At 44.6% G+C, this 72089-nt stretch overlaps 1 long non-coding RNA gene across 2 annotated transcripts; it reads left to right on the top strand.

The window, feature by feature from the left end:
• Positions 1-34909: 34909 nt before the first annotated feature.
• Positions 34910-54560, top strand: LOC133239774 (uncharacterized). 2 transcript variants are annotated; one of them, XR_009733957.1, is made up of 4 exons: positions 34910-35143; positions 35738-35955; positions 37215-37443; positions 53825-54560. It is a non-coding gene; the product is annotated as an uncharacterized LOC133239774 (long non-coding RNA). The 2 variants fall into 2 exon arrangements; XR_009733956.1 differs by having other exon boundaries at positions 34913-35143; positions 54238-54560.
• Positions 54561-72089: the final 17529 nt, after the last annotated feature.

Raw genomic sequence — 72089 nt, 5'->3', positions numbered from 1 at the left:
CATCTCCAGATGAGATGGGACACACGGGGCTCTTCTCGAGTTTTGGTGGGAAACTCGGTTTTCATCGCGAGTTGTGACGGGAATCTCTGGGCCCCCTTGAGTTGCATGAAGGGAGTCAAACCTCCTCTAGAGTTTTGAGAGGGAACTCGGAATCGCTCTCGAGGTGATGCAGGAGAAAAGGGCCTCATCTCGCACTGGTTGGAAAATCTCATGGTGTGTCTCAAGTTGCAGCAGGAGGCTTGGGATTCCTCTCCATGTACAATGGGGAACTCAGGCAGCCTCTCGTGTTGCCTCAGGGAAGTCAAGTCTGCATTCGAGTTGCGAGGGCGAGCGCAGGAGTGCTCTGGAGTCATGGAAGGGGAATCAGGCCTCAATTCACATGGAAGAGTGAATCCCAAGGTGTTTCTCGAGTTGCAGCAGAAAGTGTGGGTTCCCGCGAGTTGCCATGGGGACCTGAGGGAGCCTCTCATGTCGTCTCTGGGAAGTCAGGAATCCTTTCGAGTTCTGAGTTGCCTCTCGTGATTCCTCTTGAGTTGGTGCAGGCGACTAGGGCCTCATCTCGATTTGAGGTGGGAAACTCAGGGTTCCTCTCCAGCTCTGACAGGGATCTCAAGGTCCCTATGGAGATTCCACTGGGGAGTCAGACATCTTTTCTTGTTGGGACATGGAATTCCGCTTCCCACTCAAGGTGGAAAAGAGGTGTCAGGCCACGTGTAGAGTTGAGGTAGGGATCAGGGTCTATTTTTAGAGTTGCCACGGGGCTCACAGTCCTCCCTTCCTGTCGTGAGTTGATACTTGGGGTGACATTCGAGTCATTGCAGGGGAATGAGGCCTTATCTTGAGTGGATGGGGACATGGGGGTCTTTTTGAATGGCGGCATGATCCCTGGAGTTCCTCTGGAGTTTCAAGGTGAGACTGGCCTCCTCCTGAGTTGTGACGGAAACATCAGGATTCCTTTGCAGACGAAGCAGGGGAATGGACCCTCATCTTGTGATGAGGATGGGAAACCGGGGCTCTTCTTGAGTTGTGGCGGGCAGCTCAGTGTTCCTCTTGAGTGGACACGTGTTTGTCGGGGGAACTTCTTGCGTTGCCTAAAGTGTGTCAAGTGCCCTTTGGGGGCTCAAGAGGGAAGGTGGGATTTCTCTTGAGATGCTGCAGTGGAAAGGGGCCTCATCTCGCGTTGAGGGGAGAATCTCCTGGGGTTTCTCGAGTCGTGGCAGAAATCTTGCGATTCCTCTCAAGTTGCGAAGGTGACCTCAAACCCACTCGTGTTGCCTTAAGAAAGTCAAGTCTCCATTCGAGTTACAAGGGGCCTCTTGGGATTCCTCTCCAGTTGGTGCAGGAGCATAGTGCCTCATCTCGAGTTGAGGCCAGAACCTCAGGGTTCCTCTCCAATTATGACATTGAACTAGGGTTTTGGTGGAGTTTGAACTGGGGAGGCAGGCCTCGTCTTGTGTTGAGGCATGGAATTCGGCTTGCCTCTCGAGTTGGGAATGGGGTCTCAAGCCTTTTGTCGAGTTGGATTTGTAACCTGCAGCTTTTTATGGAGGATGCAACCGGGGTGTCAGTGCCCCTTGGTGTTGCGACTCAGTACTCGGGGTTCCATTTGAATCAGGCCTTATCTCGAGTGGATGGGGAAATCGGTGTCTTTGGGATTGTGGCACAACCCACGAGCTTTTCTGTCAAGTTTCAATGTGAGACCGGCCTCTTCTTGAGGTGCGACGGGAACGTTGGGATTCCTATCCAGACAAAGCAGGGCAATTGACCCTCATCTCGAGATGAGGAGGGGCAAAGGGGCTCAGATTGAGGAGTGTCGGGAAACTTGTTGTTCCTCTCAAGTGGGGACGGGTATGTTGGGGAACTTCTTGAGTTTCTAAAAGGGTGTGGAATACCATTTTGAGTTTCAAGAGGGAACGTGGGATTTCTCTCGAGACGCTGCATTGGAAAGGGCCTCATCTTGCGTTGAGGGGAGAATCCCATGGTTTTCCTCGAGGTTTGGCAGGAAGTTTGGGGTTCCTCTCGAGTTGAGATGTGGACCTCAGGGTCCCGCTTGTATTGCCTCAGGGAAGTCAGGTCTCATTTCGAGTTGTAACGGGCACCTCGGGATTCCTCGCGAGTCACTGCAGGGTAAATATTCCTCAGATAGACTTGTGTCCAGAAACTCCGTGTACCTCTCCAGTGGGGACAGGGATCTCCGGGTTGCATTCAAGGTTCCCCTGGGGAGTCAAGCCTCGTCTCGATTTGAAGCAAAGAACTCTACTCTACTCTGGAGTTACAACAGGTATTTCCTGGAGCCCTTTAAGTGACCTTAAAGGAGTCAAGACTCTTATGGAGTTTTCAGAGGGAACTCGGGATTGCTCTCTAGGTGCTCCAAGAAAGAACGGCTTCATCTCACGATGATGGGGCAATCTCATGGTTTTTCTCGAATTCTGGTGGGAAGCTTGGGGTTTCTCTCGAGATACGACCAGGAGCTAAGGGAGCCTCCCGTGTTGCCCCAGGGAAGTCCAGTCTCCATTAGATTTGAGATGGGGAGCGTGGGATTTCTTTCAAGTCACGGCAGGGGAATTGGGCCTCAATTCACGTTGAAGGGGGAATCTCGAGGTCTTTCTCGAGTTGTGGCAGGAAACTTTGGGGTCACTAGAGTTGCCACGGTGACCTCAGGGAACTTCTCATGGTGCCCATGGGAAGTCAGGAATCTTTTCGAGTTGTGAGGGGCCTCTCGGGATTCCTCTGGTGTCTGTACAAAGGAAGAGGGCCTCATCTCCTGTTCAGGTGGGAACCTCAGGGTTCCTCTCCTGTTCTGACGTGGATCTCAGGGTGTGTCTGCAGTTTCAAATGGGAAGTCAGGTCTCGAATTGTGTTCAGGCATGGAACTCTGCTTTTCTCTCCAGCTGTAAAAGAGGTTTCAGGCCTCCAGTCGTGTTGAATTGGGACCTGGGGCTTTTCTCGAATTTGGAACCGGGGTATCAGTCCTCCCTTCGTGTTGTGAGTTGATTCTCAGGAATCCATTCGCATCAGTGCAAGGGAATCAGGCCTTATCTTGACGGATGGGAAACTCCATGTCTCTCGAATTGTGGCAAGACCCGTGGGTTCCTCTCCAATTTCAGTTTGAGACTGGCCTCCTATTGAGGTGCTACAGGGACATCTGCATTCCCTTCCAGGCGAAGCAGGGGAATCGACCCTCACTTTGAGTTGAGGAGGGTAACAAGTGGCTCTTCTTGGGTTGTGGTGGGAAACTCAGCGTTCATCTGGAGTGGGCATGGGCATCTCGGAAAGCTTCTGGGATTTCATAAAGGGTGTCAAGTTCCCTTTCTACTTCCAAGGCGAACTTGGGATTTCTTGGGAAACACTGCAGCATAAAAGGGCCTCATCTCAAGTGGAGGGGAGAATTCTGTGGTTTTTGTGGAGTTGTAGAGGGAAGCTCAGGGTTGCTCTCAGGTTGCTTGGGGACCTGGGGGACCCACTCGTGTTTCCTCAGGGAAGTCAGATCTCCTTTCGAGTTGCGAGGGGCACCTCGGGATTCCTCTTGCATCACTGCATGGATGAGTAGGGCCTTATCTCGAGTTGAGGCACGAACCTCAGGGTTCCTCTCCATTTCTGACATTGATCTCAGGGTTTCTGTGGAGTTTGAACAGGGAAGGCAGGCCTCGTCTTGTGTTGAGGCATGGGGTTCGGCTTCTCTCTCGAGTTGTGAATGGGGTGTAAGGCCTCTTGCTGAGTTGTATTTGGAACCTGTGGCTTTTTCTGGAGGATGCAACTGGGGTGTCAGTGCCCCTTGGTGTTGCAACTCAGTACTCGGTGTTCCATTCAAATCAGGCCTTATCTCGAGTGGATGGGTAAATCGGTGTCTTTGGGATTGTGGCACGACCCACGAGGTTTCCTGTCGAGTTTCAATGTGAGACTGGCCTCTTGATTTGTTATGGGATTGTTGGGATTCCTTTCCAGACAAAGCAGGAGAATCGACCCTTGTCTCGAGATGAGGAGGGGCCAAAGAGCTCAGAATGAAGTGTGCCCTGGAACTCGGTATTCCTCTCAAGTGGGGACACATATGTCAGGAAACTACTTGAATTGCATAAAGGTGTCGAGTACCGATTCGAATTTCAAGAGGGTACGTGGGATTGCTCTTGAGACACGAGTGGAAAAGGGCCTCATCGCACTTTGAGGGGGAAATCCTGTGGTTTTCCTCGAGGTTTGGCAGGAAGTTTGGGGTTCCTCTCATGTTGTGACGTGGACTTCAGGGTCCTGCTCTTGTTGCCTCTGGGAAGTCAGGTCTCATTTCGTGTTGTGACGGGCACTTCTGGATTTCTCACAAGTCACTGCAGGTGAAATAGGCCTCAGATAGACTTGTGTCCAGAAACTCTGTGTTCCTCTCTAGTGGCGACAGGGATCACTGGGTTGCGTTCAAGGTTCACCTGGGGAGTCAGGCCTCGTCTCGAGTTGAAAGAAGGAACTCTGCTCTCCTCTCGAGTTGCAATAGGCATCTCCTGGAGCCCTTTGAGTGGCCTATAGGGAGTCAAGCCTCCTATGGAGTTTTGAGAGGGAACTTGTGATTGCTCTCTAGGTCCTGCAGGAAAAGAATGGCCTCATCTCACAATTATAGAGGAATCTCGTGGTTTTTCTCGAGTTATGGCGGGAAGTTTGGGGTTTCTCTCAAGTTACGACGGGGAACTCAGGGAGCCTCCCGTGTTGCCCAGAGAAGTCAAGTCTCCATTCGAGTTGTGATGGGGAGCGTGGGATTGCTCTCAAGTCATGGTAGGAGAATCAGGCCTCAATACGCATAGAAGGGGGAATCTCAAGTTCTTTCTCGAGTTGCAGCAGGAAAATTTGAGGTCCCTCGAGTTGCCACGGTGACCTCAGGGAACATCTAATGGTGCCTATAGGAAGTCAGGTATCCTTTTGAGTTGTAAGGGGCCTCTTAGGATTCCTCTGGGGTCAGTGCAATGGAAGAGGGCCTCATCTCCAGATGAGGCGAGAACCTCAGGGTTCCTCTCCTGTTCTGACGTGGATCTCAGGGTGTGTCTTCCATTTCAAACAGGGAGTCAGGTCTCGAATTGTGTTAAGGCATGGAACTCTGCTCTCCTCTCGAGCTGTAAAAGAGTTTTCAGGCCTCCAGTCGAGTTGAACTGGGGACCTGGGGCTTTTCTCGAATTTGCAAACGGGGTATCAGGCCTCCCTTCGTGTTGTGAGTTGATTCTCGGGGTTCCATTCGAATCAGTGCAAGGGCATCAGGCCTTATCTCGAGTGGATAGGGAACTCCATGTCTCTCGATTTGTGGCAAGACCCCCGGGTTCCTTTCCAGTTTCAAGCTGAGACCGACCTCCTCTTGAGGTGTGACGGCGATGTTGGCATTCCTTTCCAGATGAAGCTGGGGAATCGACCCTCATCTCAAGTTGAGGAGGGGAAAACGGGGCTCTTGTTGGGTTGTGGCGAAAACTCAGTGTTCCTCTTGAGTGGGAACAGGTATCTCGGGAAGCTTCTGGGGTTTCATAAAGGGTGTCAAGTTTCCTTTTGAGTTCCAAGAGGGAACGGGGGTTTCCTGGGATACGCTGCAGCATAAAAGGGCCTCATCTCACGTTGAGGGGAGAATTTTGTGGTTTTTGTGGAGTTGTGGCGGGAAGCTTAGGGTTCCTCTAGAGTTGCGTGGGGACCTGGGGGACCCGCTCGTGTTTCCTCAGGGAAGTCATATCTGCTTTTGAGTTGCGAGCGGCACTTCAGAATACTTCTCCCGTTGCTGTAGGGATGAATAGGGCCTCATCTCGAGTTGAGGTGGGAACCTCAGGGTTCCTCTCCAGCTCTTACAGGGATCTCGTGGTTTCTGTGGAATTTGAACAGGGGAGGCAGGTCTTGTCCTGTGTTGAGGCGTGGATTTCAGCTTGCCTCTCGAGTTGGGAATGGGGTCTCAAGCCTCTTGTCAAGTTGGATTTTTACCTGCAGCTTTTTTTCGAGCATGCAACTGGGGTATTTGTGCTCCTTGGTGTTTCGACTCAGTACTCCGGGTTCCATTCAAATAAGACCTTATCTCGAGTGGATGGGGAAATCGGTGTCTTTGGGATTGTGGCACGACCCACAAGCTTTCCTGTCGAGTTTCAATGTGAGACTGGCCTCTTCTTGAGGTGCGACGGGAACGTCGGGATTCATTTCCAGACAAAGCAGGGGAGTTGCCTGTCATCTCGAAATGAGGAGGGGCAAAGGGGCTCAGATTGAGGAGGGTCGGGAAACTCGGTGTTCACCTTAATTGGGGATGGGTATGTTGGGGAACTTCTTGAGTTTCATAAAGGGTGTTGAGTACTGTTTCGAGTTTCAAGAGGGAATGGGGGATTACTCTTGAGATGCTTCAGTGGGAAAGGGCCTCATCTCACGTTGAAGGGAGAATCCCATGGTTTTCCTCGAGGCTTGGCAGGAAGTTTGGGGTTCCTCTTGGGTTGCGACGTGGACCTCAGGATCCAGCTAGTATTGCCTCAGGGAAGTCAGGTCTCATTTCGAGTTGTGATGCACACCTCAGATTCCTCACAAGTCACTGCAGGGTAAATATTCCTCAGATAGACTTGTGTCCAGAAACTCCATGTTCCTCTCCAGTGGGGACAGGGATCTCTGGATTGCATTCAAGGTTCCCCTAGGGAGTCAAGCCTCGTCTCGAGTTGAAGCAAAGAACTCTACTCTACTCTTGAGTTGCAACAGGTATCTCCTGGAGCCTTTTAAGTGGCCTTAAGGGAGTCAAGACACCTGTGGAGTTTTCAGAGGGAACTTGGGATTGCTGTCTAGGCGCTCCACGAAAGAAGGGCTTCATCTCACGATGATGGAGGAATCTCGTGGTTTTTCTCGAGTTGCGGCAGAAAGTTTGGGGTTTCTCTCAAGTTATGACTGGGAACTCAGGGAGCATCCCATGTTGCCCCAGGGAAGTCCAGTCTCCATTAGATTTGAGATGGGGAGCGTGGGATTGCCCTCGAGTCACGGCAGGGGAATCGGGCCTCAATTCACGTTGAAGGGGGAATCTCGAGGTCTCTCTTGATTTGCGGAAGGAAACTTTGGGGCCCCTCGAGTTGTGATGGTGAACTCAGGGAACTTCTCATGGTGCCTATAGGAAGTCAGGAATCTTTTCGAGTTGTGAGGGGCCTCTTAGGATTCCTCTGGGGTCAGTGCAATGGAAGAGGGCCTCATCTCCTGTTGAGGCAGGAACCTCAGGGTTCCTCTCCTTTTCTGACATGGATCTCAGGGTGTGTCTGCAGTTTCAAACAGGGAGTCAGGTCTCGACTTATGTTGGGGCATGGAACTCTGCTTTCCTCTCCAGTTGTAAAAGAGGTTTTAGGCCTCCAGTCGAGTTGAATTGGGGACATGGGGCTTTTCTCGAATTAGGAAATGGAGTATAAGTCCTCCCTTCATGTTGTGAGTTGATTCTTGGGGTTCCGTTTGAATCGGTGCAAGGGAATCAGGCCTTATCTCGAGTGGATGGGAAATCCATGTCTCTCGAACTGTGGCCAGACCCCCAGGTCCTCTCCAGTTTCACGTTGAGACCTACCTCCACTTGAGGTGCAAAGGGGACATTGGCATTCCTTTCCAGACAAAGCAGGGGAATTGACCCTTATCTGGAGTTGAGAAGGGAAAAATGGGGCTTTTCCTGGGTTGTAGCGGGAAACTCAGCATTCCTCTGGAGTGGGGACGGGTATCTCAGGAAGCTTCTTGGGTTTCATAAAGGGTGTCAAGTTCCCTTTCTACTTCCAAGAGGGAACATGTGACTTCTTGGGAAATGCTGCAACGTCAAAGGGCCTCTTATCGCATTGAGGGGAGAATTTCGTGGTTTTTGTGGAGTTGTGGCAGGGAGCTTAGGGTTCCTCTCGAGTTGCATGGGGACCTGGTGGACCTGCTCGGGTTTCCTCAGGGAAGTCAGATCTGCTTTCGAGTTGTGTGGGGTACTCTGGGATTCCTCTCCCTTCACTGCAGGGGTGAATATGGCTTCATCTCGAGTTGAGACGGGAACCTCAGGTTTCCACTCTGGTTCTGATAGGGATCTCGGGGTCCCTATGGAGATTCCACTGGAGAGTCAGACGTCGTCTTCTGTTGGGACATGGAACTCTGCTTCCCTCTCAAGGTGGAAAAGGGGTGTCGGGCCTCCTGTCGAGTTGAGGTAGGGATCACGGGCTATTTCTAGAGGTGCCACGGGGCTCTCAGTCCTCCCATCGTGTCGTGAGTTGATACTTGGGATGACATTCGAGTTGTTGCATGGGAACGAGGCCTTATCTCGAGTGGATGGGGACATCAGGGTCTTTTCAAATGCTAGCATGATCCCTGGAGTTCCTCTCGAGTTTCAAGGTGAGACGGGCCTCCTCCTGAGGTATGGGTACGTCGGGATTCCTTTGCAGACGAAGCAGGAGAATGGGCCCTCAAGTCGAGATGAGGAGGGGAAACCGGGGCTCTTCTTGAGTTGTGGTGGGAAACTCGGTGTTCCTCTTGAGTGGAGATGGATATGTCGGGGAACTTATTGAGTTGCCTAAAGGGTGTCAAGTACCCTTTCAAGGCTCAAGAGGGAAGGTGGGATTTCTATCCAGATGCAGCAGCAGAAAGGGGCCTCATCTCGCCTTGAGGGGAGAATCTCCTGGGGTTTCTCGAGTTGCGGAGGAAACTTGGGGTTCCTCTCGAGTTGTGACAGGGACTTCAAACCAGCTCATGTTGCCTCAGGAAAGTCAAGTTTCCATTTGAGTTGCGAGGACGAGTGTGGGAGTGCTGTGGTGTCATAGCAGGGGAATCAGGCCTCAAATCGCATGGAAAGGGGAATCTCAAGGTGTTTTTCGAGTTGCGGCAGGAAGTGTGCATTCCTTCGAGTTGCCATGGGGACCTCAGGGTACTTCTCATTGTGCCTATTGGAAGCCAGGAATCCTGTCAAGTTGTGAGGGGCCTCTTGGGATTCCCCTGGGGTCGGTGCAATGGAGGAGGGCCTCATCTCCAGTTGAGGCGGGAACCTCAGGGTTCCTCTCCTGTTCTGATGTGGATCTCGGGGTGTGTCTTCCATTTCAAACAGGGAGTCAGGTCTCGAATTGTGTTAAGGCATGGAACTCTGCTCTCCTCTCAAGCTGTAAAAGAGGTTTCAGGCCTCCAGTCCAGTTGAATTGGGGACCTGGGTCTTTTCTTGAATTTGCAACCAGGGTATCAGTCCTCCCTTCGTGTTGTGAGTTGATTCTCGGGGTTCCATTCAAATCAGTGCAAGGGAATCAGGCCTTATCTCGAGTGGATAGGGAACTCTGAGTCTCTCGATTTGTGGCAAGACCCCCGGGTTCCTTTCCAGTTTCAGTTTGAGACCGGCCTCCTCTTGAGGTGCGACTGGGACGTTGGCATTCCCTTCCAGATGAAGCAGGGGAATCGACCATCATTTCGAGTTGAGGAGGAGAAAAAGTGGCACTTCATGGGTTTTGGCGGGAAACTCAGCTTTCCTCAGGAGTGGGGACGGGTATCTCGGGAAGCTTCTTGGGTTTCATAAAGGGTGTCAAGTTCCCTTTCTACTTCCAAGAGGGAAATTGGGATTTCTTGGTAAACAATGCAGCGTAAAAGGGCCTCATCTTACATGGAGGGGAGAATTCCGTGTTTTTTGTAGAGTTGTAGTGGGAAACTAAGGGTTCCTCTCAAGTTGCGTAGGGACCTGGGGGACCTGCTCGTGTTTCCTCAGGGAAGTCAGATCTTCTATCAAGTTGCGAGGGGCACCTCGGAATTCCTCTTGTGTTGCTGCAGGGATGAATAGGGCCTCATCTCAAGTTGAGGCGGGAACCTCAGGGTTCCTCTCCATTTCTGACATCGATCTCAGGGTTTCTGTGGAGTTTGAATAGGGGAGGCAGGCCTCATCTTGTGTTGAGGAATGGAACTCAGCTTCCCTCTCGAGTTGTGAATGGGGTGTCAGGCCTCTTGTCATGTTGCATTTGGAACCTATGGCTTTTTCTGGAGGACGCAACCGGGGTGTCAGTGCCCATTGGTGTTGTGACTCAGTACTTGGGGTTCCATTCAAATAAGGCCTTATCTCGAGTGGATGGGGAAATCGGTGTCTTTGGCACGACCCACGAGGTTTCCTGTCGAGTGTCAATGTGAGACCGGCCTCCTCTTGATTTGCAATGGGAATGTAGGGATTCCTTTCCAGACAAAGCAGGAGAATCGACCCTCATCTCGAGATGAGGAGGGGCAAAAGACTCAGAATGAAGTGTGCCTGGGAACTCGGTATTCTTCTCAAGTGGGGATGCATATGTTGGGGAACTTCTTGAATTGCATAAAGGTGTCGAGTACCGATTCGAATTTCAAGAGGGTACATGGTATTGCTCTTGAGATGCTGCAGTGGCAAAGGGCCTCATCTCACATTGAGGGGAGAATACTGTGGTTTTCCTCGAGGTTTGGCAGGAAATTTAGCGTTCTTCTCGAGTTGTGATGTGGACCTCAGGTCACGCTCGTATTGCCTCTGGGAAGTCAGGTCTCAATTCGAGTTGTGACAGGCACCTCTGGATTCCTCTCAACTCACTGCAGGGGAAATAGGCCTAATAGACTTGTGTGCAGAAATTCCGTGTTCCTCTCCAGTGGCCACAGGGATCTCTGGGTTGCATTCAAGGTTTACCTGGGGAGTCAGCCCTCGTCTCGAGTTGAAGGAAGGAACTCTGCTCTCCTCTCGAGTTGTAACGGGCATCTCCTGGAGCCCTTGAGTGGCCTAAAGGGAGTCAAGCCTCCTATGGAGTTTTGAGAGAGAACTTGGGATTGCTCTCTAGGCCCTGCAGGAAAAGAAGGGCCTCATCTCACGATGACGGGGGAATCTCGTGGTTTTTCTCGAGTTATGGCGGGAAGTTTGGGGTTTCTCTCGAGTTACGACGGGGAACTCAAGGAGCCTCCCTTGTAGCCCCAGAGAAGTCCAATCTCCATTCGAGTTGCGATGAGGAGCTCGGGATTTCTCTCGAGTCACGGCAGGGGTATCGGGCCTCAATTCGCGTAGAAGGGGGAATCTCAAGGTATTTCTCGAGTTGCCCAGGAAACTTTTGGGTCTCTCGAGTTGCGACGGTGAACTCAGGGAACTTCTCATGGTGCCTATGGGAAGTCAGGAATCCTTTTGAGTTGTGAGGGGCCTCTTACGATTCCTCTGGGGTCAGTGCAATGGAAGAGGGCCTCATCTCCAGTTCAGGTGGGGACCTCAGGTTTCTTCTCCTTTTCTGACATGGATCTCGGGGTGTGTCTGCAGTTTCAAACAGGGAGTCAGGTCTCAACTTATGTTGAGGCATGGCACTCTGCTTTCCTCTCGAGCTGTAAAAGAGTTTTCAGGCCTCCAGTCGAGTTGAATTGGGGACCTGAGGCTTTTCTCGAATTCGGAAATGGGGTATAAGTCCTCCCTTCGGGTTGTGAGTTGATTTTCGGGGTTCCGTTCATATTGGTGCAAGGGAATCAGGCCTTAACTCGAGAGGTTGGGGAAATCCGTGTCTCTCGAATTGTGGCAAACCCCCAAGACCTCTCCAGTTTTATGTTGAGACCGACTTCGTCCTGAGGTGCAACGGGGACATCGGCATTCCTTCCAGACAAAGCTGGGGAATCGACCCTCATCTCGACTTGAGGAGGGGAAAACGGGGCTCTTGTTGAGTTGTGGTGGGAAACTCAGCATCCTCTGGAGTGGGGTGGGTATCTCGGGAAGCTTCTGGGGTTTCATAAAGGGTGTCAAGTTCCCTTTTGAGTTCCAAGAGGGAACGTGAGATTTCTTGGGAAACGTTGCAACATAAAATGGCCTCTTATCGCGCTGAGGGGAGAATTTCGTGTTTTTTGTGGAGTTGTGGTGGGAAGCATAGGGTTCCTCTCGTGTTGCATGGTAATCTGGGGGACCAGCTCGTGTTTCCTCAGGAAGTCAGATCTACTTTCGAATGCGAGGGGCACCTCGGGATTCCTCTCCCGTTGCTGCAGGGCTGAATATGGCTTCATCTCGAGTTAAGGTGGGAACCTCAGGGTTTCTTTCCTTTTCTGACATTGGTCTCAGGGTTTCTGTCGTGTTTGAACAGAGGAGGCAGGCCTCATCTTGTGTTGAGACATGAAACTCGGCTTGCCTCTCGAGTTGGGAATGGGGTGTCAAGCCTCTTGTCGAGTTGGATTTGTAACATGCGGCTTTTTATGGAATATGCAACCGGGGTGTCAGTGCCCATTGGTGGTGTGACACAGTACTCGAGGTTCCATTCGAATCAGGCCTTATCTTGAGTGGATGGGGAAATCAGTGTCTTTGGGATTGTGGCACGACCTGTAGGTTTCCTGTAGGTTTTCAATGTGAGACTGGCCTCCTCTTGAGGTGCGATGGGAACGTCGGGATTCCTTTCCAGACAAAGCAGGGGAATCGGCCCTCATCTCGAGATTGGGAGAGGCAAAGGGGCTCAGATTGAGGTGTGTCGGAAACCTCAGTATTCCTCTCAAGTGGAGACAGGAATGTCGGTGAACTTCTTGAGTTTCATAAAGGGTGTCGAGTACCGTTTCGAGTTTCAAGAGGGAATGTGGGATTTCTCTCAAGACGCTGCATTGGGAAAGGGCCTCATCTCACATTGAGGGGAGAATCCCGTGGTTTTCCTCGAGGCTTGGCAGGAAGTTTGGGGTTCCTCTCGATTTGCAACGTGGAACTCAGGATCCCGCTCATATTACCTCATGGAAGTCAGGTCTCATTTTGAGTTGTGACGCGCACCTCGGGATTCCTCACAAGTCACTTCAGGGTAAATATTCCTCAGATAGACTTGTGTCCAGAAACTCCATGTTCCTCTCCAGTGGGGACAGGGATCTCCAGGTTGTGTTCAAGGTTCCCCTGGGGAGTCAGGCCTTGTCTTGAGTTGAAGCAAAGAACTCTACTCTCCTCTTGAGTTGCAACAGGTATCTCCTGGACCCCTTTAAGTGTCCTTAAGGGAGTCAAGACTCCTATGGAGTTTTCAGAGGGAACTCAGGATTGCTCTCTAGGCCCTCCAAGAAAGAAGGGCTTCATCTCACGATGATGGGGCAATCTCGTGGTTTTTCTAGAGTTGCGGCAGGAAATTTGGGGTTTCTCTCGAGTTACGACAGAGAACTCAGGAAGCGCTCCGTGTTGCCCCAGGGAAATCCAGTATCCATTAGATTTGAGATGGGGAGCACGGCATTGCTCTCGATTCACGGCTGGGGAATCAGGCTTCAATTCGCATTGAAGGGGGAATCTCGAGGTCTTTATCAAGTTGTGGCAGGAAACTTTGGGTTCCCTCGAGTTGCCATGGTGACCTAGGGAACTTCTCATGGTGCCTATGGGAAGTCAGGAATCTTTTCGAGTTGTGAGGGGCCTCTCGGGATTCCTCTGGTGTCTGTACAATGGAAGAGGGCCTCATCTCCTGTTCAGGCGGGAACCTCAGGGTTGCTCTCCTGTTCTGACGTGGATCTCGGGGTGTGTGTGGTTTCAAATGGGAAGTTAGGTCTCAACTTTGTTCAGGCATGGAACTCTGCTTTTCTCTCCAGCTGAAAAGAGGTTTTAGTTCTCCAGTCGAGTTGAACTGGGGACCTGGGGCTTTTCTCGAATTTGGAACTGGGGTATCAGTCCTCTCTTCGTGTTGTGAGTTGATTTTCAGGGTTCCATTCTAATTGGTGCAGGAGAATCAGGACTTATCTCGAGTGGATGGGGAAATCCGTGTCTCTCGAATTGTGGCAAGACCCCTGGGTTCCTCTCCAGTTTCAATTTGAGACTGGCCTCCTCTTGAGGTGCGACAGGGACGTCGGCATTCCCTTCTAGGTGAAGCAGGGGATTTGACCCTCATTTCGAGTTAAGGAGGGGAAAAAGTGGCTCTTCTTGGGTTGTGGTGGTGGGAGACTCAGCGTTCCTCTGGAGTGGGGATGGGTATCTCAGGAAGCTTCTGGGGTTTCATAAAGAGTGTCAAGATCTCTATCTACTTCCAAGAGGGAACATGGGATTTCTTAGGAAACACTGCAGCGTAAAAGGGCTTTACCTCTTGTGAAGGGGAGAATTCCGTGGTTTTTGTGGAGTTTTAGTAGGAAGCTTAGGGTTGCTCTCAAGATGCGTGGGGACCTGGGGGACCCACTCGTGTTTCCTCAGGGAAGTCAGATCTGCTTTCGAGTTGCGAGGGGCACCTCGGGATTCCTCTTGTGTCGCTGGAAGGATGAATAGGGCCTCATCTCGAGTTGAGGCGTGAACCTCAGGGTTCCTCTCCATTTCTGTCATCGATCTTAGGGTTTCTGTGGAGTTTGAACAGGGGAGGCAGGCCTCGTCTTGTGTTGAGCTTTGGAACTCCGCTTCCCTCTCCAGGTGTGAATGGAGTGTCAGGCCTCTTGTCGAGTTGCATTTGGAACCTGTGGCTTTTTCTGGAGGATGCAACTGGGGTGTCAGTGCCCCTTGGTGTTGCGACTCAGTACTCGGGGTTCCATTCAAATCAGGCCTTATCTCGAGTTGATAGGGAAATCGGTGTCTTTGGGATTGTGACACAACCCACGAGGTTTCCTGTAGAGTGTCAAGGTGAGACCGGCTTCCTCTTGAGTTGCGATGGGAATGTTGGGATTCCTTTCCAGACAAAGCAGGAGAATCGACCCTCATCTCGAGATGAGAAGGGGCAAAAGAGCTCAGAATGAAGTATGCCTGGAACTCGGTATTCCTCTCAGGTGGGGACGTGTATGTTGGGAAACTTCTTGAATTGCATAAAGGTGTCGAGTACCGATTCGAATTTCAAGAGGGTACATGGTATTGCTCTTGAGATGCTGCAGTGAAAAGGGCCTCATCTTGCGTTGAAGAGAGAATCCTGTGGTTTTCCTCGAGGTTTGGCAGGAAGTTTGGGGTTGCTCTCGAGTTGTGACGTGGACATGAGGGTCCTGCTGGTATTGCCTCTGGGAAGTCAGGTCTCATTTCAAGTTGTGGCAGGCACCTCTGGATTCCTCTCAACTCACTGTAGGGGAAATAGGCCTCAGATAGACTTGTGTCCAGAAATTCCGTGTTCCTCTCCAGCGGTGACATGGATCTCTGGGTTGCGTTCAAGGTTCACCTGGGGAGTCAGGCCTCGTCTCAAGTTGAAGGAAGGAACTCTGCTCTCCTCTCGAGTTGTAACGGGCATCTCCTGGAGCCCTTGAGGGCCTAAAGGGAGTCAAGCCTCCTATGGAGTTTTGAGAGGGAACTCGGGATTGCTCTCTAGGGCCCCCCCATCTCACAATGACAGGGGAATCTCATGGTTTTTCTTGAGTTGCGGCGGGAAGCTTGGGCTTTCTCTCGAGTTACGACAGGGAACTCAGGGAGCCTCGCGTGTTGCCCCAGAGAAGTCCAGTCTCCATTCGACTTGCAATGGGGAGCCGCGGGTTGCTCTCGAGTCACGGCAGGATAATCGGGACTCAATTCGCATAGAAGGGGGAATTTCAAGGTCTTTATCGAGTTGCGGCTGGAAACTTTGGGGTCCCTCGAGTTGTGACGGTGACCTAGGGAACTTCTCATGGTGCCTATGGGAAGTCAGGTATCCTTTCGTGTTGTGAGAGGCCTCTTAGGATTTCTCTGGGGTCAGTGCAATGGAAGAGGGCCTCATCTCCAGTTGAGGTGGGAACCTCAGGGTTCCTCTCCTTTTCTGACGTGGATCTTGGGGTGTGTCTGCAGTTTCAAACAGGGAGTCAGGTCTCGACTTATGTTGAGGCATGGAGCTCTGCTTTCCTCTCGAGTTGTAAAAGAGGTTTCAGGCCTCCAGGCCAGTTGAATTGGGGACATGGGGCTTTTCTCGAATTCGGAAATGGGGTATAAGTCCTCTCTTTGGGTTGTGAGTTGATTCTCGGGGTTCCATTCGAATCGGTGCAAGGGCATCAGGCCTTATCACGAGTGGATGTGGAACTCTGTGTCTCTCGAACTGTGGCAAGACCCCCGGTTCCTCTCCAGTTTCCTTTTAAGACGTGCCTCCTCTTGAGCTGCAACTGGTACATCAGCATTCCCTTCCAGACCAAGCAAGGAATCAACCCTCATTTCGAGTTGAGGAGGGGGAAACTGAGCACTTCTTGGGTTGTGGCAGGAAACTCAGCGTTCCTCTCGTGTGGGGACAGTTGTCTTGGGAAGCTTCTGGGGTTTCATAAAGGGTGTCAAGTTCCCTTTCTATTTCCAAGAGGGAACGTGGGATTTCTTGGGAAACACTGGAGCGTAAAAGGGCCCCATCTTGCATGGAGGGGAAAATTCCTTAGTTTTTGTGGAGTTGTAGTGGGGGGCTTAGGGTTTCTCTCAAGTTTGCGTGGGGACCTGGGGGACCCGCTCGTGTTTCCTCAGGGAAGTCAGGTCTGTTTTCGAGTTGCGAGGGGCATCTCGGGTCTCCTCTTGTGTCAATGCAGGAGTGAATAGGGCCTCATCTCGAATTGAGGCGTGAACCTCAGGGTTCCTCTCCATTTCTGTCATCGGTCTCAGGGTTTCTGTAGAGTTTAAACAGGGGAGGCAGGCCTCGTATTGTGTTGAGTTATGGAAATCCGCTTCCATCTCAAGTTGTGAATGGTGTGTCAGACCTCTTGCGGAGTTGCATTTGGAACCTGTGGCTTTTCCTGGAGGATGCAACTGGGGTGTCAGTGCCCCTTGGTGTTGCGACTCAGTACTCGGGGTTCCATTCAAATAAGGCCTTATCTCGAGTGGATGGGGAAATCGGTGTCTTTGGGATGACACAACCCACGAGGTTTCCTGTCGAGTGTCAAGGTGAGACCGGCTTCCTCTTGAGTTGCGATGGGAATGTTGGGATTCCTTTCCAGACAAAGCAGGAGAATCGACCCTCATCTCGAGATGAGGAGGGGCAAAAGACTCAGAATGAAATGTGCCCGGGAACTCGGTATTCCTCTCAAGTGGGGACGCGTATGTTAGGAAACTTCTTGAATTTCATAAAGACGTATAGTACCGATTTGAATTTCCAGTGGGTATGTGGGATTTCTCTCGAGACGCTCCAGTGGAATAGAGCCTCATCTCACGTTGAGCGGAGAATCCCGTGGTTTTCCTCGAGGTTTGGCAGGAAGTTTGGTGTTCCTCTCGAGTTGTGACATCAATCTTAGGGTCCCGCTTGTATTGCCTCTGGGAAGTCAGGTCTCATTTCAAGTTGTGGCAGGCACCTCTGGATTCCTCTCAACTCACTGCAGGGGAAATAGGCCTAATAGACTTGTGTGCAGAAATTCCGTGTTCCTCTCCAGTGGCCACAGGGATCTCTGGGTTGCATTCAAGGTTTACCTGGGGAGTCAGCCCTCGTCTCGAGTTGAAGGAAGGAACTCTGCTCTCCTCTCGAGTTGTAACGGGCATCTCCTGGAGCCCTTGAGTGGCCTAAAGGGAGTCAAGCCTCCTATGGAGTTTTGAGAGAGAACTTGGGATTGCTCTCTAGGCCCTGCAGGAAAAGAAGGGCCTCATCTCACGATGACGGGGGAATCTCGTGGTTTTTCTCGAGTTATGGCGGGAAGTTTGGGGTTTCTCTCGAGTTACGACGGGGAACTCAAGGAGCCTCCCTTGTAGCCCCAGAGAAGTCCAATCTCCATTCGAGTTGCGATGAGGAGCTCGGGATTTCTCTCGAGTCACGGCAGGGGTATCGGGCCTCAATTCGCGTAGAAGGGGGAATCTCAAGGTATTTCTCGAGTTGCCCAGGAAACTTTTGGGTCTCTCGAGTTGCGACGGTGAACTCAGGGAACTTCTCATGGTGCCTATGGGAAGTCAGGAATCCTTTTGAGTTGTGAGGGGCCTCTTACGATTCCTCTGGGGTCAGTGCAATGGAAGAGGGCCTCATCTCCAGTTCAGGTGGGGACCTCAGGTTTCTTCTCCTTTTCTGACATGGATCTCGGGGTGTGTCTGCAGTTTCAAACAGGGAGTCAGGTCTCAACTTATGTTGAGGCATGGCACTCTGCTTTCCTCTCGAGCTGTAAAAGAGTTTTCAGGCCTCCAGTCGAGTTGAATTGGGGACCTGAGGCTTTTCTCGAATTCGGAAATGGGGTATAAGTCCTCTCTTCGGGTTGTGAGTTGATTCTCGGGGTTCCATTCGAATCGGTGCAAGGGAATCAGGCTTTATCTCGAGTGGATGGGGAACTCCGTGTCTCTCGAAATGTGGCAAGCCCCCCGGTTCCTCTCCAGTTTCCATTTGAGACCGGCCTCCTCTTGAGGTGCAAAGAGGACGTCGGCATTCCCTTCCAGATGAAGCAAGGGAATCGACCCTCATTTCGAGTTGAGGTGGGGGAAACTGGCACTTCTTGGGTTGTGGCGGGAAACCCACTGTTCCTCTCGAGTGGGGACAGTCATGTTGGGAAGCTTCTGGGGTTTCATAAAGGGTGTCAAGTTCCCTTTCTATGTCCAAGAGGGAACGTGGGATTTCTTGGGAAACACTGCAGTGTAAAAGGGCCTCATCTCACATGGACGGGAGAATTCCTTGATTTTTGTGGAGTTGTAGTGGGAAGCTTAGGGTTCCTCTCAAGTTGTGTGGTGACCTGGGGGGCCCACTCATGTTTCCTCAGGGAAGTCCGATCTGCTTTCAAGTTGTGAGGGGTACCTCGGGATTCCTCTTGTGTTGCTGAAGGGATGAATAGGGCCTCATATCGAGTTGAGACATGAACCTCAGCGTTCCTCTCCATTTCTGTCATCAATCTCAGGGTTTCTGTGGAGTTTGAATAGGGGAGGCAGGCCTCGTCTTGTGTTGAGTTATGGAACTCCGATTCTCTCTCAAGTTGTGAATGGGGTATCAGGCCTCTTGTAGAGTTGCATTTGGAACCTATGGCTTTTTCTGGAGGATGCAACCTGGGTGTCAGTGCCCCTTGGTGTTGCGATCAGTACTCGGGGTTCCATTCAAATCAGGCCTTATCTTGAGTGGGTGGGGACATCGGTGTCCTTGGGATTGTGACATGGCCCATGAGGTTTCCTGTTGAGTTTCAGTGTGAGACCGGCCTCCTCTTGAGGTGTGATGGAATGTTGGGATTCCTTTCCAGACAAAGCAGGAGAATCGACTCTCATCTGAAGATGAGGAAGGGCAAAAGAGGTCAGAATGAGGGGTGCCCGGGAACTCAGTATTCCTCTCAAATGGGGACGCATATGTCAAGGAACTTCTTGAATTGCATAAAGGTTTCGAGTACAGATTCGAATTTCAAGAGGGTACGTGGGATTTTTCTTGAGACGCTGCAGTGGGAAAGGGCCTCATCTCGTGTTGAGGGGAGAATCCCGTGGTTTTCCTCAAGGTTTGGCAGGAAGTTTGGGGTTCTTCTCGAGTTGTGACATGGAACTCAGTGTCCCGCTCATATTGCCTCTGGGAAGTCAGGTCTCATTTCGAGTTGTGATGGGCACCTCTGGATTCCTTTCAAGTCACTGCAGGGGAAATTGGCCTCAGATAGACTTGTGTCCAGAAACTCCGTGTTCCTCTCCAGTTGCGACAGGGATCTCTGGGTTGCATTCAAGGTTCACCTGGGGAGTCAGGCCTCATCTCGAGTTGAAGGAAGGAACTCTGCTCTCCTCTCGAGTTTCAACGGGCATCTCCTGGAGCCCTTGAGTGGCCTAAAGGGAGTCAAGCCTCCTATGGAGTTTTGAGAGGGAACTCAGGGTTGCTTTCTAGGCCCTGCAGGAAAAGAAGTGCCTCATCTCGCAATGACAGGGTAATCTTGTGGCTTTTCTCGAGTTTTGGTGGGAAGTTTGGGGTTTCTCTCGAGTTACAACCCGGAATTCAGGGAGCCTCCCGTGTTGCCCCAGAGAAGTCCAGTCTCCATTCAACTTGCTATTGGGTGCGGGGGATTGCTCTTGAGTCACGGCAGGGCAATCGGGCCTCAATTCGGGTAGAAGGGGAAATCTCAAGGTCTTTCTCGAGATGCAGCTGGAAACTTTGGGGCCCCTCAAGATGCGACGGTGACCTAGGTAACTTCTCATGGTGCCTATGGGAAGTCAGGAATCCTTTTGTTGTGAGGGGCCCATAGGATTCCTCTGGGGTCAGTGCAATGGAAGAGGGCCTCATCTCCAGTTGAGGCGGGAACCTCAGATTTCCTCTCCTTTTCTAACGTGGATCTTGGTGTGTGTCTGCAGTTTCAAACAGGGAATAAGTCTCGACTTATGTTGACCATGGAACTCTGCTTTCCTCTCGAGCTGTAAAAGAGGTTTCAGGCCTCCAGTCGAGTAGAATTGCGGATCTGGTGCTTTTCTCGAATTAGGAAACGGGGTATAAGTCCTCCCTTCATGTTTTGAATTGATTTTCGGGGTTCTGTTCGTATCGGTGCAAGGGAATCAGGCCTTATCTCGAGTGGATGGGGAAATCCACGTCTCTTGAATTGTGGCAAACCCCCAGGTCCTCTCCAGTTTCCATTTGAGACCAACCTCCTCTTGTGGTGCGACGGGGACATCGGCATTCCTTTCCAGACGAAGCAGGGGAATCGACCCTCATCTCTAGTTGAGGAGGGGAAAACGGGGCTCTTCCTATGTTGGGGCGGGAAACTCACCATTCCTTTGGAATGGGGATGGATATCTTGGGAAGCTTCTGGGGTTTCATAAAGGGTGTCAAGTACCCTTTCGAGTTCTAAGAAGGAACGTGGGATTTCTTGGGAACCGCTGCAATGTAAAAGGGCCTCATGTCGCATTGTGGGGAGAATTTCGTGGTTTTTGTTTAGTTGTGGTGGGAAGCTTAAGGTTCCTCTCGAGTTGCATGGGGATCTGGGGGACCTGCTCCTGTTTCCTCAGGGAAGTCAGATCTGCTTTCGAGTTGTGAGGGGCACTTCGGGATTCCTCTCCCATCGCTGCAGGGATGAATAGGGCCTCATCTCGAGTTTAGGCGGGAACCTCACGATTTCTCTCCAGCTCTGACAGGGATTTGGGTGTCCCTTGGAGATTCCACTGGGGTTTCAGACATTGTCTCGTGTTAGGGCATGGAACTCCACTTCCCTCTCCAGGTGGAAAAGTGGTGTCAGGCCTCCTGTCGAGTTGAGATAGGGTTCAGGGGCTATTTCTAGAGGTGCCACAGAGCTCTCAGTCATCCCTTCGTGTCATGAGTTGATACTCGGGGTGACATTTGAGTCGTTGCAGGGGAATGAGGCCTTATCTCAAGTGGACAGGGACATTGGGATCTTTTTGAATGGTAGCATGACCACTGGAGTTCCTCTCGAGCTTAGGTGAGACCGGCCTCCTCCTGAGGTGCAACGGGAATGTCAGGATTCCTTTGCAGATGAAGCATTAGAATGGACCCTCAACTAGAGATGAGGAGGGGAAACCTGGGCTCTTCTTGAGTTGTGGCGGGAAACTCAGTGTTCCTCTTGAGTGGAGACGGGTATGTTCGGGAACTTCTTGAGTTTCCTAAATGGTGTCAAGTACCCTTTCGAGGCTTAAGAGGGAAGGTAGGATTTCTCTCGAGACATTGTAGCTGAAAGGGGCCTCATCTCGCGTTGAGGGGAAAAGTCTCCTGGGGCTTCTTGAGTCGCAGCAGGAAACCTGGGCTCCTCTCTAGTTGTGACAGGGACCTCAATCCAGCTCGTGTGGCTTCAAGAAAGTCAAGTCTCCATTCAAGTTCCGAGGGCGACCACAGGAGTGCTCTGGAGTCACATCAGGGGAATCAAGCCTCAATTCTCATGGAAGGGGGAATCTCAAGGTGTTTTTCGAGTTGCAGCAGGTAGTGGGGGTTCCCTCGTGTTGCCACGTGGACCTCAGGGTACTTCTCATGGTGCCTATTGGAAGTCAGGAATCCTGTCTAGTTGTGAGGTGCCACTCGGGATTCCCCTGGGGTCAGTGCAATGGAAAAGGGCCTCATCTCCAGTTGAGGCGGGAACCCCAGGGTTCCTCTCCTGTTCTGACATGGATCTCCGGGTGTGTCTTCCGTTTCATACAGGGAGTCAGGTCTCGACTTGTGTTAAGGCATAGAACTCTGCTTTCCTCTTGAGCTGTAAAACAGGTTTCAGGCCTCCAGTCCAGTTGAATTGGGGACCTGGGTCTTTTCTCGAATTTGCAACCAGGGTATCAGTCCTCCCTTCGTGTTGTGAGTTGATTCTCTGGGTTCCGTTTGAATCAGTGTAAGGGAATCAGGCCTTATCTCGAGTGGATGGGGAGCTCTGAGTCTCTCGATTTGTGGCAAGACCCCAGGGTTCCTCTCCAGTTTCAAGTTGAGACCGGCCTCCTCTTGAGGTGCAACTGGGACGTCGGCATTCCTTTCCAGATGAAGCTGGGGAATTGACCCTCATCTCGAGTTGAGGAGGGGAAAACTTGGCTCTTGTTGGGTTTTGGCGAAAAACTCAGTGTTCCTCTCGAGTGGGGACGGGTATCTGGGGAAACTTAGGGGTTTCATAAAGGGTGTCAAATTCCCTTTCAAGTTCCAAGAGAGAACGGGGCGTTTCCTGGGATATGCTGCAGCGTAAAAGGGCCTCATCTCGCATTAAGGCGAGAATTTTCTGGTTTTGTGGAGTTGTGGCTGGAATTTAGGGTTCCTCTTGAGTTGCGTGGGGACCTGGGGGATCCGCTCGTGTTTCCTGAGGGAGTCAGATCTGCTTTCGAGTTGCGAGGGGCACCTTGGGATTCCTCTCACGTCACAAGAATGAATAGGGCCTCATCTCGAGTTGAGGCGTGAACCTCAGGATTCCTCTCCATTTCTGATTCAATCTCAGGGTTTCTGTGGAGTTTGAACTGGGGAGGCAGGCCTCGTCTTGTGTTGAGGCATGAAACTCGGCTTGCCTCTTGAGTTGGGAATGTGGTGTCAAGCTTCTTGTCGAGTTGGATTTGGAACCTGCGGCTTTTTTGGGAGGATGCAACCGGGATCTTAGTGCCTCTTCGTGTTGCGACTGAGTACTCGGGATTCCGTTTGAATCAGCCTTATCTCGAGTGGATGTGGAAATCTGTGTCTTTGGGATTGTGGCATGACCCACGAAGGTTCCTGTTGAATTTCAACGTGAGACCGGCCTCCTCTTGAGATGCGATGGGTTCGTCGGGATTCCTTTCCAGACAAAGCAGGGGAATTGACCCTCATTCAAGATGAGGAGTGACAAAGCGGCTCAGATTGAGGTGTGCTGGGAAACTCGATGTTCCTCTCACATGGGGACGGGTATGTTGGAAAATTCTTGAGTTGCATGAAGGGTGTCGAGTAACGTTTTGAGTTTCAAGAGGGAACGTGGGATTTCTCTCGAGATGCTGCAGTGGGAAAGAGCCTCATCTCCCGTTTAGGGGAGAATCCCCTGGTTTTCCTCGAGTCTTGGCGGGAAGTTTGGGGTTCTTCACGAGTTGTGACATGGACTTCAAGGTCCCACTCGTATTGCCTCAGGGAAATCAGGTCTCATTTCGAGATATGATAGGCACCTCTGGATTCCTCACAAGTCACTGCAGGGTAAATAGACCTCAGATAGACTTGTGTCCAAAAACTCCGTGTTCCTCTCCAGTGGTGACAGGGATGTCCGGGTTGCGATCAAGGTCCAACTGGGGAGTCAGGCCATGTCTCGAGTTGAAGCAAAGGACTCTGCTCTCCTCTCAAGTTGCTATGGGCATCTCCTGGAGCCCTTTGAGTGGCCTAAATGGAGTCAAGCCTCCTATGGAGTTTTGAGAGGGAACTCGGGATTGCTGTCTATACCCTGCAGGTCAAGAAGGGCCTCATCTCACGATGACGGGGGAATCTCGTGGTTTTTCACGAGTTTGGGTGGGAAGCTTGGGGTTTCTCTCGAGTTGTGACGGGGACCTCAGGGAACCGCTCGTGTTGCGAGTAGTCAGGTCTCTTTTTGAGTTGTGAGGGGCACGTCGGGATTCCTCTTGAGTTGGTGCAGGGGACTAGGGCTTCATCTCGAGTTGAGGTGGGAAACTCAGGTTTCCTCTCCAGCTCTGACAGGGATCTCGGGGTTCCTACGGAGATTCCACTGGCGAGTCAAACGTTGTCTTGTGTTGGGGCATGGGACTCCGCTTCCCTCTCGAGGTGGAAAAGGGGTGTCAGGCTCCTATCAAGTTGAGGTAAGGATCATGGGCTATTTCTAGAGGCCCCAAGGGGCTCTCAGTCCTCCTTTCGTGTTGTGAGTTGATACTCGGCATATTCGAGTCGTTGCGGGGGAATGAGGCCTTATCTCGAGTGGCTGGTTACATCGGGGTCTTTTCAAATGGTGGCCCGGCCCCTGGAGTTCCTCTCGAGTTTCAAGGTGAGACCAGCCTCCTCCTGAAGTGCGACGGGAACACGGGATTCCTTTGCAGACTAAGCAGGGGAATGGACCCTCATCTCGAGATGAGGAGGGGAAAATGGGGCTCTTCTTGAGTTGTGGCGGAAAACTCGCTGTTCCTCTCGAGTGGAGAAGGGTATGTTGGGAACTTCTTAAATTGTCTAAATGGTGTCAACTGCCCTTTCGAGGCTCAAGAGGGAAGGTGGGATTTCTCTCGAGACACTGCAGTGGAAAGGGGCCTGATCTCGCGCTAAGGGGAGAATCTCCTGGGTTTTCTCGAGTTGCGGCAGGAAACTTGGTGTTCCTCTCCAGTTGCGACGGGGACCTCAGGGACCCGCTCGTGTTGCCTCAGGAAAGTCAAGTCTCCATTCAAGTTGCGAGGGGCCTCTTGGGATTCACCTCCAGTCGGTGCAGGGGCACAGGGCCTCATCTCGAGTTGAGGCTGGAACCCCAGTGTTTCTCTCCAGTTCTGACATGGATCTCAGGGTTCTTATGGAGTTTCGGTATGGGAGTCAGGCCTCGTCTTGTGTGGAGACATGGAACTCCGCTTCCCTCTCAAGGTGTAAAAGGGGTGTCAGGCTTCCTGTCGAGTTGGCATAGGGATCTGGGGCTTTTCCTCGAGGTACCCTGGTGCTGTCACACCTCCCTTTGTGTTTTTGTCACACCTCCCTTTGTGTTTTAAGTCGATCCTCGGGGTTGCAGTCGAGTCAGTGCAGGGGAATCAATTTTATCTGTAATGGATGGGGAAATCTGGGCCTTTTTGAATTGAGGCACGACTCCTGGGAATGCATTCGAGTTTCAAGGTGAGACCAGCCTCCTCTTGAGGGGCGACGAAAACACTGGGATTCCTTTACTGATGAAGCAGAGTAATCGACAGTCATCTCGAGTTGAGGAGGGGAAAACAGGGCTCTTCTTGAGTTGTGGCGGGGAACTCAGCATTCCTCTCAAGTGGGCATGGATATCTCGGTAAGCTTCTGGGGTTTCATAAAGGGTGTCAAGTTTCCTTTCCAGTTCCAAGAGGGAACGTGAGATTTCTTGGGAAACGCTGCAGCATAAAAGGGCCTCATCTCGTGTGGATGGGAGAATTTCATGGTTTTTGTGGAATTGTGGTGGGAAGCTTAGGGTTCCTCTCGAGTTGTGTGGGGACTTGGGGGACCCGCTCGAGTTTTCTGAGGGAAGTCAGATCTGCTTTCGAGTTGTGAGGGGCACCTAGGGATTCCTCTCACGTCACTGCAGGGATGAATAGGGCCTCATCTCGACTTGAGGCGGGAACCTCAGGGTTCTTCTCCATTTCTGACATCGATCTCGAGGTCTCTGTGGAGTTTGAACAGGGGAGACAGGCCTCATCTTGTGTTGAGACACTGAACTCGGCTTGCCTCTTGAGTTGTGCACGAGGTGTCAGGCCTCTTGTCCAGTTGGATTTGGAACCTGCATCTTTTTCTGGAGGACGCAACCGGGGTGTCAGTGGCCCTTCGTGTTGTGACTTTATTCTCAGTGTTACTTTGGAGTCTGTATGGGGCATGGGGCCTTATCTCAAGTAGACGGGGAAATCGGTGTCTTTGTCTCTTAATTTCTGTCATACTGAGAAAGGATTTTGATTTTTTTACTAGTAATATATAGGAATATTTTGGACAATATGAAAAGTCTCATTGATTAACCTATTGTATTTTTATTGATTCTGCTTGCTACTAGTACTATGATTCCTCTATAGAAGAAGTCGATTGAATTCATAAAATTCATGATTTTTATAGTAAGAATTTAATTTTAAAAATTGTGACAATCCAAAAGCAATATTTCATATAGACCACATTTTGTTTATTCATTCATCTGTCAATGAAATTCCACCTTCTGACTATTGTTAATAATGTTGCTTTGAACATTGGTACCCAAACATCTATTTGAGTCCAGAAATTTGAGTAATGATTTGATTGAGAATTTTGAGTTCCTTTTGTAATCCAGATCTTTCTGTGAGATTTTTGAGAATGAATCATTTTAAATATTGTAGTTTGTTCTCTTCATTAAGAATGAACACTATGTCTGCATAGAACCATTTTTCTGAACGACTGTATTTTTCATTTGTTGGAATTTTTTTAAGAGATGGGGGTTGCATGGGAATTTTTCAAAGGTTATTTTAGTAAGGTGTGACTTAACAAAACCTGAAATATCTTGAACCATTGATGAAAATGATTTTAGAGCATCTCTAGGAAGTAAAATGTAAATATAGGCAGTGTTTATAAAAACTTTCATTAACATTTAGTATTTTATGTGTAAAAGTCTATATTTTTAACAAATAAATGTTGGCAATTTAAATTCCAGAAAAATTATGAAATGAAAAATCATTTTAAGTTGTTTTAGGAAAAGTCATCAATTTTGAAATCTGTTCAATCAGGTTTAAAAACTGTGTTTACTATAAATTCATATTAACTTGTGAACTCATGAGAAATAATATTTTTAAGAAAGAATAAGTCTCTAGGTGTTTAAAAATAATTTTCTAAACTTGTTTTTTTTCTAAGTCTGAGGATGAAAAGGAACAATTAAAGAAATACATTGAATTAAAACAATCTATGGAAAATAGCTTGGACCAAGAAAAGAAGAAAAACAGTGAGTTAGAAAAAGAGATTACTGGGTAAGATTTTAATATTTCTGATAATCTCAACTATTAATAAAAGTATAATTTTATTTAAAACCTTAGACACAAATTCATTTTTATGTGTATTTTCATAATTAAACAAATCATCCTATTTCAAGGTTTACTGTGGAAAGTCAGCACAATCTGAAATGTTTTTGAGTGAAGCAGTGTTATACTTATCTGTAATGATTTCTAAAACAGTAACAACCATGTCTCTGCATATAGTAATGTCACTCTCTTCCTCATTATGCTGAATTTTTACTTCTGCAAAGTATCTTTTTTTTTTTTTTTTGGTAATTCTACCTTCTTTTAATTGTGTTCCTTCCCGTCATCATTCAAGTAATTTATTATCTAAAAACCTACCTGTGTTATTGTTGGACAACATTAAAAAGTATCTTGATTTGGCTTATATTTTCTTTTTGCCCCCAAATTTTAGTTATAAAATGTAGATACAAAAATCTGTGTATAACTTAAAGAATAATAAAATTAGTGACCATGTTTTGATCAGTAAGATAAAAAACTGCTTCATTTTTTTTTTGCTGAGTACAGTTAACCCTCATCATCTACAGATTCAGCCAACCCAAGATCAATAGTATTCAGGGAAAAAAAAATTTGAGAAAGTTCCAAAAAGCAAAACTTGGATTGGTCTCAAGCTGGCAACTATTTCCATAGTTTTTACACTGTATTTATAACTGTTTACAAAGCATTTACATTGTATTAGATAATGTAAGTGATCTAGGGATGACTGAAAGTATAGGGAAGATGTGCTTAGGGAAACTTGAGTATCCGTGGATTTTGTATCTACAGAGTGTTGGGGGTTTTTTGAACTAGTCCTCTGTGGATGCCAAGGGATACAAAGGGTTCTTCTCTGATTCTCATTAATATTTTTCTCTTTTAATTTTCTCTACATTGCTTTGCATTTTGTTAACAATGTGCTGGGTAAGATTTCTACACCTCTTAAAACAGTCTTGAAGAGACTGCTACCCTCGCTCTCCTGATTTCCTTTCTTCTGAAACTCTCAGCCTGGGTTATTTACCATTTAACTCAGGCTCCAAAGATTTTTCTTTTTTTTTTTCAATTTTGAGTAAGAATCTTGTTGGCTTTTTGTATCTATTTTCTTTTCTTTTAGTAGAGGCTGTGGCCAGTAGGAAAAAACGTGTCTTGTGTCTTTTGAAGAAACATTCATATATAATATCTCTTCATCTTTAGCTTGAATACTGATCTCTGGTTTATAACTAACATTTAATAATAAATTAATATTTCACACTAGTATGCTAAAAATTGATGTTAACTTATTTATAAGAACTCATATATTACATATATCACACACAGTATATTTAAATGTAAAATTTTTCTTCATAATATTTATCTAAGATTAGAATTTAGTTATTATGCTTTCAAGGAATATTAAATTTGAACAATGAGAGAGGATTATAATTTATAATTTGTTTGCTTTATCTGATAGAACATATATCTGTTTAATTATTAGATATCTGCTCTTAAAAAACTTACTCATTCTATACATTTCTACAGATTTAAGAAACTCTTAAAAATGACAAGAAGGAAGTTAAATGAATATGAAAATGGAGAGCTTAGTTTCCATAGAGATTTAAAAACCAGTCAAACTGAAATGGATATTCAAATTAATATGCTAAAACAGAAGGTTATTTTTAATCAGTTTTAGAACCACCAAATCACTTAATTTGGGGAAATATAAATCATTCCATGCTTTCAGCAGTGAAACACAGGTTTGTCTATTATTTTTTTAGGTTGGACACCAGTGAAAAAGACAGATTTTCCCTATATCATTTTGAGATAAAAAGGGCACACTCTTGACTCTCTCTGTCTTGAACCCTGGCTGGTGATCTGAAGCTAAGCAGCACAGCATTAATGACCCCAAAGCATCCATTGTTTTTGGTGACAGGTTTGTTGAAATCTAATGAACATTCCATGCAGTTCATTCATTTAAACTGTACAGTTCAGTAACTTTATTGTGTTTAAAGAGTTATACAGGCATTACCATGTTAGAATATTTTCCTCACCCTCCAAAGAAATAACCTTGTGCCAGTTTTCCTTTCCTGACCTTCCCAGCCTGAGGAAACCATGACTCCACTCCCTGACTCTGTAGATGTCCCTTTTCTGGACATTTTGTGTCAGTGGAATCACACAATATGGGATCCTTTGTGACTGCCTTCTTTCATTTAGCATAAAATTTTCAAGGTACATCTAACATGTATCAGTATTTCCTTGATTTTATTGCTCAGTAATATTCTATTGTATGGATGTACCACATTTGATTTATTCATTCATCATCTGATGGACCTTTGGGGTTGTTTCTACTTTTTGGCTAATGCCAGTAATGTTGCTGTGAACATTTATGTCTAAGTTTTGGTGTGAACATATTTTTTCATTTCTTTTGGGAAAACAGTTATGAATAGAATTGCTGTCAGATCAGATCAGATCAGTCGCTCAGTCGTGTCCGACTTTTTGTGACCCCATGAATCGCAGCACACCAGGCCTCCCTGTCCATCACCAACTCCCGGAGTTCACCCAGACTCACGTCCATCGAGTCAGTGATGCCATCCAGCCATCTCATCCTCTATTGTCCCCTTCTCCTCTTGCCCCCAATCCCTCCCAGCATCAGAGTCTTTTCCAATGAGTCAACTCTTCACATGAGGTGGCCAAAGTACTGGAGTTTCAGCTTTAGCATCATTCCTTCAAAGAAATCCCAGGGCTGATCTCCTTCAGAATGGACTGGTTGGATCTCCTTGCTGTCCAAGGGACTTTCAAGAGTCTTCTCCAACACCACAGTTCAAAAGCATCAATTCTTCTGCGCTCAGCCTTCTTCACAGTCCAACTCTCACATCCATACATGACCACAGGAAAAACCGCAGCCTTGACTAGACGAAACTTTGTTGCAAAAGTGATGTCTCTGCTTTTGAATATGCTATCTAGGTTGGTCATAACTTTCCTTTCAAGGAGTAAGCTTTTAATTTGATGGCTGCAGTCACCATCTGCAGTGATTTTGGAGCCCAGAAAAATAAAGTCTGACCCTATTTCCACTGTTTCCCCATCTATTTCCCATGAAGTGGTGGGACCAGATGCCATGATCTTCGTTTTCTGAATGTTGAGCTTTAAGCCAACTTTTTCACTCTCCACTTTCACTTTCATCAAGAGGCTTTTGAGTTCCTCTTCACTTTCTGCCATAAGGGTGGTGTCATCTGCATATCTGAAGTTATTGATATTTCTCCCAGCAATCTTGATTCCAGCTTGTGTTTCTTCCAGTCCAGCATTTCTCATGATGTACTCTGCATAGAAGTTATATAAGCAGGATGACAATGTACAGCCTTGACGTACTCCTTTTCCTATTTGGAACCAGTCTGTTGTTCCATGTCCAGTTCTAACTGTTGCTTCCTGACCTGCATACAAATTTTTCAAGAGGCAGATCAGGTGTTCTGGTATTCCCATCTCTTTCAGAATTTTCCACAGTTTATTGTGATCCACACAGTCAAAGGCTTTCGCATAGTCAATAAAGCAGAAATAGATGTTTTTCTGGAACTCTCTTGCTTTTTCCATGATCCAGTATATGTTGGCAATTTGATCTCTGGTTCCTCTGCCTTTTCTAAAACCAGCTTGAACATCAGAAAGTTCATGGTTCACATATTGCTGAAGCCTGGCTTGGAGAATTTTGAGCATCACTTTACTAGCCTGTGTACACGGCAACTCTGTTTAACCTTTTGAGGACCTGCCATACTGTTTCCCAGCATGGCTGCATCATTTTATATTTTTATCCAAAGTATGTAAAACGTTCCCATTTCTATACATTCCTGTCAACACTAGTCATTGCCTGTCTCTGTGAGTATAGCCATCCTAGCAAGTATGAAGTGGCATCTCATGGTGTTTTATTTCTCTCTCTGAGGAGAGGACAATGAAGATTGAGTTCTAGATTAGTAACCAGTCAAAGCTACCCATCTCTTTTAGAATTTTAGTAAATTGAGATGAGGTCAAAAGTCTGATTTTGGTAATTAAACTATTTCTAGTTATTTCTTAAAGTTCAAATCATATATCTCACTGCTTACTAGTCTTCATTGCTTTCAAACTTGAGCTGAAATTCTAAGGAGTCACACCTGCCTACTTGTAAGAAATTGTAATTGAAGGGAACCCGAAAAAACTTCATGAATAGTTCTTAAGTCTTCCTTCTAGTTATATGCTTCTTCTCACCAACATTGTCATTAAGAATCTCACCTTTTATTACATTCCAGTTTGTAGGAGACCAGTTTCTACCTGCATTTAAGTTATGTTTCTTTATTTTCTCTTTTTCAAAAATCCATTTTTCTGTTTTTTCTAATCAGCTTTAAGTTTAGTGGCTTCAATAAGCAACATTGGTTTCGTTCAAAATCTACACTTAGGAAAAGGTGGCCAGGACAGCTGTCTTCTCATCCCCTCGGCTTCAGGTAGGGCAGTTCGAGGGCTGGGGGCTGGAATCGGGTGAAGGTGTGTTCATTCCTATTTCTGATAGTTGGTGTCTGTGGTTGGCTGGACTTTGGTGAAGGCAGACAAGTGAAACACCTACCCTGAACACCTAGGCTTTCTTTGTAGCCTGGGCTTACTTGCAACATGGAGCCTGGTTCCCAGGTTGAGAGCCAGGAAGAAGCTTTGCTGCCTTGTCTAACCTCGCTTTGTGGTTCACACAGCATCTCTTTCATCATCTTCTGTTCAATAGGAGCAAGTCACTTATACTTGGCCTATATTCTACCATTTTTTACAGAATAAAGTTTTTAAGACTAATGGGTACATTTAAAAAGTAGCACAGTTACTCACTGGCCACAATATTTTATATTCCTTCCAACGAAAAATACCCTTTTCCCTACCCATTCCCTCACAAGTCTCAGTTGTTAAAAGTGTCAGGCCCAGGCTCAAGTACAGGTCTTACCATCTTCATCAGGTACAGGTGGCGCATGCAGATGAGGTTTCTGGGTGTGGTTTCTAGAGTGTAACCCTGTGAGCACAACCTTTTCAGTACTAAGACTTGAGAACTAAAGGGACAAGTTATCTGCCACCCACACCCCCACCATTCTGCTGAATGACTAGACTCTCCCGTTCAGAAATGGGAAACGGGAGGCAGCGCAGTCCATAGCAGCTCTGAGGTCCAGTTTGGTGCTGCCAGCTCTTTGATGAGGACTTGGTTCTGCTCATAGGAGTGCTTCTCCTTTGCTCTACCGTCTGAGCTCTGTGTGCTGTCCTTTTCATAAGAAATGACCTCTGTCTATAGCTGAGTCATGTTTCTTAAGCCAGCTTCCTCTTTATTGAACTTCTAAGAAAATCCCAAAGGGCTATTCTCATTTGTATTCCTTGGTCTCTGTTAGGCCAAGCACTGGTTTTTTTTTTTTTTTTTCCTGGCAAGTTTCTCTTTAAAGCTTTTACTGTCCTGAAAATTGGATGGGGGTTCATGTCATTGGAAAGGCTACCCTCACAAATCTTTTTTTAAGAGAAGCTCTGCACCTTGGGCTTCTTGTGAAGCTTTGTAGGATGATGCCTTTTAAATTCGTATGCCTTTAAAATCTTTAAAGGAATTTGAGGCACCACCTTAATTAAATCTTTCCAGGGTCTTAATGAAGGGTTTTACAGGCTTCACCTTTAGACCATGTTTTCCTGGCAGCACCCTAGATTTGATCTTAACCCAGAAGCTGTTTCTTTCTTTTAGCATCGTATGACCACTGGACATGTGGAGATGCTGTAAAGGAGATAACAGATATTGAACCCAAATATAATTGAGCCTTGTTCCTTTACATTTAATAGCCCCCCTTTTTTTGATAGCTCATCCCTCTCATTGATGTTACTTTCAGCTGATTCGTAGCAAGAGTCTCCTTTCCCCTGTGTTTCAGTGTTGTTTTCTTCTCTTGCCTAGAAGCTGTCACCAACAGCCTCTTTAAGGGCCATCAGGATTCAATTTACAATGTCGTGAAGCCCTTTGGGTTTTAATTTCTTTCTCTGCATCCATTCACATCTCACCTACCTCCAGGTTGAAAGGCATTCTCACATCTTTTAGTTCTTTTTTAATGGCATTTTTAATATCAGTATCTGTGCCAGGTATTTATTGCCAGCAAATTGTATAATAAAGCACGTCAAAGCCTAGTGGCTCAAAACAGCATTTACTTTGTTCAAACATTTGTGTTGGGGTAAGGCTCAGTGAATGAGGCCAGCATGTTTCTTTTCCAGTCAGCATTAGCTGGGATATCGTGAAGGTGGGGACCAGAGTCATCTGAAGATTAGTTTATGCACATGTCTGGCAGTTGGAGATAGCTTTTGGATGGGGCATTAGTTGGGGGTGGTCAGTGGGGGCACTGACAAGGTGCTCAGCATGTGGTCTGGGCTTCTTCGCAGCGTAGTGACTGATGCTAAATGTGGGCTTTCCCACAGAGCAAAAGTCAGTTTCCCCAGACTCCGTCCAGTAGAAATCAGTTACTGAGGCCAGCATATATTTAAGGGGAGGGCATTTCAGAGAAATGTGTCAAAGAATTTGTAGACAGTTTCAATACCACCACATCCACTCACTTTGACTTACCGAGTAATCATTCTGTCTAAAGGAAAGTTCTTTGCAACTCGGTGTCACTGAAATTCCCACAAATTTTGTTTGTTGTTTTGTTTGGTATGTTCTGTTCTGTTAAAAGTAACAAATGGTTACAAAAATGAGGCATTTTTTTTTTATTGTTGTTCAGAAAAATGTGTGGATCATCTCACTAAGCTATTAGGAGATGGGATTTCTTTAACCTTTTGAATTATTTTTCTTTGGAATGCAGTTCAAATTAGCAAAAACTATTCATAGTTCATTGAGTTAGACAAGGCTGTGGTCCTAGTGTGATTAGATTGACTACTTTTCTGTGAGTATGGTTTCAGTGTGTCTGTCCTCTGATGCCCTCTTGCAACACCTACCATTTTACTTGGGTTTCTCTTACCTTGGGCATGGGGTATCTCTTCACGGCTGCTCCAGCAAAGCGCAGCCAATGCTCCTTACCTTGGATGAGGGGTATCTCCTCACCGCCGCCCTTCCTGACCTTCAACGTGGGATAGCTCCTATAGGCCCTCCTGTGCCCGTGCAGCCACGGTGTGGGGTTGCTTCTCCCAGCCACCGCCCCTGGCCTCGGGCGTGGGGGCGTGGGTTAGCTCCTCCTGCCCGCAGCCCCTGGCCTCGGGCCTAAGGGCGTGGGGTATCTCCTCCCAGCTACTGCCCCGACCTCGGACTCGGGGTAACTCCTCTCGTTGCTGCCCTGACCTCGGACGCTGGGTATCTCCTCTTGGCCGCCCTTCCTGTGGTCATGTATGGATGTGAGAGTTGGATTGTGAAGAAGGCTGAGCGCCGAAGAATTGATGCTTTTGAACTGTGGTGTTGGAGAAGACTCTTGAGAGTCTCTTGGACTGCAAGGAGATCCAATCAGTCCATTCTGAAGGAGATCAGCCCTGGGATTTCTTTGGAAGGAATGATGCTAAAGCTGAAACTCCAGTATTTGGCCACCTCATGAGAAGAGTTGACTCATTGGAAAAGAATCTGATGCTGGGAGGGATTGGGGGCAAGAGGAGAAGGGGACAACAGAGGATGAGATGGCTGGATGGCATCACTGACTCGATGGACGTGAGTCTGAGTGAACTCCGGGAGTTGGTGATGGACAGGGAGGCCTGGCCTGCTGTGATTCATGGGGTTGCAAAAAGTCCGACATGACTGAGCGACTGATCTGATCTGATCTGATTCATAGTTCAGAAAAATACATGGGATTAGAATCCATATTTATAAGATTTATTAATGAGAGTCTTATTTTCACAATCTTCTTTTGGGAAGCGTTTATTAACTCAGCCCTAGATAACTCAATACAGTATCCCTCAAACTTCTTTAAAACATGGGGCATTAAGATGGGGGGAAGGAGTAAGAGACATTCTACTAAGAGGTGACTTGTAGTCATTTTATGGAGAAAAAATAGAAAAGAGTGTAAAATCAAGTGCAAATGTTGTATGACAAAGATGATGACAGTGAAGAATATATTTTGTGATTCTTGGTGCTTTGAACTTCTTTCTTGATTCTCTGAGTAATCCCTGGTCCTACATTCTACAATACAGATACCATCATATCTATTTGGTCCTGGGTTTGAGTTAGGCTGTGCTCAGTCCACTTGCCTCATTACCAAACGGTATTGTTTTATTCTTGCAGATTGACAATCTTACAGCAGAGCTGGAAAGTGCATCTTCAAAAGGTCTGCACCTGGATGCAAAAAATCAAGTTCTTCGAGAGGAGTTATTATCTATGAAAGGAATTCAAAAGAAATGTAAAAAACTAGAGAAGAATAAAAAGAAGTTGGAGCAAGAAGTAGTGAACCTCAGAAGTCATATAGAAATGAATATGATAGAACACAGTGAAGTAGAGCAGTATAAACGGGAGAGTGAAGAAAGGGCGAGACAGGATCTTGTAGAGAAATTAAAGTAAGTCAACCTATTTTTGCAGGCTAATTTGTTCATCTGTCATGTGCTTGAATTCACCTCATTGTAAATTATGTTTTGGATCTATACAGCTTATGTGTTTCCTCTACTTCCCTTAGAGCAGTTGGTTTGGTAGTTTTCTGGAAGGAAGGGGGCACTTGTTTCTCCCTTTAAATATTTCCATTTCCATCACAGTTATCACCAAATTGACCTATCAGAATGATTCTCACTAGAGAATCCTTTCATTTATAAGACCAAGTGGTATAAAACAAGACTACTAGGAGGAAAAGAAAATATTGTGGTTTAGAACTGGTACCATCCTCTTGAATTATGTTTGTCTTGTTCAATTTTTAAAATTTTAAGTTGATCCTCTTGTTCTTTGAATTATCAGGTTATATAAGCACCACTATAACAATAATTCCACTTTAATTTTGTAATTCACTTCACATTGACAACAATTGTTTTAAACTTCTGCTCTTTTTTTTTTTAACCTTTAAAATTGCTTTCTGAATCACTGACTCAAAAGTAAAGGGAGCAAATACCATTTTCCAGGTTAATGATTATTTTTAAAATGTTATCTTTTAAAATTTGCCTTAGATACAAGCAGCATCTCAGGAGAATTTAGAGCAGTTACAAGAGAAGAATAATGCTTCCATAAGAAGTAAGATGGAACTCAGAATTAAAGACTTGGAATCTGAACTCTCCAAGGTGAAAACGTTGCAAGAAGATTCTCAAAAAGCAGAGTTGGAAAAATATAAGCAACTCTACCTAGTAGAACTAGAAGTTAGAAAGTCGTTGGAAGGTAAACTAGACAAGTAAGTCAAAACAGAGAAAGTAAATTTAGTTCGTTAATTTGTCTCTAAAGCCTAATTTTTATAGAGCACAGTTCATGAGATTAGTAGGAAGTGAAAGCTAACTAGATGGTCACTGCTGGAGGGTGGCCTAAGACAAACTATTAATATGGTTTCCTTTTAAGTTTTACCACACAGAGTCGGAAATGACTGAGGTGACTTAGCAGCAGCAGCACACTGCATAAAGGCATGCTTGTGAAATTGGGGGCAATTAACACAGGAGTGAAAGATGGGATAATTCACAGAGTGTCTAGAAATAGTATGGTGATCTGGCTGAGGGAGGGGGTGTGGAGGATGGAAAGAGCAGATGGCACCTCCAGTGCCTAGTCCGGGTTTCCCCACTGTCTGAAAGCAGAGCATTTCTAGGAAGCCTTTCATAAGCCCAAACAGCATACAGCAAAGAAGCAGGTACCCGAGGGCACGTTCTGCTAGTTGAAGCCTAAAATGAATATGCACAAATGAAACACAGGTACTCCTATATAGGGTTCAGGGTTGTGGTGACTTGACACTGAGTTGTGGGATGTGGCTTCCAGGGAAGGAGCTCAGTGGGGCCAGTCTCCCTGCTTGGGGAGCGCAATGCCTCTCACTGTAAAACGTACATGGAAACTTTTTATATGAAATCAAAAAGTCTCTTCAAAAATTTTTTTTGTTTTTTGATTATCAAAAACAGATGCTGACATAGGCCTTTCCTAGAAGTGAAGTAACATAAAGTAAACTTTGGAAAAGCAGGGGATACTTGTAATTGTTCCTGGGGCTGTTTTAGCTCTTTTCAATCACCCATTGACTTTCTTGTCCTCCCCTCTAGATTGTGACTCTAGATGATTCCTCAGAGCCAAAACTTAATTACTCTGAGGTCATAGGTGAAATGAGTATGTATACAAGGGTGGTGAAAGCAAATGCTTGAAAGTGGCTTTGTGGGATGTGGTGTTTCTTCATCCCTGAACTGTTTCCTGGAGGCAAGTGTGTCCCAGAGGGCAGCAGGTGTCACTGTGAGGCCACCTCCCTTTCTCCCTGATGCCCTTTCTCTCCTCTCCCAACTGTGACTTGTTACTTGAGGAGCCCTAGACACATGTGTACTTCTTTAGAACAAGGTTACAGCTATCATTGTTTACAGGAGGTCTGCTCTGTGTTTTCAGTGTTCAAACAGTTTATTGGGAATTCCATTTACATATGGCAACTTAAAAAATGTAAATCATTAAGTTGGTGTTTTCCATCTTCCCCAGGACTCATGAGAGGCTGGCAGTGGTCAGCACCAAACTTGAGGTGGAGAAAGAGCAGAACAAATCTTTACTCGGCATTCTTAGCTCGAGGCCAGTGCTGGAGCCCCCTTGTGTTGGAAATTTCAATAACCCTTTAGTGCTCAATGGAAATCTTACTCCAAGAGCAAATGTAGGCTTTTCTACCTCAATTCCACGCCCTCCAAATAACAGCATGGAGACTTACTTGACCTAGGTTAGTTCTATTATCTTTTTTACACTGGGTTTCAGATTTTTGATATGAATGATCCTTGTTTTTAATTTGGTGAACTTCTGAGTTGTTTATTTGACTTAATGCACACTAAGTAAAAGCCATAATTAGCTGTGCTAATAAAGGAGACAAATTTTATGATTTTTTTTTTTGTTTCAACATTTCTGTTTTCCAGCCCTTGCTGAGCTAGCAACAGCATTTAGCTTATGTTGGAAATGGCCTTTATCTTTTGTTAACAAAGGTTCATTTTGTGAGCCATCTATCATGTGTTTCTTAACGTCTCAGTCTGGTCACCTGCTGGGTATTTCTGCCACATAAAACCATTACTCAGAATCTGAATTTCATTTTCTTTGTGAGCAAGAGCACTTGCTATGTCTTTTGGCAATTTCTGACAATGTATGATTAGATCACAGAGGTTTTCTTCAGTTTTCTGCTTTCAGTTGTAAGTGTCTAAGTCTCTTAAATCTGGTATATTTTTGTTCAACCCTTGGGAATTCAGATTTCATCTCTCTACTAAAATTAACTTCATTATAGGCTCTTTTCAACTCTGAAAGTTTGCAAAATTCTTTGTAAAAATGAGTACTATTTCCACTGAGTTCTTGCAGTCTAATGTCTTACCCTGGTTCTTACATTCCTGTTCTTGGGGCCTAAAATAACAAGTGAGGTTACCATTGGCACTTGATTTTTTCCTTAGAGTTCTTTGATTGCAGCTCTAAGGCCCTTTCCTCAAAGAGATTCTTATTTGTCTTGGGTTCCTCCAAAAAGGTCTTTGTAGCTTTGATGTATTGATAATTTGACAACTCTTTAAGAATTTCTTTTTTCTCCCAAGAGGCTTTTAACTTTCTGCACAGTGTACTGCCAGTCATTTCATCTTTTCCTATTTGTGGGCAGAAGCAACCCCCCCCCCAGCCCCCACCCTGGGAAAATTCCAGAGTAATTACTCTCTAGTAAGGCAGTTATGCTTATAGATTGTCAAGGCACGTATTGAAAAATCAGGCTATAGGGACTGCAGTGGAGGAAGGTGATGAGGCCAAGAAGAGAGAAGGCTGAGGCCAGCAGGTGCCAGAGACAGGAGCTGGGCCCAGAACAGACAGTGGGTCCAGATGAGATGGATTCCTGGCACAGCAGGTTGAGAAAAAAAGTCCATGAAAAGTTAGAGCTCAAGATTTCCTGGTCCCCCAGGACTTCCTGCTGTACAGCATCTTTCCCTGACACCCAAAGCTTAATTCCAGAATCAGGCAGGGCTGGTCCATCTCCAGATCTTATTCCAGCCCTGCTACAGCCAGACCCTCCCCTCAGCATTACAGGCAGCCCCGTGGCACCTGTGTAGGAATTAGAACCAGACACTCCTTCCAGGATGCTGTCCTGCTTCAAGATGATTGTAGTGAAAGTCGCTCAGTTGTATCTGACTCTTTGCAACCCCGTGGTCTATACAGTCCATGGAATTCTGGCCAAAATACTGGAGTGGGTGGCCTTTCCCTTCTCCAGGGCATCTTCCCAACCCAGGGATGGAACCCAGGTCTCCTGAATTGCAGGCAGATTCTTTATCAGCTGAGTCACAAGGGAACCCCAAGAAAATAGCAATAAATGCATAAATCCACAATGAGTATGATGTGACTGGTGCCCACCAACGTCATGCCGCCCACAACCTGTATGATCAGACCCAGTGGCCTGTGTTCCCTGCCTCCTGCAGTGGGAAGTCCTTCTCCAGAGCCCCTTTGTGCTTCTAATTCCTTACACTAGAACGTTGCTAAAAATAAGTGTTGCTTTCCTTCTGAGAAAGTCTCCAGTTCTTCATCTGCTGACCCCCTTCCTCCAGCCCCTGCCACTATTACTACTTGAGATAGAAGGTAAATCCCCAAGGTCATGAGTGTCCATGCTACTGCTAAGTCACTTCAGTCGTGTCCGACTCTGTGCGACCCCAGAGACGGCAGCCCATCAGGCTGCCCCGTCCCTGGGATTCTCCAGGCAAGAACACTGGAGTGGGTTGCCATTTCCTTCTCCAATGCATGAAAGTGGAAAGTGAAAGTGAAGTCGCTCAGTCGTGTCCGACTCTTAGCGACTCCATGGCCTGCAGCCTTCCAGACTCCTCCTTCCATGGGATTTTCCAGGCAAGAGTACTGGAGTGGGGTGCCATTGCCTTCTCCCATGAGTGTCCATAGAAGCCCAAAATATTTAAAGGAGATAGTTAAACTGACATAGGAAATTGAGAAGAATTTGTTTTTGCTCCTTGAGGAAGTTAAAGCGCTTGAGCTTTATGAGGAACTGAGCTTCATGAGGCCTGGGTCCCCATCCCAGGTGCACATTTTAGCTGAGCCAGGTTATCACTGACATTTAACTCTGGGCTTTTGGGATGTCATTGTAAGATAAGTGAATTGAACTAGATGATCATGAGGGCTGCTTTTACATTTGCCTATCTATAGCTATCCTGTGATCATGGGTTAGTGACCAGAATGAAGTAACAGTTAGAAACTTGGAAAAAGGTTCATTGCTCTTCTGGGATGACATGACTTGAGAGAGATTGCTTCCTTGAGATGAATGAATTTTATCATACTAACAAGAATCAGATAAGGAGCCTAACATTTGCTGGTTTCACATCAAAGTCAAGCTTTGATGTGAAGTATCCTTACAAGCTGCTTCTGGCTTGTAAGGATACAGATGTTGACTGCAATATGCATGAGCACTGAAGGTCTTAGGACAAGTCCATTTTTCCATTAAGGAAGTTTCCTTCTATTTCGAGTCTGTCATGAATGAGAGTTGACCTTTATCAAATGTGTTTTCTGCATCCACAGAAAGATCATGTGGCTTTCTTCTTAAATCTGTTAATTTCGTGAATTACATTGATAGATCTTCTAATATTTAACCATCCTTGTACTATTTTGGAATCATTCTTCTTAAATACACCATTGGACTGGGTTTGCTTATATTTTATTTAGAATATTTCCATCTATGTTTATAAACAATGTTTTAAACACAAAAGAGAAATTTTTAGTCCATTTAACTGGAAATTACAATGGTCATTCCACCTATGTTTATAAGCAAGAGTGATTTTTAAATTTCTCTTTTTGTGCTGACCTTGTCTGGTTTTGGTGTCACGACTAAATAAGTCTTGTAAAATAATTGTGTAACTTTGCTTCTTTTCTGTTCTCTGAGATGGTTTATATAAGATGAAGATTAACTGTCCTTTGAAGTTGTATTAAACAAACCTCTGAAAATATCAGAGTGAACTCTCACTTGGGCAGGATGATGTCTGGATACCCTGGACAAACTTTCCAGTAAAACAGCTATGCATGCTAGAGTAAATTTTTTAAAATTATGTAACTGCAATGCAGAGGTGGCAGAAAAAGAAAAAAAAATCAAGAGTGAGGAAAGCAGGAATTTAGAAAAAGCAAAAAGCCATATTTTTCCCTCGGGGCATCTCACAAATTTAAATTTCAGTTTTGATACTTGACTGTAATGCAGGAGGATAGGTGACAAACCATCACAGAGTTTAGTAGAAGGCCTCTCTGTAAAGCTGAGCCTGCAAAATGCTAAGTCCTGTGTGTCAGGGTAAAGTAGAAATAAATGCACATCACACAAGTGGCCAGTAAGGAAACTTGCTTATCTTGACCTTGTTTCTGAATGGAGAGAGGGGGAGACGACTTCCCCGAGAATTTAAAACCAGTTTTTATTGGGGCACAACACTGCCTGGAGTGAAGAATATATTTTCTAGTCTTCTTTGCAACATGACATGTATGTTCTGTCCAGTGAAATCTAAGTGGAAGTTATGCACATGTTTCATTCAGGACTTTTCCATGTTTGCTCATAAATGAGGTTAATTTTCGATGTTCCTTTCTTGGGCCGACCTTGTCTGGTTTGAGAGTTCTCAGAAAGGAAGAAAGGTATTTGAGTAGACAGCTAGCAGTCTCTGCTGCCTTGATACAAGAGGTGATTGAGACATGGGGTGTCACAGAAGCAGAATTTTCACATGAACAGGAAGGATTTTCCTTCTTTAAAGAAGATCCCAGCCTTAGGAGGCTTCCCAGGTGGTGCTAGGGGAAAAGAACCTGCCTGCCAGTGCAAAAGATGTAAGAGACAGAAATTCAGTCTTTGGGTCAGGAAGATCCCGTGGAGGAGGGCATGGCAACCCAGTCCAGTATTCTTGCCTGGAGAATCCCAGGGACAGAGGAATCTAGTGGGCTACTGTCCAGGTGGTCGCACAGAGGGTGCCTCACGTAACCTGGCATGCCATCACACACCATTGCACACTCTTGTGTGTCCTCCCATGCCCTTGCACACTCTCACATGGACTCGCATGCTCTTTATGCCCTCACACTTGCTCACCCACTCTTGCACATCCTTGCACGCCCTCACACAGGGTCGCACATCCTCACACTTCCTTGCACACCCTTGCAAGCCTTCACATGCCCTTGAACATTCTCACATGCTCTCACACGCCCTCACACACACTTGCACACCCTCGCACATCCTCTCATGCCCTCAGATGCCCTCAAATGCTCTCATACTCACATGTGTATCTTGCACAGCCACACACCTTGCTTGCACTTGCACATCTCTCTTGCACATTGTCAAATGCTCTCACACATCCTCACACACCATCCCACGACCTTGCATGCTATTGCATGGCATTGCACACCCTCGCATGTCCTCATATGCTATTTCACGCTCTCCCATGCACTCACAAACCCTTGTACACTGTCACACAGCCTTGCACCCTCTTGCGAGTCCTTGCGTGTTCTCACACACTCTTGCCAGCTCTCCCACACCATTATCCACTGTCACACGTCCTCACACACCCTTACATACTTTTTCACATCCTTGCACACACTTGCACACCTTCACATTCTCTTTCATGTACTTGCACACATTTGCACATCCTCGCATGCTCTCGGATGACCTGACTCACCCTCACATGCCTGTGTATGCCCTAGCATGCCCTCGCCCATGCTCACGTATTCTTACATGCTCTCACATGTCCTTGCATGCCCTCACATGCCTGCACAAACCCTAAAGTGCCCTTGCCCACGCTCACATATCCATGTACATCCTCGCATGCTCTCGCTCATCTTTGCATGCCCTCACACGCCCTCACATGCCCATGCACGCCTGAGCAGGCAGTCACACGTTCTTGCACATCCTCCCATGCTCTCACATGGCCTTGCATGCACTTGAATGTCCTCACACACTCTCGCAAATCCTGCATGCCCCTCACGCCCTTGTACAGCCTCGCACACCCTCACGTGTCCTCATATGCTCTTGCACACCATGGCATGCTCTTGCACGTCCTTGCACACCCTCACAGATTCTCACATGTCCTTGCGCACTCTCCCATGGCCTTGCACGCACTCGCACATTCTTGTACACCCTCGCGTGCCACTGTAAGCCCTCACACACTCTTGCACAGCCTCGCACGGCTTCACACACCCTCACATGTCCTCATACGCTCTCGCACATCATGGCATGCTCTCACATGCCCTCATAGATTCTTGCACGTCCTTGCATGCCCTTTCAGATTCTCATGCATCCTCGCATACCCTCGCACACTCTCCCACGGCCTCACACGCACTCGCACATCCTCATACACCCTCGCATGCCACTGCAAGCCCTTGTACACTCTGGCACAGCCTTGCATGCTCTTCCACACCCTTGCATGTGCTCACCCGCTCTTGCACAGCCTTGCACATCCTTGCACACACTCGCATGCCCTCTCATGCCCTCACATGGCATCACAAATCCTCGCATGCCCTCCCATGCTCTCGCAAGGCCTCACACGCCCTCCAACACCTCGCATATCCTCACACACCCTCGTTCACCCTCAAATGCTCTTGCATGCACTTGCACACTCTCACAGAGCCACAAAAGTACTCCCAAGCCCTCACATGACCACACATGCCCTCACACACCCTCGCAGGCCCTACCACACTCTCGCCCATGCTCATGTAATCTTGCACATCCTGGCATGCACTCGCATGACCTCAAATGGCCTCGCATGCCTGTACACACTCCTGCATGCCCTTGCACATCCTCACATAAGCTCTCAAGCCCTCATGCACTCTCACACACTCTCAAATGTCCTCACACACTCTTGCAAGCCCTCACATGCCCTCACACACCCTCACATGCTGTCATGCATCATCACACACAATGCCATGCCTTCACATGCACTCGAATGCCCTAGCAGTCCCTCACATGCACTCGCATCCCCTTGCACATCCTTGCGCCCTCTTGCATGCACTTGCATGTCTTCACATGCTTTCATATTCCCTCACACACCCTCGCACACTCTCACACGAATGTCCTCATGCACTCTTTGCACACCCCCCCATGCTCTTCCATGCTCTCGCATCCCCTCGCACATATTCACATACCATCATGAATGCTGTCGTGTGTCATCACACACTCTGTCACGCCCTCACATGCACTTGCACACCCTAGCATGCCCTTGCATCCCTTGGCACCCTCTCACACATGCTCACATGCCCTCACATGCTCTCACATGGCCTCGCATTCCCTCACATATCCTTGCATACACTTGCATACCCTCACATAGCCTCACACACCCACAAATGTCCTCACACATCCTCATAAGCCCTAACATGCCCTTGCCTCTCCTTGCATGTCTTTGCACCCTCTCACACATGCTCGCATGCCCTCACACGCTCTCATATGGCCTCACACTCCCTCGAATGTCCTCGTACACTCTCGCAATTCTTTGCACGCCCTCACACGCTCTTGCATACTCTCACATCCCCTCACACATACTCACATACCATCAACACCCACTTGCACTGTCTCACGTGCCTTCACATGCCCTCCCACACTCTCACAGGCCCTCACATGCTCTTGCACACACTTGCACATACTGCAGTCCTTGCACACTCTCACATGACCTCACACGTCCTCACACTCCCTAACATGGCCTCGCCTGCCCTTGCCTGCTCTTGTGGCCTTGCATGCCCTTGCACACTCTTGCTTGACCTCGCATGTACTCACACACCCTCTCACACCCTCACATGGCTTAACATGCCCTCACAGGCTCTCGCAGTGCCTCACATGCTCTTGCACTCCCTCTATGTCCTTGCGTGTCCTCACATGCCCTTGCATGTCCTCACATGCCCTTGTACATCTTTGCACACTCTTGGACATCCTCGCACATTCTCTCATGCCCTTGCCTGCTTTCACACACCATTGCACGTCCTCACACACCCTTGCATGCCTTCTCATGCTATTGCATGCCCTCACATGCCCTCGCACATCCTCACACACTCTCACACATCCGTGCATGCTCTCACATGCCTTTGCACATGCTCAGATGCCCTCACACACACTCGCATGGCCACACATGCCCTTCCATGTCCTTGCATGTTCTTGCACACCCTCACATGCTGTTGCCCAGCCTTGCAACCCTCACACATTCTTGTATGCTCTCACACATCCTCACAGATCCTCGAATGACCTCGCCTGCCCTTGCACACCATCACACACTCTCACACATCCTTGCACACTCTCTCACACCTCACGTCTTCATACACTTTCGCACACCTTTGTACCCTCTTACACTCCCTTTCATGCCCTCACACACTCTTATACTCCATTGCAACCCTCACACACTTACACTGCCTCACCTCGCATGCTCTCAACTCCCTCTATGTCCTTGCATGTCCTCACATGCCCTTGCACACCTTGCACACTATTACACTCCCTTCCACTACCTCGCACACTGTTATACTCCTCGCACACCTTTTCAGTCATATACTTCCTCGCCCACCCTTACACTCCCTCACACACTGTCACAGTCATACACTACCTCGTACACCCTTGCACACTCTTACACTCCCTGGCATGCCTTCACACACTCTTATACTCCATTGCACACCCTCACACACTTACATTCCTTTCCTCAGTCTTACACTTCTTGCATATCCTCACACATTCTTATACTTCCTCCCATGTTCTTACAATCCCTGAAATGACCACTAGTCCCAGGGTCATTCCCAACCTACCTCGAACCTGGGATCTCTCTTAAACTCCCTGGAACACCGTCTCACACTCTTACATTCCATCTCACACCCTAGCACACTGTTACACTCCCTCACAACACCCTCACACACTCATACTCCCTTGCACACCCTCGCAGATCCTTAGACTCCCTTGCACATTCTTACACTCCCTGGCATGCCCTCTCACACTCTTACACTCCCTCACACACCCTATGTCCACAGTCCCCAGGTTGACAGCACCTCCAGACCCTGTACCTGAAGTAAAAAGCTTCCAGGGTGACAAACATCCCAGACACTGAAACTGGGTCACATATTCAGTCTCCAGGGTGACCGCAGCCCACATCTAAGCACATGGTGTACATGTCCACAGTCTCCCTGGTGAACACCTTTGCAGACCATACATGGGATCACATGTCCACATTCTGCAGAGTGAATGTCCTCCAAGACCCTGAACCTGGGGTCACATATCCACAGTTGCCAAGGTGAACATGCCTCAAGACCCTGCACCTGGGTCGCATGTCCAGTCTCAAGGGTGACCCCACCTCCCAGACCCTTGCCCTGGGTTCACATATCCACAGGCTCCATGTTGACTGCTTCAAAGTACCTGCACCTGGGGTCACATGTCAAAATTCTCCTTGTTGACATCACTCACACCCCACACTTGGGTTCACATGTCCACAGTCTCCAGTGTGACTACACCTTACCAGGTTCACAAGTCCACATTCATCAGGGTGACACCCTCCCAGAGCCTGTATGGGTGGTCACACATCCACAGTCTCCTTGGCGTGACCCCTTCCCAGACCTGGGACCTTGAGTCACATGTCCACTGTCTCCAGGGTAACCCCACCTCCCAGACCTACCTGGGGTCACATTTCTAGAGTCTAAAGGGTGACCCACCTCCCAGACCCTGCACCTGGGGTCACATGTAAACAGTCTCCAGGATGAGACCACCTCCAGACTATGTACCTGGGGTCACATGACCACAGTGCCCAGTGTGACATTTCCTCCCAGTCCCTGCACCTAGGGTTGCCCATCCACAGTCTCCAGGGTGAACCTCTCCCAGATCATACACCTGGAGTAACATGTCTACAATCCCCAGAGTGACAACACTTCCCAGACCTTGCACCTAAGGTCCCATGTCCACAAGATCCAGGGTGACCCCCTCCCACACCCTGGACCAGGGTCACATGTCTACAGTCTGAAGTGTGACTCCACCTCCCAGAAACTGCATGTGGGGTCACACATAAACAATTTCCAGGGTAACCCCTTCTTGACCCTGTACCTGGGGTCAAATTCCTGTGGTATCCAGGGTGACTCCCTCCCAGACCATATACATGGGAACACATGTCCACAGTCTCTAGTATGAGCTAAAATCCAGACTTCATACCTGAGGTCTCATGACCACAGTGTCCTGGGTGACACCACCTCCCAGTCCCTGCACTTAGGGTAACATGTCCAGAGTCTCCAGGGTAACCCCCTCCCAGACCATTCACCTGATGTAACATGTCTACAATCCCCAGAGTGACCCCACGTCCCAGATCCTGCATCTGGGATCACAATCCACAGTATGCAGGGAAAGCCCCTCCCCAGACCCTGCACTTTGGGTCACACGTCCATAGTCCTCAGGGTGACCCCACCACCCAGACCCAGTAACCAGAAACACCTGCACACAATCTTCATGGTAACCCCACCTCCCAGACCTTATACCTGGAATTTCATGTCCATAGTCTCCATGATGAACCCCTCCCAGACCATGCACCTGGGATCACACACCCACAGTTTCCAGGGTGACCTCCTTTCCCCCTTCACAGGGGGTTATATGGCCACAGTCTCCACTTTCATACCCCACATCAGATCCTTTACCTGGTGTCACATGGCTGCAGCTTCCCTGGTGAACCCCTTCATAGACCCTATTCATAGGGGCACATGTCCTTAGTCTCCAGGGTGAACCCTTTCCCAGACACTTCACCTGGCTTTACACATCCACAGGCTCCAGGGTCAGCCTCTACCCCAGACACTGCATTTTGGGTCAACCGTCCACTTTCCCCGGGGAGAAAACACCTCACAGAACCTGCACTTGGGGTCATATATCCATAGTCTCCACAGAAAGCCCTGTCCCCAGACCCTGCACCTGGTGTTAGACGGCCACAGTCCAGGGTGACCCCTACTCCCATATCTTTCACCTGGGGTCACACATCCACAGGCTAAAGGGTGACCCCTTTGAAATAAAAGCACCTGGGGTCAAATGTCCACAGTCTCCTTGGTGACACTTCACCCAGACACTGTACCTGGGATCACATTTCCAGTTTCCAGGGTAACTGCCTCTCCTAGACCCTACACCTGGGGGTCACACTTCCACATTCTCCATGGTGACCCCACCTCACCAGAACTTTTACCTCTGGTCACATGTACACAGTCTCCAGGGTGACCACCACTCCCAGACTTTGAACCTCTGGTCACATTTCCAGTCTCCAGGGTGACCCCCCCTCCAGACCCGTACCTGTGGATACAGACCACAGACTTCACGGTGACACTACCACATCAGTCTGAGCACCTGGGATGACATGGCCACAGTTCCCATTGTGAGCTCCCCTCTCAGACCCTACCCTTGTGTTACATGTCCACAGTTTCCAGGGTGACACCGTCCCCGAACCTGTATCTGAGATCACATGTCTTCAGTCCCAAGGGTGACCTCTCCCAGGCACTGTATTTGGGGGTGACATATCCAGTCTCTACTGTGTGGATTCTCCCAGACCCAGTACCTGGTGACACACATCCATGTCTCCCAGGGTGAGCCCCTTCCATGACCCAGCACCTGGGCTCACAGGTCCAGAGCCCCCAGGGTGACCCCTCCTCCCAGACCCTGTCCCTGATGTCACATGTCCACACTCACCAGTGTGATTTCCCTCCCAGACCATGTACCTGGGGTCACACATCCAGTCTCCAAGGTGACCCCTCTCACACACCCTGCACCTGGAGTTACACATGAATAGTCTCCAGGGTGACACCCTTCCCAAACACTGTACCCGGGGTCACGTATCCAGTCCCCAGGGTGACAACTCCCTAACACTGCACCTGGGTTCACATATCCAAAGTCTCATATGTGACCCCATCCAGACCCTGCACCTCAGTTCACAGGTCCACAGTATCCAGGGTGACACCTCTCCCAGACCCTGCACCTGGGGTCATACGTCCCTGGTCTCCATTGTGACACCCCCCTGCCAGACCCTGCACCTGGTATCACATGTCCACAGTCTCCAGGGTGACAATCTTCCCCAGATTGTATACTTGGGATCACACGTCCACATTTTCCAGAGTGACCCAACCTCACTGACCCTGGTCTGGGGTATCAGGACCACAGTCTCGAGGTGACTTAACCTTATAGACTCTGCCCCTGGGTTCTCATGACCATAGTCTCCAGGATAAACCCCTCCCAGAATCTGCACCTGAGGTAACATATTCACAGTCTCCAGGGTGACCCCATCTCACTGACCATGTATCTGGGGTCATATGTCTACAATCTCTTGGGTGAAACCCTCCCCATGAAAGGTTGTTGCTGAACCACGCAAAGACACCGGGATTCTTGGCCTCCAGAGGAGAAGAATTCAATCTGGGGCCAGAGACGAGGCTTGATTGCTTAGAGCTTTTGTGTATAAAGTTTTATTAAAGTATAAAGGAGATAGAGAAAGCTTCTGACATAGGCATCAGAAGGGGGTAGAAAGAGTACCCCCTTGCTAGTGTTAGAAACGGAGTTATATACTCTCTAATTAGTTATTACAGTGAATCAAAAGAATGTCTGGAGGTTGTAAAGACCTCACTAACTCCAATAATTACACCTTAAGATAACAGGATTAGCCAGAAGGTTTTTTCCAGAGACTGTCCTCAGGCAGGATACATTATTGTTTTATAATCCTAAGGAATGTAGAGGGACAGAAAAAGTTTGTCTTCTTCCTCCTTGAAAATTCCAGACCCCTCTCTCCTTGGGGACCCCTAGACTTCTTATCAACCTGCCTAGGAAGTGACTGTCTCATTCCCCTCTTTTCTTATAGGAGAATTATGTTGCCAAGGGAAAGGGGCATTGTTTTCGTTCCATAACTACTTCCTGCTATTTAGGGGTGTGGTCCCTAAATTGTTAAGGCAACATAGTCTCCTAACCCTCATATTGAGGATCTCTGATCCAGGGGCCCCAAGTAATTGTTGGAGGAGGCTGTGGCACTAGTAGGAGCTTGGACAACCATTTGTAATTTAAAAGCCTTCATGCAACTAGAAAGAAATCCAATTAAACAGTTACAGATGTAAGGCAAAATAACCATTAAAACAAGTTAAAATCAAAATTAAAAGTCATATTATGTCCATAGTTACATCAGTCCATCTTAGGATTGTTAGATGTCATCAGCTGAAGAAGAGACATCCCATATGATTGTTGTTGAAGGTATTCTCAGACTTGGAGAAAGTCTTTTCCTTGAAGTGGAGATGTCCACCATGGGAAGCCTTCCACTGATGAAGAGGGGAAACCTGTTCAGCAGTCACCATGGCGTAACCTGCTTTATGCTTTCCATCCTGAACAAAAGAACTGCCACCAGTAAATACTTCCCATGTCAGGATTGTCTAATGGGATATCCATTAGATCTTCCCGAGCTGCATAGTTTAAAGTTAGGAATTGGGAACAATCGTGATCAGGTGTTTCATTTTCCTTCTCAGGAAGGAAAGTGGCAGGATTTAAATTACTACAGACTTTAAGCTTAGTTACTGGTCCTTCTAACAACAATGATTGATATTTAAGAAGTCTACTGTCTGTCATCCAAATATTAACCTTAGGATTTAAGATTCCACTCACATCATGAGAAGTCAGGACAGTAAGGTTTCATCCATTAATTATTTTTAAAGCTTCAGGTGCTAATAAAGCTGCTGCCCCAATTACCCTTAGGCAGTGGGGCCACTCACATGAAATTACATCTAATTATCTGCTCAGATAAGCAATAGGTTGCTGGTGAGGCCCTCGGGGTTGTGTCAAAACTCCCAAGGCCACACCTTTTTTTTCAGTGACAAATTAAATTCTGACCCTGTGGGCAAGCTCAGAGCTGGAGCTTGCAGGAGAGCAGTCTGAAGAACCTTAAAAGCCTTTTGAGTATCTGGAGACCAAACCAGTTTGTCGGTTTGGGCCTGCTGAGTTTCAGCTATAAGTTTATATAAAGGCCAGGCAAGTTCCCCATAACCCAGAATCCAAACGTGACTGTAGCCTGTGATTCCCCCAAATCCTCTCAATTGTCTTAAAGTCATAGGTAGGGGATGATTTCAGTTCCAGTTCCAGTTCAGTCGCTCAGTCTTGTCCAACTCTTTGCAATCCCATGAATCGCAGCACTCCAGGCCTCCCAGTCCATCACCAACTCCCAGAGTTTATTCAAACTCATGTCCGTCAAGTTGGTGATGCCATCCAGCCATCTCATCCTCTGTCATCCCCTTCTCCTCCTTCCCACAATCCCTCCCAGCATCAAGGCCTTTTCCAATGAGTCAACTCTTCGCATGAGGTGGCCAAAGTATTGGAGTTTCAGTTTCAACATCAGTCCTTCCAATGAACACCCAGGACTGATCTCCTTTAGAATGGACTGGTTGGCTCTCCTTGCAGTCCAAGGGACTCCCAGAGTCTTCTCCAACACCACAGTTCAAAAGCATCAATTCTTCGGTGCTCAGCTTTCTTCACAGTCCAACTCTCACATCCATACATGACCACAGGAAAAACCATAGCCTTGACTAGACGGACTTTTGTTGGCAAAGTAATGTCTCTGCTTTTCAATATGCTGTCTAGGTTGGTTATAACTTTCCTTCCAAGGAGTAAGCATCTTTTAATTTCCTGGCTGCAATCACCATCTGCAGTGGTTTGGGAGCCCCCAAAAATAAAGTCTGACACTATTTACACTGGTTCCCCATCTATTTCCCATGAAGTGATGGGACCAGATGCCATGATCTTCGTTTTCTGAATGTTGAGCTTTAAGCCAACTTTTTCACTCTGCTCTTTCACTTTCATCAAGAGGCTCTTTAGTTCCTCTTCACTTTCTGCCATAAGGGTGGTGTCATCTGCATATCTGAGGTTATTGATATTTCTCCCAGCAATCTTGATTCCAGCTTGTGCTTCTTCCAGCCCAGCATTTCTCATGATGTACTCTGCATAGAAGTTAAATAAGCAGGGTGACAATATATAGCCTTGACGTACTCCTTTTCCTATTTGGAACCAGTCTGTTGTTCCATGTCCAGTTCTAACTGTTGCTTCCTGACCTGCATACAGGTTTCTCAAGAGGCAGTTCAGATGGTCTGGTATTCCCATCTCTTTCAGAATTTTCCACAGTTTATTGTGATCCACACACCCAAAGGCTTTGGCATAGGCAATAAAGCAGAAATAGATGTTTTTCTGGAACTCTCTTGCTTTTTCCATGATCCAGAAGATGTTGGCAATTTGATCTCTGGTTCCTCTGCCTTTTCTAAAACCACCTTGAACATCTGGAAGTTCACGGTTCACGTATTGCTGAAGCCTAGCTTGGAGAATTTTGAGCATTACTTTACTAGCGTGTATAGGTTATTGGAGAAGGCAATGGCACCCCACTCCAGTACTCTTGCCTGGAAACTCCCACAGACTGGTAGGCTGCAGTCCATGGGGTCACTAAGAGTCAGATACGACTGAGCGACTTCACTTTCACTTTTCACTTTCATGCATTGGAGAAGGAAATGGCAACCCACTCCAGTGTTCTTGCCTGGAGAATCCCAGGGACTAGGGAGCCTGGTGGGCTGCGGCCTATGGGGTCGCACAGAGTCGGACACGACTGAAACGACTTAGCAGCAGCAGCATAGGTTTAATTCTCTCGGGGCCTATGGCCCTAGTCCCTTCTGATATGATTAGGCCCAGATATCTAACAGATTGTTGACAAAGCTGAGCCTTTTCTCCTGATGCCTGGTAACTGCAGCTTGCCAGAAAGTTTAATTATTAATTCAAGAAGTTAGTAAATCACTTTTTGTGGAAGAAATATATTACACATTACATACAAAGATACACTGATGATCAAAAGCTTAAAATATAGATATAGCAAAGAAAGATGGACAATCTCAACCCAAGGCTGTCACATGCACGAACTAACACTCACATGGGGCAAAAACCCCCACAACAATTAATTAATTAAAGGTATTCAGCAGAACTGTTTCAATTATTGAAGTCCTTTGTAATTTAGGAGGCTCTGAGATAGCTATTGTGATGGATGTATTTCTTACAATAAGTGTGTAACAGGTGAACATTCTAGTTTGAATGCTTTAATGAATATAAATGCTAAATGAACATGCCTCTCATCCTTATGAGAGTTCCTAGACAGGAAGACCAGCTTAGAATTCTTTGTCTTTGAGCAGAAAAATGTGAATACAAATTATGAATGCTGAATTTGCAGACACTATATTGAAATACACAGTTTTAAAATTTAAATACCATTCAAAAAATCTTGAGTGGTTAGCTGATGAATTTTGTTTTATAATAAAATAGCTAAATATGCAGAAGTTAAATATGTCAAATCTAAATATGTCAAAGTTAAATAGCTAAATATGCAGAAGTTAAATATGTCAAAGTTAAAAAGACATTGGAAATACAACTGAAAAAAATCTCATTTTTAAAAATTAACTATATGTATCCCTAAAAGTATTTTTTATTGCTTAAGACATTTAAAAGAGCAAAAGAGATTAATTTTGAATTGATAATGAAAAACAGAATGGAGAGGTGAAAAGAATAACACATCAAATGCAAATATCAAGTTATTTCACAAAGGAACTTAAATTTAGAATTTGTATTTTTGAGTGTTGAGACGAATAGCAAAATTATAATCACTTATCTTCAGAACTAAATAAATATTGTATACAGCAGAAAAAGAAAGATTAAAGTTTTTTTTTTTAATTTACAGATAGATTTAATAATGATGAAAAACACACTTTATCACACATTTAGAGCTCCTGGTGTTATAGGTTTGGTTTTTATAGGAAATTGAAAAATAGAAAGTTGCAACATCCTGTTTTATAAATAAAAAAACAAGAGCTAATGAAAGTGAAATAATAGTACCTCTGATTGGATCATTCCCACAGATGAAATATGAAGATATGGAAGCAAAAGACAACATATCCAAAGTGATGGAATTTGTACTCCTGGGGTTTTCTGACCTTCCAAACCTTCAAGGGCTATTATTTGGGGTGTTCTCCATCATTTACATCATTATCTTAACTGGAAATAGTCTCATAATAATACTAACTAGACTTGACCCTGCACTGCACAAACCCATGTATTTTTTCCTGACAAAGTTTTCCTCCTTGGAAATCTGTTCCGTGTCTGTCACTCTCCCTAGGATTCTGGTGAACCTTTGGACTCAGGACAGAAGCATTTCTGTGCTGGACTGTGCTGCCCAAATGAGCTTCTTCCTTATCCTCCGAGCCACTGAGTGCTTCCTCCTGGCGGTGATGGCCTATGACCGCTGTGTGGCCATCTGTGGCCCTCTGCACTGTCCCCTGGTCATGACCCCAAAGGTGTGCCTCCAGCTGGCTGTGGGCTCCGGGTCAGTGGAATCCCAGTGCAGACAGGGCAAATGTGCCAGAACTTCTTTCTGCATTTCTGTCATTTGAATGAGATTAACCATTTCTGTGACATTCCCCCTATTCTGAAGCTGGCCTGCAGAGACACTTTTGCACATGAGCTCTCAGTCTATGCAGTAACTCTGTTGTTTGTTGCTGTACCTTTTATGTTGATCCTTGCCTCTTACAGCAAAATCATTTCCACTATTCTGAGGTCGCCAACAGCCAGAGGAAGAGCCAAAGCCTTCTCCACATCTCACCTGTTGGTTGTGCTTTTGTTCTTTGGACCTGCTACCATTGCATACTTAAGGCCCAAATCCAGTCATTCTGCAGGAACTGACAGACTCCTCTCTCTGTTCTACACCATAGTGACTCCGATGTTCAATCCCATGATATACAGTCTTTGGAACAAGGATATGATTGCAGCACTGAGAAAATTATTACTTAAAATATAGCATGATGAATTTAATTATCAACGCTTTATCTACTTGCATGTACTTATCAGAGAATCATTATAAAGAGATTTATAATGATTCTCTGATAAGTACATGATGATTCTCTGATAAGTACATGCAAGTAGATAAAGCGTTGATAATTAAATTCATCTCTATGACCCACCTCCCAGAATATTGGAAATAAAAGCAAAAATAAACAAATGGGACCTAATTAACCTTAAAAGCTTCTGCACATCAAAGGAAACTATTAGCAAGGTGAAAAGACAGCCTTCAGAATGGGAGAAAATAATAGCAAATGAAGCAACTGACAAACAACTAATCTCAAAAATATACAAGCAACTCCTACAGCTCAACTCCAGAAAAATAAATGACCCAATCAAAAAATGGGCCAAAGAACTAAATAGACATTTCTTCAAAGAAGACATAGAGAGGGCTAACAAACACATGAAAAGATGCTCAACATCACTCATTATCAGAGAAATGCAAATCAAAACCACTATGAGGTACCATTTCACGCCAGTCAGAATGGCTGCGATTCAAAAATCTACAAATAATAAATGCTGGAGAGGGTGTGGAGAAAAGGGAACCCTCTTACACTGTTGGTGGGAATGCAAACTAGTACAGCCACTATGGAGAACAGTGTGGAGATTCCTTAAAAAACTGGAAATAGAACTGCCTTATGATCCAGCAATCCCACTGCTGGGCAGTCACACTGAGGAAACCAGAAGGGAAAGAGACACATGTACCCCAATGTTCATCGCAGCACTGTTTATAATAGCCAGGACATGGAAGCAACCTAGATGTCCATCAGCAGATGAATGGATAAAGAAAGCAGTGGTACATATACACAATGGAGTATTACTCAGCCACTAAAAAGAAAGCATTTGAATCAGTTCTAATGAGGTGGATGAAACTGGAGCCTATTATACAGAGTGAAGTAAGCCAGAAGGAAAAACACCAATACAGTATACTAACGCATATATATGGAATTTAGAAAGATGGTAACAATAACCCTGTGTACAAGACAGCAGAAGAGACACTGATGTATAGAACAGTCTTATGGACTCTATGGGAGAGGGAGAGGGTGGGAAGATTTGGGAGAATGGCATTGAAACACGTAAAATATCATGTATGAAACGAGATGCCAGTCCAGGTTTGATGCACGATACTGGACGCTTGGGGCTAGTGCACTGGGACGACCCAGAGGGATGGTATGGGGAGGGAGGAGGGAGGAGGGTTCAGGATGGGGAACACATGTATACCTGTGGTGGATTCATTTTGATATTTGGCAAAACTAATACAATTATGTAAAGTTTAAAAATAAAATAAAATAAAAAAAACATTAAAAAAAAAGAAGTTACTTCTAGCTTATAGTGCATTTTAGATACTTTTAAATAATAAACCAAAATTTATTGTGCTTATATATATATAACAGGCAAATTAATCTATCTTCAATACTCTGCCTAAAAATAATCCTGTTTTATGAATAAAAGTGTTATGTGTATCGTTTCAGAGGATGAGATGGTTGGATGTCATCGCTGACTCAATGGACATGTGTTTGAGCAAACTCTGGGAGATAGTGAAGGACAGGGAAGCCAGGCATGCTGCAATCCATGGATCACAAAGAGTCAGACATGACTTAGCCACTGAACAACAACAACAACAGAATTCAGTCTTCTAAGATTTTTGGCTCAAATATACTGCAGATATGCAAGATTATTTACCTACATAATTGCTTGCTTATCCACACCTGTACTTGTTGGCTTTCCTTGATTCTATGGCACAGTAACTGCTCAGTAGCACTTAAATAATGTGTGACAGAGGGATTGAATGGATGAATGGAGAAATAAACACTGCTATGGCTTACCTCAGACTGGTGTCAAAAAATCTAGAGATTTCAGAGAACCACTAAACATTGGGAGCATAGTTATTTAACCCACTTTACCCTCATGTGGGATTACTCCAATCAGAATACCAAAAGAAAGGCTTTCATGCACTGAGTTCTAAGTCAGAGCTAAACCTTCAGTAATATTCAAATGAAATTCAGTAAACATGTATATCATTGTGAACTCAGTGTTTATTAACAAGGGCAGGATTGTACCGTTACAAAATTCCTTGCGATGTTTATATTTATTCCTTTTATTTCTCTAAACCTTGTCTTCCCAAACTTTTAATTGACATGAGGCAGCCCCTAGAAATTATTTCTTGATATTTGTTTTTTTTGTTTTCTACCCATTACCAGGTAATATATTTTAAATTGACAGGAAATAAATTTATGATATGGTTCATAAAAACACTGGACTTTATCTATACTTTTTTGAAAAATTAGCCAAAGATTGCCATCTGGGGCTCCATTAATCTCTTGAAGTAAAGACCAAACATTATTTCTTGTATCTTGTTTTTACAGATTTTTAAATTATACCTGCTTTCTGGGTAGCAGCGTTTCTTCACCTCTGGCCACCTGATTGGGCTACCCAGTATATGACTTTATGAGTCATTTAGTGAGATTAGATTCTCTGTTACGTTAAAACAATGGCTTCAAAATATATACCATCAAAAATGTATGTTTAATGAGACAGAAAACATGCATATTCCTGTCTGGGTTCATTTTGGTTGAATGTTGTTATATGTTGAAGAATGCTTTTTCACAAGGGACATTGACACATTGTTTCTTTAGCAGCAGTAATAGTTTTGGCATCAGTTCAGTTCAGTTCAGTCACTCAGTCGTGTCCGACTCTTTGTGACCCCATGAATTGCAGCACGCCAGGCCTCCCTGTCCATCACCAACTCCCGGAGTTGACTCAGACTCACGTCCATTGAGTCCACGATGCCATCCAGCCATCTCATCCTCTGTCGTCCCCTTCTCCTCTTGCCCCCAATCCCTCCCAGCATCAGAGTCTTTTCCAATGAGTCAACTCTTCACATGAGGTGGCCAAAGTACTGGAGTTTCAGCTTTAGCATCAGTCCTTCCAATGAACACCCAGGACTGATCTCCTTTAGAATGGACTGGTTGGATCTCCTGGCATAATGCCCCTCTTAAGAAAATACTTGGGAAAACTAAGCTAAATTACCCATAAGAAGGTAGTAACAATTATAATTTACAAAAGCCCATTTAAATAAAAATTTATGACATATAGAAATATGTGTCCTTAGAAGATATGTAAAAGTTTTATTTATTTATTTTTTTTCTTATAAAAGTATTTTTTAATAAATTGATGTATTTCAATGTTGTTAACATGATAGCCCAATGCTATATCAAGGTAGCAAAAGTGAAGATTCCTGGTATTTTTTCATATAAACACTATGAATGACAGTACATTTGCATCTTTAAGCTGCAAAATTGCATGTGGCCTTTGCTGTGTGTGCTTAGTCTCTCAGTCATGTCCAACTCTTTGCAACCCTTTGGACTGTAGCCTGCCAGGCTCCTCTGGATTTTTCAGGCAGGAATACTAGAGTGGGTTGCCATTTTGCTCCTCAAGGAGATCTTCCTGACCTAGGGATGAAACCTGTTTCTCCTGCATTACAGATGGATTCTTTAGCTGCTGAGGCATGAACTACAAGTCCTAAAACTTTCTATCTGCCAACTGTCTTAATATATTACTCCCTTCAATGGGTATAGTGAATTTCAGTAATAAAAACTGAAATTATAGTAAATGTATTCAAATTTCTATTTAGACACCTTACTCTCCCTCTCTTTGAAAGAGGATCATGCTAAATAAGATTGTCAAGGAAGACTCACTCTTAAATAAGGAAAAAAAATGACTTTTCAGACTAAAATGGGGAATAAGTCACTGCATAATTACCATCCTTATTATATGTATACATAACAATTCTATAAATACTACAGATCATCATGCATAAGAATGTTACAACACTTATTATATAAAATGTATATTATATATAAATTTGTCTATTTTGACATTATGGTGAGTTTGCATCCAGCTATAAGACCCATTCTAAGAGGATACCACTCAAATGGTAATTCTGCTGAAACCATTTTTCTATTCATGTTGGATGACTTTCTCTTTTTTCGCTAGTGTGAAAAAGGAGTTGAATATTTGACAGGTTGCCTTGACTGTCATAAATTATTGCTTAATTTTTATCCATTAAGCTTAGTGAATCCCATTTAATGATTCTTTTCTAAAAACCTAGTGCATCTTCAACAGTAAAAATAGAAATAATGCAATTAATAAATATGAAAGTATGAAAAAGTGTTAGTCACTCAGTCATGTCCAACTCTATGACCACAGGGACTGTAGCCCAAGAGGCTCCTCTGTCCATAGAATTCTTCAGGCAGGAGTAATGGAGTGGGTAGAGTTCCCTTCTCCAGGGGATCTTCCTGACCCAGGCATTGGACCTGGGTCTCCTGCATTGCAGGCAGATTCTTTACTGTCTGAACCACCAGGGAAACTAAGCAACAACTAACAAATGTATGAAATTCTGAAATAAATATTTTGCTAAAGCAAATAAACAGAAATCAAATAATCACATAAAAGATGCTCATCACCATTAGCCATTATGAAATGGCTAATGTTATGTTTTTATGTATTTATGTTTTTATGTATTTTATGTTTTTATGTATTTTATGTTTTTAATTTATGTTTTTATGTATTTTAATGGCTAGAATTATAATAAAATAAATCACAAAGTAATCACTAAATATTGTTATGTTATATAAATATATAACCATTGAAGAGTGATAGCGTTCCATGCATTGGCATGATTTTCTAAAATATGGTTTTTTCTAATTTCTTTTAATCTTTATACACGTGTAAATGTATTCCTGCTTCCTATAGTTAAGTTTAATATTCTCTTCCATTGTATTTTGTGAGTGTGTTTGTGTGTATGTTTGTGTGTGTGTGTGTGTAAGGGGTGATAGAGAAAAATTGTTCTGTTACATTGTAACCACTGCTGAGAATCCTCACAACTAATCTGAGAACACCCTTTACTGGGAAGTCTATACAGTAACTACTTAGAATTTCAGGTTGTTCCAAGTGAGGGCAGTTAATGATAGAAATAAGGAGTCTTAGCCAGTCACATGGCAGGACAGCTAGAAATATTTCCATCCTCTCTTCCTACTTGGAGTGATCTTGAAACTAAAGTTGAGATGAGGGACTATTCCTGGAAACTCTGCATGCTGTTTCCAGCTTGTACATCAAAAAAGGAATTAGTGATTCATTCCCCTGATCACCAGCTCCCTTTCTGTAGTCTGGGAAGTTAAGAGGCAGACCTGGCTACTCTGTGATTGTGTAGATGAGATTCATGCTGAAGATGGCATAACCGCCCCCAACATCCCTGGATTTCCTACTTCTGAATTTTTTCCTACTTCAGAAAAGTTATCTTCAATTTGAAACATTGTATAATTGCATCCCTTTTAAGAACATCTTTATTTCATATCACAAGTAATATGTAATCATAAACTTCTGATTTTACATTGTGTATATTTCTTAATGATCACAAAATACCATAAGATAGGTAGAGAATTTTGAGGAATGGTATGAGCAGATATGATTTTGGTTGTTGTAATAAAGTCCTTGAGTGGCAGGGAAAATAGTTTAGTTCAATTAGGAGGTAACCTGGGGAAGGAGCTGATCCCAAGAGTAAATATTTCCTATTTAAAGAACTCTACATGTTAAAACAATAGAACATATATTAGATGCCAATTAACCTCTGTTTTAAATAAATCTGAATTATCTAACTATAAGGGGAAAAACTCTCATTTTCTCTCTGTCTTTTCACTCTATCTGTAAAGGTAAGCATTACATTTGATATCAATTTAAACAGGTAAGCATGAACCATTTTTTTCCAATTGCAAATTATTTTTATATATATCTGTAGATAATTAGCATCAGAAAGACAACACTTACTTTGGAAAATTTAAGAAAGAAATTGTTGCATGTAATTGTTGTTGTCTGACTTCAAACCCTGATTCACACAGCTTTTTACTTTTCTGATTCTCATCATTATATTATCAAATGAGAAATTACAAAGTATTTTGTAACACAATGGTCCAATGTACTAGATTACTGACATCTTCATCATCATCATTATCATCTTAACTGTGAGTATTTATTAATTGATTACTATGTGTTATACCTCTTTCAAACAGTTTGTATGTATTCAAGCTCTTAAAATTTTAATTATATATTACTAAGGAGTAAGATAAGAGAATGGACTTTATTATAATGAGTTTGCATCCTACTAACACCAAGGGAATCGTTTGATTGTTAAAATTAAGTTCTATGGTAAATGAATTTGAAAGTATTAAAAATATATTGGCATGTTTTCTTTTTGTCTTTGGAGAATTCTCCTTAAAAGAAAGGTTTCTGTACTTTATTCATCAATTTTAGATTTTATTTCCTGTCTTCAATTTGATTTTATAAACTTGCTGTCAATTGTAATAAATGAATTATGACATACCACCTACACTTAATATCATAACCCCCACAGCAAACGAAATCATTATTTTAGTGGAAATATTAAAAAAAATGAATAATTTGAGTAAAAGAAAGTTGCTACATATAGCTGAATTAGCTATTTGTTTTTCTTTCTGAATAGTATAATAGAAGGACCCAATAGTTTCTAGAAGTCACAGAACCCAGAACATGTGTGGCATAATTTGAGGGAAATTTTTGGTGAGATAGAGTTCAGAAGTGTGGTTCCTAGTGACTCAGATGGCACAGAGTCTGCCTGCAGTGCAGGAGACCCGGGTTTAATCCCTGGGTCAGGAAGATCCCTGTGAATGCAAATGGCAGCCCACTCCAGTATTCTTGCCTGGAAAACCCTTGGACAGAGGAGCCTGGCAGGTTACAGTCCATGGGATGGCAAAATAGTCAGACATGACTGAACAACTAACACTTAGAGTTTTGAAGATAAGTCCAATTTGATAGAATTTGAAAAATTATAATATTTCTTACTTTGCAAATAATGGCTTTACACTGATAATTCCACTTAACAGTCATAAAATGTGGTTCCATTTGACAAATAAAAATTGAGGCAAAACAAGATTTCACTACAGTCTTGCTATCAAGTTCTGTTGTTCTTTCTTTTTCTGGCAATATTTTATTTCTGTATGCATTTCAAATGCATTACTCTGCTTGAACAGTAGGAATAATTGAGAGAGTGGAACAATAAGAATTGTGAGAAGACCTTACATAAAGAGCAGATATGATAAAAAGAATAAAGCAGATGACAGTTTCTGAAAGCAATGGTTAGCTCATTAAATGTAGGTGGATGATACAAGCTAGTTGAAACAAAAAGTGCGATTCATTCCACAAGACAACTTTAATCAGTGTTCCAGTACTATTATCTACATTGAATTAAACAGGTGAATAAAAAAAAAACATGGTTAAAGTGTCAGGATGAGGTAGTAAAAAAATATTCATGGTTGTCTAGACTTATACAGATGAAACCATTTCTTAGTAACATCACCTATCAGCCACTTGTTTCTGATCATTTTTAACCACACAGTTATAGCATTTTTATATTTCTTAAAATAGCATTTTCTTTGGGAAAATATGACTGAAGTGACATATAATAATGAGGCAAGGTTCAAATACCTTCAGTTCCTTAGTATGTATATAGTCTGGAATAGTGTAGATGGTAAAAGAAATTTCTACTTAACTTTCCTTTTCTAAGTTACAGTATTCCTCAGGATTCTCAAGTCTTGTTTGGACTATTGTTTTTGCCTCGTGTATCTCTACATTTTTGTAGCTGAAACTTGACCACTGTCCTCACTTATTTTAGAATATGGATATAGTTGTGTTTCCTTTGTAGGGATTTACTGGCTTTCAAATTAATTAACACATAGTATGCAAGTTACACACAACATACTGAAAATGATGAAGTAATTTGCTACTGTGAAAGAGTGAGTAGAAAGAATATAATTTCTAACACAGACTCTTGAGAGTTCCTGGGACAGCAAGGATGTCAAACTAGTCAATTCTAGAGGAATTAACTCTGAATATTCATTGGAAGGACTGATGCTGGAGCTGAAGCTCCAATACTTTGGCCATCTGATGCAAAGATACAACTCATTGGAAAAGACCCTGATGTTCACCCTGAGGGGTGAACATTCTTGTTAGAATTACTTGCTTGAACAGAAGTGACAGACGAACATCCCTCTAGAGTTCCTGGAAAGGAAGATGAGTTTAGTTCCTTTTCTTCTGACTGAAAAATCTGAATATAAATTATGACTGCTGTATTTATAGACCCTACATTGAAATGCATCATTTTAAACATTATTACATAATATTTATCATCCCATAATACTTATTGGTCAACATGTAAATTTTGTTTTCAGATAAAATGGCCTAAATATGCAAATTTCCAAAGTAAAGAGCAGCAGGTAAACTATCAATTTCAAAATTAACTACATGTCAATGTTTGGCAGAAACCAACAAAATTCTGTAAAGCTATTATAATTCAATTAAAAAATAAAGAAATTTAAAAGATTAACTGTAGTTACCCCTAAAAATTTCTTAGATGGCTTCAGTTCAGTTCAGTCGCTCAGTCATGTCCGACTTTTTGTGACCCCATGAATAGCAGCACGCCGGGCCTCCCTGTCCATCACCAACTCCCAGGGTTCACTCAAACTCATGTCCATCGAGTCGGTGATGCCATTCAGCCATCTCATCCTCTGTACGTCCCCTTCTTCTCCTTCCCCCAATCCCTCCCAGCATCAGGGTCTTTTCCAATGAGTCAAATCTTTGCATGAGGTGGCTAAAGTATTGGAGTTTCAGCTTTAGCATCAGTCCTTCCAATGAACACCCAGGACTGATCTCCTTTAGGATAGACTGGTTGGACCGCCTTGCAGTCCAAGGGACTCTCAAGAGTCTTTTCCAACACCACGGTTCAAAAGCATCACTTCTTCGGTGCTCAGCTTTCTTCACAGTCCAACTCTCACATCCATACATGACCACTGGAAAAACCGTAGCTTTGACTAGACGGACCTTTGTTGGCAAAGTAATATCTCTGTTTTTCAATATGCTATCCAGGTTGATCATAACTTTCCTTCCATGGAGTAAGCATCTTTTAATTTCACGGCTGCAATCACCATCTGCAGTGATTTTGGAGCCCCCCAAAATAAAGTCTGACACTGTTTCCACTGTTTCCCCATCTATTTCCCATGAAGTGATGGGACCAGATGCCATGATCTTCGTTTTCTGAATGTTGAGCTTTAAGCCAACTTTTTCACTCTCCACTTTCACTTTCATCAAGAGGCTTTTGAGTTCCTCTTCACTTTCTGCCATAAGGGTGGTATATCTGAGGTTATTGATGTTTCTCCCAGCAATCTTGATTCCAGCTTGTGTTTCTTCCAGCCCAGCCTTTCTCATGATGCTCTGCATAGAAGTTAAATAAGCAGGGTGACAATATACAGCCTTGACGTACTCCTTTTCCTATTTGGAACCAGTCTAACTGTTCCATGTCCAGTTCTAACTGTTGCTTCCTGTCCAGTTCTAACTGTTGCTTCCTGACCTGCATATAGGTTTCTCAAGAGGCAGGTCAGGTGGTTTGGTATTCCCATCTCTTTCAGATGGCTTACAAATAGTTTAATTGTGCAACCAAATTACTTTCACATTGATAATGATTAAAAACAGAATTGAGAGATGAGGAGCAAAACAGAGCAGCCAGAATAGGATAATGACTGATAGAACTGAATACAAATTCATATTTTACATTTTTTATTGTTTAATTGAAGACACATACTTACATTATAAACACATGACCTTTGATATAAAAAATATATGATAACAAATGATAGATAAAAGAGACTGAAGAGATTTATTTTCTTAAAAATATATTTAATATTAATGAAAAATATATTTCACTACACTTCCACAGGTCTTATCAGTAATAGGTTTTGTTTTTATAGGGAACTGGGAAAATAAAAGGACATAGCATCTTGTTTATACATAAGGAAACAAAAGTCAAAAAGTGAAATAATGGTATTTCTGATTGGATCATTCCCACAGATGAGATATGAAGAGAGGGAAGCAGAAGACAACGTATCCACAGTGATACAACTTGTTCTCCTGGGGTTTTCTGACCTTCCAAACCTTCAAGGGCTATTATTTGGGGTGTTCTCCATCATTTACATCATTATCTTAACTGGAAATAGTCTCATAATAATACTAACTAGGCTTGACCCAACTCTGCAGAAACCCATGTGTTTCTTCTTGGCAAACTTTTCCTCCTTGGAAATCTGTTCCATGTCTGTCATTCTCCCTAGGATTCTGGTGAACCTTTGGACTCAGGACAGAAGCATTTCTGTGCTGGACTCTGCTGCCCAAATGTGCTTCTTCCTTATCCTCCGAGCCACTGAGTGCTTCCTCCTGGCGGTGATGGCCTATGACCGCTGCGTGGCCATCTGTGGCCCTCTGCACTGTCCCCTGGTCATGACCCCAAAGGTGTGCTTCCAACTGGCTGTGGGCTCCTGGGTCAGTGGAATCCCAGTGCAGACAGGGCAAACATGCCGGATCTTCTCTCTGCATTTCTGTCATTTGAACGAGATTAACCACTTCTTCTGTGACATTCCCCCCATTCTGAAGCTGGCCTGCGGAGACACTTGCACATGCGCTCTCAGTCTGTGTAGCAGTTCTGCTGGTTGCTGCAGTGCCTTTTATGTTAATACTTGCCTCTTACAGTAAAATCGTCTGCACTATTTTGAGGTTGCCAACAGCCAGAAGAGCCAAAGCCTTCTCCACGTATTCTTCTCACCTGTTGGTTGTGCTTTTATTCTTTGGATCTGCTACCATTACCTACTTAAGGCCCAAATCCAGACATTCTGCAGGAACTGACAGACTCCTCTCTCTGTTCTATACCGTAGTGACTCCGACGTTCAATCCCATGATAGACAGCCTTCAGAACAAGGATGTAATTGCAGCATTTAGAAAGTTGTTACTTAAAGTATAGATTGAAGGTAGGAACAGATGGGATGACAGAAGACAGGATGATTGGATGGCATAACCGTCTCAATGGACATGAGTTTGAGCAGACTCTGGGAGTTGGTGATGGACAGGGAGGCCTGGCTTGCTGCAGTCCATGGGGTCACAAAGAACTGGACTCCACTGTGTGACTGAAAACATAAATATAGCGTGATGAGTATATTTATAAATGTTTTAGCTGTTTGTCACACAGTTATCAGAGAAAGATTTTAAATAGCTATATTTCCCCTTAAAAACTTAACTATTTCTAGCTTATAAGATACTTTTAGATACTTTAAAATAACCCACAGTTGACTGTGCTTAAATATTTATTGGGCTTCCCTGGTGGCTCAGCTGGTAAAGAATCTGCCTGCAATGCGGGAAACCTGGGTTTGATCTCTGGGTTGGGAAGATCCCCTGGAGGGGAGAATGGCTACCCACTCCAGTATTCTTGCCTGGAGAATCCCCACAGACACAGGTGCCTGGTGGGATAATTAGTCAAATTGTCTCCAATATTTCATACCTAAATAATCTTGTATTGTGAATAACGAACAATGTTCATGACGTATTTTATGAAAACACAAAATAGAATTCAAGCTCTTAAGACTTTTGGCTTAAATATATCTTAAAACTCGCAAGATTCCTTACCTAAATCACAGCTTCTATTTTTCCACTTCTATTGTTGGCATTTTTTGGTTCAATTGCATGGAAACTGACCAGTAGCAGTTAAGTAATGACCATTTGAAGGAGGAATTGAACAAGTGAATGAACAAATGCATATTACCCTGCCCTATGTCAGACTCCTGGCAAAGTCTAGAAACTTCAAAGAATCAATAAACACTAGGAGTATGTTTATTTAGCCCACTGTACCCTCATAAGGAATTACTTCAATCATCATAGCAAAAGAAAATCTTTCGTGTACTGAGTACTTTTCCTAACTGCATGTTATAGAAGAATCTCCCTGTTTGTCTCAACACTTTTACTTTGTACATATTTCTATATTCTATGTAGCAATTTTGACCCCAAAATAATCTGCTTTGAATTATTTCATCACTGCCTTCCAAGCTACCCCAATGCTAATTCATATTTTAAAAATAAAATATATGCATTTTTAATGTAAAGAAAATGTTAGTTCTTTTCAGAATGGCACAAAGTTTCCACAATTGAGTTTACATTAGTGTGCCTTGCCTAATCCTCCATAGTTTTAAACTTCTATAAGTGATATAATTTTTAAACCTTTGAACTGATATTCACAAGGAAAATGAACATCTGTCAATAGAATCATTAACAGATATCCTCCCAATTCCATTCAGATGGCATGGTGGTAAAGAATCCGCCTGCCAATGCAGGAGATCAAGAGACACTAGTTCGATCCCTGGGTCAGGAAGATCCCCTGGAACAGGAAACGGTCTACTTGCCTGTGAAATTCCATGAACAGAGGAGCCTGGTGGGCTACAGTCCAGGTGGTCCCAAAGAGTCAAATACGACTGAACGACTGAGCATGCGTGCGTGCGTGCGCGCACACACACACACACACACACAAACACACTCAGCAATTCATTTAGAGATTACGTCTGTTGGCAGTGCTTTGGACAGTATGCCGTTTTGTTGTTTTAGTTATAATTGTCCACATGTGTTAAGGCAACGTTAGCTCCCTTGGTGAAGCTAGTTATAGTTCATGTCTCAGTCTATTTGCTTCCTTTAATGTGTAGGCAGTATGAGGTTTAGTTATTTATGCATTTTATTCATAGTGTCTATATGCATATATACCTTCTAATTAAATGTTTAGTATGTTTATATACTTTTATATATAGTCTGTAATGTAATCTAGGATGAGGATTATAATAGTGATGATAAAGATGATGATAGCAGTTTTGTTTCTGAAATTTAGGAAAGCAGGAATCACAACGTCATGGAAATAGTGCTGTTCCCTAAATTCACCAAATGTCATGTGTAAAGCAAGTGATTCAATTATACATATACATGTACCTTTTCTGTTTCAAACTCTCTCCCCTTTTACATTGTTACATAATATTGAGCAGCACTCCCTGTGCAGTAGGTGGGTCTTCATTCAACATCCATTTTAAGTATAGCAGTGTGTTTGTCACATCTTTTCTTTTTAAATTTCTGCATGTAAATGATATCATGCGATATTTCTCTACGTCTGACTTCACTCAGTATGACAATCTCTAAGTCCATCCATGTTGCTTCAAATTACATCACTTCATTCTTTTTAGCAGCTGAATAATATCAGTTTTTAATACTTTTAATGTGTGTGTTATGACTGACATTTTGGATGTTCCAAGGGAAGTGTGCGTTTCTTTTCTGTGCATGCGTTCAACCCAACTTCATCCGATTTCTGAACTTCTGTGGATGTAGATAGCTGTGAATATAGACACATTTCATAAGCATTTTGCAAGAATTTAATATATCCACAATGTCAATGGGAAGAATAGTAAGAAAGGCCCTGGAATGATCTCTTGATATTTCACAGAAAAGAATTGCATGCTTCTGTAAGTGTGGCTTTCATAATTATGATATTCCACAGCTAGGAATTTGATGATCTGAAAGCAGTTGTTAGACAAATCCCTTACATTTTAAATAATATTTCATTTTATAATCAATTTTGTTGTTGTATAATTCTGACACGTAAAAGCATTGTTAAACCTGCAGGCCTTGAACTTTTCTTATAACTTGGTTCATGACAAGTATGACCCCTTCATCATTACTTGAAATAGTAGCCCAAAGATAAAAATGATTTCAAGAGACATTGTTAATAATACCTGTATCTGCACTGATCTGTTTTCAATCTATTTTTGTTTTGAATATTCATACAGTCCTAATAAACTCCTACATCTAAAATTTTATCATTAAGATAAAGTCAGCAAAATGTTTTTGAAAGGTCTCTAAAGGAGGAGTCAGTTGTCCTAATTGTCTTCACAAATATAAAATGAAAGTGAAAGTCTCTCAGTTGTGTCTGACTCTTTATGACCCCGTGGACTCTACAGTCCATGGAATTCTCCAGGCCAGAATACTGGAGTGGGTAACCTTGCCCTTCTCCAGAGGATCTTCCCAACCCAGGGATCGAACCCAGGTCTCCCTCATTTCAGGAAGATTCTGTACCAGCTGAGTCACAAGGGAAGCCCAAGAATATTGGAGTGGGTTGCCTATCCCTTCTCCCGCGAATCTTCCCAACCCAGGAATCAAATGAGGTCTCCTGCATTGCAGGCAGATTCTTTACCAAATGAGCTATCAGGGAAGCCCAAATAGAAAATACAAGCTAAAAGGGAAAATATTTGAAAGTCACACATTTCAAATAAGAAATATATAGAAAGATTATGCAAAGAAGTCTCAAAAGCAACAGGAAGAAAAGAAGCAATCTAACATCAATGTACAAGGTTTTTCTTTTTTCCTTCATTGGAGTATCACTGTTATTCAGTACTGTGCTAGTTTCTACGGTATAGTGAGGCGAGTTAGCTATATGTTTGCATACATCCCCTCCCTCCGACTCCTGACATCCCATCATCTAGGTCACCGCAGAGCACTGAGTTGAGTTCCCTGTGCTTTACAGCAGGCTCCAACTAGCTCTCTGGCCATCATCAAAAATCTACAAACAAGAAACGCTAGAGAAGGTATGGAGAAAAGGGAACCCTCTTGCACTGTTGGTGGGAACTTAAATTGATATAGCCACTGTGCAGACCAGTATGGAGGTTCCTTAAGAAACTAAGAAAGTAGAACTGCCATTGACTCAAGAATTCCACTACTGGGCATATACCTGAGAAAACCACAATTCAAAAAGACACATGGACCTGCAGCACTATTTACAACAGCTGGGACATGGAAGTAATCTAAATGTTCACTAAATATAGAAACTTAAATAGATTCTTTACTAAAGGAGATAAGCAGAAGTCAAATGATCACATAAAGGATAGTCACTGTCATTAGTCATTATCAAAATGCAAATGAAAACAAAAATGAGATTATGCTAAACATGTATTTCAATTGTTAGAGTTAAAACAAATTACAAAATGATATAATTCAAAATTGGTGTGTATATATATATAACTTTTGAACAGCTTTCAATGCAGGGCATCAAATTTCTAAATTATCTCTTTAAGTATTAATCTTCATAAGAGTATAAATCTATTCCTACTCCGTATGCTGCTGCTGCTGCTGCTAAGTCACTTCAGTCATGTCCAACTCTGTGCGACCCCATGGATGGCAGCCCACCAGGCTCCCCCATCCCTGGGATTCTCCAGGCAAGCACACTGGAGTGGGTTGCCATTTCCTTCTCCAATGCATGAAAGTGAAAAGTGAAAGTGAAGTCGCTCAGTCGTGTCCGACCCTCAGCGACCCCATGGACTGCAGCCTTCCAGGTTCCTCTGACCATGGGATTTTTCCAGACAAGAGTACTGGAGTGGGGTGCCATTGCCTTAGTTAAATCTAATATTCTTCTCCATTGCATTTTGTGAGTTGGCGTCTATGTGTGTTTGTAGGGTGTGCTACAAAAAATACAGTTCTATTACTTTATAATCACTGTACCAAAAGTTGCCACAATTAACTTAAGGGCATGCTTACCTGGGGAGACAATACAGTAACTTCTTAGAGCTTTAGCTTGTGACAACTGAGGGCAGTTGATAGAAATGGGAGTCTTGGCTGGACACACGGCAGCACAGCTAGAAATATTTCTGTCCTCTCTTCCAGTTTAGCCTGATATTGTAACTAATGTTGACATGAGAGGTCATGCCTGGAAATTCAGTATTCTGTTTCCAGTTTGTACATCTGAAAAGGAGTGAGTGAGCATTCCTCTGTATCCCCCTGTAGTCTGGGAAGTGGTGAGGACTATCTGACTCATGTGGACGTAGAGATGGGAGATCTGTATTGAAGATGACACAGCTGCCCCGACAGTCCTGGATTTCTTATTGTAGAACACATACTGTCAGAAAAACAAAATTCCTTGTAAGACAGTGTATATTAACATCTTTTTAGACCATCTTTATTTTATAAAAAGAATATAGCATCATGAATTATTGTTTTGCAATGTTTATATTTCTTAGTAAGTACAAAAATCAGCAAGAGATATAAAGAATGTAGAGAACACGTGGTGTAGACAGGTCTGGTTTTACTTGTTGCACCAAACTTCTTTTTTTTTATTTTATTTTATTTTTAAACTTTACATAATTGTATTAGTTTTGCCAAATATCAAAATGAATCCATCACAGGTATACATGTGCTCCCCATCCTGAACCCTCCTCCCTCCCCATACCATCCCTCTGGGTCGTCCCAGTGCACTAGCCCCAAGCATCCAGTATCGTGCATTGAACCTGGACTGGCATCTCGTTTCATACATGATATTTTACATGTTTCAATGCCATTCTCCCAAATCTTCCCACCCTCTCCCTCTCCCACAGATTCCATAAGACTGTTCCCATACATCAGCATCACTTTTGCTGTCTCGTACACAGGGTTATTGTTAGCATCTTTCTAAATTCCATATATATGCGTTAGTATACTGTATTGGTGTTTTTCCTTCTGGCTTACTTCTTGAGTGGCAGGCAGAAAAGTTTAGCTCAATTAGAAAGTGACCTGGGGAAGAAGCTGATCCCGAGGGTAAGAATAATTCCTATTTAAAGAGCCCTAATTGTTATGAAGATAGAAGATATTTTAGAGGGCAGTTAAACCTGGTATCAAATTCTTGGTATCACGAATTACCTAACTGCCAAAAAAAAAAAAAAAACCAAATATATATATATATATGTGTATATATATATATATGTATATAGAAACCTTTCACAGTTTCTATCAGCTTTTAACTCAAAAACTCAATTAATAAAGGTAAGCATTATATTTAACTTGAATCTAAACAGGTGAGCATGCCTCATTTTGGTCCAGTGTCGAATTTAGTTTTAAATGTACCTGTTTATATGTAACATCAGGCAAAAAACACTCATTTCAGAAAATTTAGGAAGGAAACTTTTGTTGTTATTGTTGTTTAATTTCAAAACTCTGATTCAGATAGCCTTTTTACTTTTCTGACCCACATCATTGTATTATCAAATAAAAAATTACAAAAGTACTTTATAATATTGTGGGCCAGTATACCAAAGTTTACCAACTTCTGCATCACTATCATAATAATTTAAATGCTAACTTTTATTAAGTGATGCTATGTGTTAAGTATGTATTTAAGAAGTTTGCATGTATTAAATCTGGTGATATCTCATTAAAATTAATTGTATATAACTAAGGAATAAGATAGTAAATGAACTTTATTAAAAGGATTTTTCACCCTGTTTACATCAAATCCTGTTTGTTAAAAATAACTTTTATGGTAACTGAATCTGACAATATGAAAGAGATTTTGGTATGCTTTAATTTTAATCTTTAGAAGCTTCAAATAGGAATTCAGTTCCATTCAGTTCAGTTGGTCAGTTGTAACCGACGCTTTGTGACCCCATGGACTGCAGCACACAAGGAATTAGACTTCTGGAGTCACCAGTTTTAGACTTCTATTTCCTATCTTCAATTTGATTTTACAAACTTGCTTTCAATAGCACCATGTACATTTTAATGATAGATAATGTACATGCTTATTATAATCCTCACATAGTGGAAAGACCAGAAAAGCAAACATGAGTTATTTAGATAAAAACAAAAGTGGC

The sequence above is a fragment of the Bos javanicus genome, chromosome 27 (genome assembly GCF_032452875.1).
Source record: "Bos javanicus breed banteng chromosome 27, ARS-OSU_banteng_1.0, whole genome shotgun sequence".
NCBI lineage: Eukaryota > Metazoa > Chordata > Mammalia > Artiodactyla > Bovidae > Bos > Bos javanicus.
This window is presented reverse-complemented; position numbering and strand designations above follow the sequence as displayed.